The following is a 72,089-nucleotide window of genomic DNA, read 5'->3' on the forward strand; positions in this document are numbered from 1 at the left end:
GTGTAATGAACTCAGCCTCTTTATCAGACAGTGTTGAACCAGTGGCAGAACCATGCAATACACACGCTGTAACTGTTAACACAGACAGCAATAATCATTCTTCACTAGTGTTGTAGTACTCGAGATCGGTCTTGGTCTCGAGACCGGTCTCGAGACCGCTTTTTTGATGGTCTCGGTCTTGTCATGGACTCGACCGCATTTGGTCTCGGTCTTGTCATGGACTCGGACATTGCGGACTCGGCATTTTATTTCAAGACCAGTCGAGACCGCAGCTGTCTAAATATCACTAATTTGCCAGAATATTCTCAAATTTATTTGTTAACATCCTTGCTTTTATTGAGTGCAAAACGTACTGATTCAAATCCGAGCAATAATGTGACTGATCCTACCGCTGTCACTCCCGCCCCCTTTTCACTTGCACTCCAAGTAAGATGTGGTTGTCTGGGAGCGGGAGGAGATGTCTGCCAAATCGTCAATTATAAAATTCGGCTATATAAATCATAAAGAATATGTTTGTAAAACAACATCGAGAAAAAAGCATACTGCGACATGTAAATTCTGCCGTGCTTCGCTATCAGAGACGGTGGGGACAACATCCAACTTTTATCGTCACCTAGAAAGGAAGCACAAAGCAAGGTAAGCTATGTGTAAGTGATGTTAGCAAAGCTAGCTAACTAACGTCAGTAATCTGCCTCTACCGAAATTCTTTACCTGGCCATCACACAAAGACATTTTGTCAATATTAGCTATGCATATTAAGTTAGCTAACACTGTAGAGCATGTATATTTAGGGTGCAATTTTCCGTTTCTTGTCAGCTATTTGCCACCTAGCTTGGCGCACAAGCTAACGTCACCTAATTGTGTTTGCGTCAGACATTACTGATTTAAAATCGTCTGACATGTTGACCGACGTGCTTCTCCTCTAACCTTGCCAATATATTGCCATTAAATAAATCTTGAAAATTACAGGGCTGTACAGTGACAAATATGTTGCATTTGCGATGAAAAAAATTGTTTCTACGCTGAATTATTGTACAGACGTGTTGCTCGACAAGCCTGCAAATACAGTGATGTGACGCCTCTTGACTATGAGCGATAGGACTCGAGTCTCAGTGAAAACCGTCCTTTGTTTTTGTAATGCTCTGCACACTACAGTAGCTATTATTATTCTATTTAATTCAATTCAATTCTATTTTATTTATATAGTGCCAAATCACAACAAACCGTCGCCTCAAGGCGCTTTGAAGGTCCTTTTGAATTAAAAATTACATTTGTTTAATCAGCGAATAAATAAAATGTAAGAACGTAAGAGCACACAGAGCGCATGCTCATTGCTCTGTTTTCGTCACCTGTCATGGTGGCAGTCATATGTAGCTCTGCGTGGTACCTGGCTGCTACACTGATGTAGGCTTCATGCAGCAGGAGAAAGGGTAAGAACAGTCGCAGTGAACGGATCCCAAAGATTCGGTTCCCTTCAAAAAGAGCCATCACTGCTGCAGTAGTTGTTTTGATCTTGAAGCAGGGACTACAGGTAACTGATTCGAGCTGAATAATTTGGTATTTAAATCCATTTCCATGGTAACAGCTTTCCTCAACAGGCCTCTGTATTTCTATCGGCTGCATGACTTCACATCATGGTATAGTGTGATTGCGCTGCGTCCAAACTGACCAGATTGTGGCGCAGAGGTGGAAGCAAAGCAGAACAAAGAAGGGTTTGAAATGATAATGATATTTATTACTGTGCATCAGACCCCCTTTGTTTAACCCTTATATGAATTTTAATTTAGTGTGTCATCATATTTAAAATGAACGGATCTATGTAGAGTAGAATGTTAATGTTCAAGTACAGTGTAAAATGTGCAACTGTTAGAGGCCACTACAATACCCACTATTAAATAGATACAAATCTGCAGCACGCGAGTACATTGTCCTACATATTTAAAAAATGTCCCGCCTGATACACTCCCACATCTGCTGTAGCTCAAAAGTTTTTGCAAACACTAATTAATTAACATATTAACAGAAGTAAGCAAATGCAGTGTTTTTAAGTTCCAATTTACAGTTGCAGATCAAATAACTTCTTACTAGTGCGCTTTCTAAGGCTCATACCATATCAGTCATGTAACTTCCTTGTTTATCGATTTGAAAAATATGATGGCCAAAATACCATTGATTTACACTGTGTTGTTTACCCACACGTCATTCTATGCAGTAACAGTATTACACATGTTTGACATACATTTATGAAGTTGCTACATATTTTTAAGATACTTCTTTTGATGTAATTGATGTACACATGACCAGATATACTGATTCCTCTTTCCTATTTTTTAGGTTCTTGGAGTACAAGTCAAGGCAACAGACTGATGTCACACAGCCAACGATATCATTTACCCAGAAAGTGCAGCTCTACAGCCCACAATCGCCAAGGCAACAAGCCATCAGTGAAGCCATTGTTCAAGATTTGATCATCGGGTGTTGTCTGCCTATCTCACTTGTGGAAAATGGACATTTTAAACACTTTCTTGAGGTCATGGATAGTAAATACAGACCAATCTCTAGAAGAACAGTTTCTGAGAGGCGAATACCAGAGTTGGTAAAGAAGGTCAAGGAAACTGTTTTGGAGAAACTGAAGACCCAGTCGTCTGTGTCATTAACAACTGACCTCTGGTCTGATCGCAGGCTACGCTCCTTCCTTGGAGTGACTGCCCATGTGTGCTACAAATCAAAGGATTCCTATGCACTTGAATCCTACCTGCTGGACTGTAGGCGTTTTACAGGCAGGCATACTGGAGAGCATATTGCATCTGCCTTTGAGGAGATCACAGAGGAATATGGGATTCGTCACAAAATAAGCTATATCATAACAGACAATGCCAGCAATATGAAATGTGCTTTTAAAGTACACATGCCCCAACAGCAATCTGATGACAGTGAGAGTGAGGAGGATAATCTAGATGACGAGCACTTGTGGGAGGACATTAATTTAGCGGAAGACACAGAATTACCCTGGTCATCAGGTGAATGTCTTTCCTGCTTTGCACACTCTCTGCAGTTAGTTGTGAATGATGGCATGAAGGAGGTTAGGACCATTTCCCGCACCATAGCCAAAACATCATGGTTCACAACTCTATTACATAGCAGCTCACAATTCAAAGACAAGTTTGAGGCTATGTTTGGCACTAATAGGACTGTTCCAGCTGCAAGCATGACTCGTTGGAACAGTACATTTAAACAAGTACAGGCCCTCATAGCTCTGGACCACAAAGCCCTGAACGAAATGTGCACTAAGGATTATGAGGATGTGGTGTTTAGCACCCATGAGTGGAACCAACTGAAGGAACTGAGTGCAGTTCTTGCTCCATTTTCTGAGGCAACAGACCTGACAGAAGGAGAGAAATCAGTTACCATTAGTATGGTGGTTCCAACTGTCCTGGACTTGAATACACACCTCCTCAAGATGGAGGAGACCCGAATGCAGTGCCGGCCATTAGTTGCAGCCCTCAAGCAGTCTCTGATGAAAAGATTTTCTGGAATCTTTATAAAAATAAACATGGCCAAAGAGAGCGGAAGAGAGCAACCTTTTAACCACAATGTGTACTTTTTTGCTACCATGCTGGATCCGCAGTTTGGCTTAAGCTGGGTGGACTTAGATGTTACCAATGGGGGAAATGCAGCATCAGTGAAGAAGTTCAGAGAAGAACTTAAGAAGACTCTGACAGGTTAGTATACATTTTTCTCTGCTGAAAATAAATGTCTTATTTGCAAAATCATAAATCCTAAAATGTTTTAAATTGGTAGCCCATAAAAGCTTTAACTAGGCTTACAGTGGAATTCACAGTCTTCATTTCATCTGTTTACTTGTCGTAAAAATTATGTTGTATACTCTATTGAACCTTATACTCTTTAAAGTTACCAGCCTAAATATTAGGCTGGTAACATGCCTATTGTACATAATCCAAACTCTCACTTTATACTAGCCCGTCATACTTACCTGCACCTGTACTCAAAGTACCAAGTGTTTCAAGTACTATTAAATAAGTAGGCCAGCAGTTAGATATAGTACAGCAGCATCTTGTAACCTAAAGAAATAACTATTCATAGAATCATTTCATTACTGACCTCTGCACTGGATAAAATAACCTATTGTGTTTTTTTGAACAGCAATAATATAACTTAATGGATATTTTTTTTTAAAAAGGCCCTATATAAGGTTCTAAAAGTGTTTAATTTAACTCTGATACGTGCATATCCCTTTAAATCTAACTCAGTCATTGTGTTTATGTTTTTCAGACACATTGATCTTTGAGGTGGAGAACATGATGGACAGTAAAGATGAAACGGGCTCAGAAGCCAGGAATGTGGATCCAGCCAGTGATTCACCACCAGCTAAATGTCCTAACCTTCTGTCCCGCTACAAGGCCCACAAGAAACGCAGCTCAGTGCAGGATTCAAGTATTGTAACACAGATAAGCAAATACTTTGATGCCGTCCGTGACTCTGATCCTGACAATGCACTTGTCTTCTGGGCCAAAAACCATGCCAGATTTCCACAACTCCACAATTTGGCATTGAAGGTGCTATCAGTCCCTGCCTCCTCTGCACCAGTGGAGAGGGTTTTCAGTAGAGGAGGCATTATAATGAGACCCCATCGTGCACGTTTAGGTCACAGAATGTTGCAATCTCTCATGTTTTTAAAATGCAACCAAACTTTACTTTAAAGTGATTTCTACTGATTTAACTTTAAAGGTGTGCAACTACTACTTTATTGCAACCACTGTGCAACTATATGGTTATCCTGTCATGTCCTGGGCCTGTGGCCCAGTGTTTTGTTCCTTTTTGTGAAATTCTGTTTTGTTGTATTTTGTAGTTATGTTGTCTTAGATTTCCTTTCAGTTTAGATCCTCAGTTTGTTATTGTTTGGGTGTTCTGTTATTAGTTATTTGTATATTATTCTGGTTCCCCTTTGTTCTGGTCTTTCCATGTTTGTATCTGTTTTGCCCCCGTGTCTTGGCTCTTCTCTGTGTTTAGTTCCCTTCCCATTGTTTTCTTGTGTGTGTGTGGTGTTTAGGTTCCCTCTCCCATAGCTTTAGAGTTTAGTTCTCCCTATGTTTTCCCTTAGTGTCCCATCCTTGTCTTGTCTCTGTCTTCCCCGTGTTGTCAGCCTGTGTTCAAGTAGGTGTCTCTTTAGTCATATGTTTAGATTCTGTCTGTGTCAGGTTTCCATGCGTTAAGCCTGCATGTCTGTCATGGTTAGTCACTTGCTGTTTTATTTTGACAGTCTCGTGTTCCTTGTGCTTTGTGTTCAGTTTTGGCTCCCCTGTGTAATTATGTTCAGCTGTGCCCCTCACCCATTGTTACACTCCTCATTAGCCCTGGTGTATTTATTGTCTGATTTTGTCTTTGTCAGGTCCTTGTCAGTGTAGCCATCCATGTTGGCTTGCCTGCTGTGTGTTTTCAAAACACTGTTTTGGTTTCTAGTTTCAAGTTTTTTCATATAGCTGGCCCCTAACCAACCTAGTCTTGTTACATGTGTACAATAAAGTTAAGTAAAAGTACAGGTCTTGTCTTTGTGTCCTGCATTGAGGTCTTTTCAGCCTTGCTGCAGCAGCAGCCATGACACATGCTTGGTCTTGAGTTTGGACTTACAAAGATTATTTTGCCACTGGAGTTTTTTAAGGCTTGGGATATGACGAAACTGCTCCTAATTTAACAGTTGTGTAATTTTATGGTTGAAACACACGTGGTTAGGTTATTGAAATTCTGATTTCTTTATATTCTTATGTAGTTTGAAAACTTATAAAAGCTTACACATTAATTCAAAAGCAAACTTAATGCTGGAGTATGTAACTTTTATAAAAAATGTTTTATAAAAAAAAATGTTTTACATATTAAAACTCACTGTCATGACAGTATAGTATGAGACAGATAATCTGAAAAGATTGAGCTCCTCTGCCTTCTCCCAGTACTCCCAGTAGGAACTGCAGAAATACACAGCTAGGTCAGAAACAACCAATCAGAGCCAGGAGGAGGGTCTTAGCACTGTCAGTCATGCTTGTGTACGTGCTGCTAACACTCATTATGGAAATGTGGATCTTTAAGCTCAATTTGAGAAATGATTCTGATCATCTTTCACATTTTCTTGTGTCATGTAGCATGGGGCACTGGTCTTGGTCTTGTCTCGGTCTCGGACCACAAAAGTCTTGGTCTTGTCACGTCTCGGACCCTAAAAGTCTTGGTCTTGTCTCGGTCTCGGACCTTAAAAGTCTTGGTCTTGTCTCGGTCTCGGGTTAGGTGGTCTTGACTACAACACTAGTGTGTATGTGTGCGTACGTGCGTGTGTGTGTGTGTGTGCGATATTTGTTGTCCTTTGTATGCATGTGGGGTGTGTGTTGTGTCCTGTTTGCAGTGGGGGCAGTGGGTGCCGGCCTGGAGTACGGTGGCGTCCTGGGGGTGCGGTCACTTCAGGCCCTGGACCTGCCTTCCCTGGGCTGCGGGGGGGTGTAGGGAACTGGGGTGCCTAGTGAGCCAGTAGCTAGCTGGCTCTCTTCCTCCGGGGGGTAGTCCTCTGCCTCCCGGTCATATTTATCCTGGCCCCTCCCCTCCTCCCACTCAGTTTAACATCACATTATGCACACATAGGTTCTCGGGGGTGGGGTGCTCGTGCTGCAGTGAGTAGGGCCATCACCTCGGCTCTGCTCGCTGTGCTGCGTGATGTCCCACTCCTCCTTTTTTAATTGCATTATACAGCTCACAACACATCATAGTACATATAGGGCCTTGGGGGGCAGGTGTGTCACACAGTGGTTAGTGGGTGGCACTGCTGAGGTGGCCCCACTTGTCTGTTCACTGCTGCCTGCACCTCAATTTTATTTACATTTTAGACATTGAGGGCCTTGGGGGGACGGTGTGGATGGGCGCTGTTATTCAGTGCTCATATTACATCTGTCCCTCCAATTTTAAAAGCACTGTAGTTTTCACACAGCCATACACATTCTTCTCAGTACATACATTCACATCACCCCCCCAACACGCTGAGTGGGAGGAGGGGGCGGGCGGGCCTTCTCACACCCCGGTTCCATGCACCCCGCCTGGGATGGGGACTGGCTCATTGTTCGGGGCTGGGTTGGCTGCTTCCCTGGGTTGCCGCTGGCTTGGTGCTGGTACCCGCTCTCCCACATTAGGTGTCCATGTATGTTACATGTGCGTATGCATGAGTGTGTGACTGGTGCATGCGAATGTGCGTGCGTGTGTATGTGCGTGTGTGTACATGAGGGAATGACTGGTACGTGTGTGTGTGTGTGTACGTGCGTGCTTGTGAGAGTGTGTGTGTGTGGACAGCTGGGCCTGGGTTGGTGGCTTGCCAAGCCTTGGCACCGGTGGGACACGGAGGGTGGGAGTTACCCCTCCCTACCGCTCCACGCTGCTCCCCACTGGTCGTCACTGCCGCCCCTGGGGTGTGGGTGCCCGTGGGTCCCGGGATGTGTGGCCGGATGTCTCGGCATGGTTTTTGGCCTGCTCCCTTGGCGGCCGTGACCTGGGGGTGGCTTGGGCCTCTTTGGCGCGTGGGGGGGCTCTGCCGGGTGTCGGGCTGCTCTCGGGCGCTTGGGGCCTCGGGGGCTGCATGCCTGGCTCGTGCTGGGGGTGCCGGCCTGCCGGGGGGGGTGGGCTGCCCGTCGTCTCTGGCTCTCTGGACTCTAGCCCCTGGATTGTGGGGGTTCCGTCTGTAGCCTCCCTCCTTCCTCTTCTGGGGAGTGTACGCGGTTGCCATCGGGATGTGTGGCCCCAAGTCTTCTGAGCTCCTGTGCTGTGGATGGCCTGGGTCCCCTGGGTCCTTCCCTATCTACCTCTGGATCGCGGGGGGCATGGTTGCAGTTTCTCGCCCTCATTATCGAATACATTGCATGACAAAGGCGCATACACACACATTACTACAAACAATAAACTTGTGTGTGTGTGTTTGTGTATATGTAGGTGCATATGGGTGTGTGTATGGATGTGTGTGTGTGTGTGTTAGTGTTGTAGTACTCGAGATCGGTCTTGGTCTCGAGACCGGTCTCGAGACCGCTTTTTGATGGTCTCGGTCTTGTCATGGACTCGACCGCATTTGGTCTCGGTCTTGTCATGGACTCGGACCTTGAGGACTCGGGATTTTATTTCAAGACCAGTCAAGACCACAGCTGTGGAAATATCACTAAATTGCCAGAATACTGTCCAATTTATTTGTTAACATCTTTGCTTTTATTGGATGCAAAACGTACTGATTCAAATCCCACAAATATTGCGCTCCTCTGCCTCTCAAAGGAGCGCACCTCACAGACTCCGCCCCGGCTAGGTCGCTGCTATTATCGCTGCTTATGCCTGTATCATTTCACCGCAGTTTGCAATCTACCACAGAGCACGGACAGTTTCATTCACAGTGTGTACGTTTGATCCCACTATGGTCACGCGTGTGCTGCATAAATCGAAATAACCGCATGAACACCAAGCGAAGTAAGAGGGAAAATGAAGATCAAAGGAAAATTTCAGGCTTCCGATTCAACAAAAAAATCCCAGCATGAAAGGTAAATACCAACCTTCATGTATTTTGATACACAAACTAAAAATTTAATGCAAGTTTTAGGGCTGCAACGATTCTTGGAATAACGCAATTCGATTATTAAAAATCCTCGACACAAATTTGTTGCTTTGATGTTTGGTTTCAGCTCTGCAGCTCAGGTGTCTCCGTGTAAGCGGAGCATTTCCAAAAAAAACAAAAACGAGCCTTTAACACGAGTGGATGGCTGAGATGTTTTTTCACGCCCCTACTTCTCTGTGCTGTGAGTGCGCATGTTTGAATGTGCGCACGTGTTGTGCAGAGGATGTCAGCTGTTATTTTTTTCTTTACGTCAGCTGTAGCCACCAGAACAGATCTATAACCACAGTGTACTGGGGAAAGGGGGGCTGCCATTAGCACTAGCAATCGTTCGGTGCCCCCTCCACCACCATCAGTACAGAGGGGCTCCTTCAAAATGTTTTTATCAACCACCTGATCAGCAACATGAAGAACAGAGAACTTTGTAGCTGCTCCATCCACCCTGTTTGTTTCACACAGAGAAAAATCTGCAGTACGGAAGTTAAAATATGCTGATGAATTGTTAAAATGAAAAATTATTTCTTATCCAATTACTTGATTAATTGACGGAATAATCAATTAAATACTTGATTACTAAAATAATTGATAGTTGCAGCCCTACTTGTATTCAGAAAGCCATAGTCAAACATTAGTTTTTAGCACCAGTAGAGCTATGAGAGGCCTTCAAGAATAAAATACTACAGTTCCCAGCAAGATGATGTCACTTCCTATTGTTGCATTAAAAACGTGATAGTTTATGCTCACAATATGGTGGCTGATATTCAAATGTAGGAAATGCTTTTAGCAGCTGAGGAATCTGGATTATGTTTTTGTTGTGTATTTTTTTATGTGATTTCTGCAAACACAGTGGAAGGAAACGGCACTCTGGGACACATTAAATGCTTGATGTATAAATGTAACTTTTCTGGATTATATGTAAAAATGATCATTCTATCAATCTAATAAGGCCTGATTTAGAGTTCTGCATTGATCCTTTGTGTATAACTGAAAATCCTCTCTGAAGCAAACCTGACATGCACCTTGAGAAATGTAACTACACGTCCAAAAAAACTGATTACTGCTTTCTGGTTATGTCTTAGGCCCCATCACTCAATTAACAAGTGGGAGCGGCATTTAGTGGTTAGTATTAGCTTACTAATTAGCATTAGCATTAGTGCTGGGGTGAGAAATATTTCTTGCTAGAACCCGGAAGTTACCATGGCCACCACCAATGGTAACAGCAGAGAAGTAAGTAAGTTGTTTCTCCGCCATCAGTACATTGAGCTAGTGGTGGGCAGATTGATCCTGATATCGATAATATGGATGCCAACGTTGTATTGGTATTGATCAATATCAGTGTAATGAGATCGATACTTTGGCTTCAGTTTCTCTCCTGTATGCAGTGCTGCGGTTTCATCAAAGATGCGAGCTGACTGTCTAAGTGTCGCTCCTGTCACAGCACAGAGCACTTTGCTCCTCCCCTCCCCACAGTGTTTTGTTATACTGTCATGTGATGCACACATATTTTATTTGGGAAAAAAAAGGATTTTGCTATGAAACATTTAAATCAAATTTAAATGTAAATTTGTAGAAAATTAGTGAATGAAGGGACATTTTTTATTAAATTTTTTTATTATACTTTCTGAAAAATCTACCTGGAAAAAAGTTTGCATTTGTTCTTGAGTGATGATTTTGTACACTTAATTTATGAAAAAAAATTCCAGACATCAATGTATGGGGAAAATTGTTTTATTCTATTGTTTCAGAACAATAACTTTTATTTTGATAAAGTATTTTCTACTTACATATAAACTTTGCCCAATTCTATCCTGGGTTTTAACTAATTAATGATCCAAAGGAAAAAATCTCAAACCAGTTAAACTTCATGGAAATTCTTCATAATTATTAAAAAGTATTGGTATCAGTATCGGTGATAATGGCCCTGTGGCATAGGATCGATACCAAATTATGAAGTGTTGCACACAACTACATTGAGCAGCATACACCAGGAGTGATTGACAGTGCTAAGACCCTCCTCCTGGCTCTGACTGGTTGTTTTTGACTGGGAGCGGTTCAGGGAGGAGGTGGAGGAGCTCCATTTTTTTCGCAGATTATCGGTCTCATACTGTCTGACATGGTGACAGTTTTAACAAATATGTAAAAACCAGATTTTTTATAAAAGTTACATCCTGCAGCTTTAATCTGTATAAGATTAAAGGCTTTAGTTCTTACTGTCGATGAGTGTTTGCCATTTTTTCAGTTTTACACATTTAGCTATGTGGTTTTGAAAAAGCACCCATTTTTACAAAGGTTGTTGGTTTAAAAACAACACAACTTTATGCATAGTTTATGAAAGGCAGAGAATAGTTAAGACTATTGTGATGAACTATGAATAATTGTTTTACATTCTGTGATAAATGATCTTTATTTAATACCCAGGAGTATTAAATAAAGATGGTTATATTTATTTGAGCTGTGAGTTTTTAATATCAGGGTAATTTTATGGGAATGCGGATCTTTCAGATGAATTTGAGAAGTGATTTTGATCATTTTTCACATTTTATTGTGTCATGTAGTGTCAGGCACTGGTCTTGGTCTTGTCTCGGTCTCGCCCCCCCTCGGTCTTGGTCTCGACTGGTCTCGGACCCTAAAAGTCTTGGTCTTGTCTCGGTCTCGGGTTAGGTGGTCTTGACTACAACACTAGTGTGTGTGTGTGTGTGTGAGTATATCAACCCCTTTTATTTATTTATTTATTTATTTTTTTTCTATCTCCTTTCCTCCTTTTCTCCCCCCCCCCCCCCCCCCCCCCCCCTTTTCTCCCCCCCACCTCTTGTTCTTGCCCCTTCCTTGTTGCCTGTCAGACTTGGCATGAATAACTAAATAAAAAGATAAATAAATAAAAATAAAATTGCAAACATTAACAAGAAGAGCCTATAGGAAACATATAGAGCTGTTCTTGTCAAAGCAAATATGTTTGGTACATCAGTGCATTCGGATCATCATTCTGATTGTGAAAGATGCCAGACATGACAGGCTAAAAAAAAAAAAAAAAAAAAAAAAAAAAAAAAGACCAACTACGGGTTTCTGTCTTTTTTTATTTAACGGTGGTCCGAACCTAACATTTTTTGGTCCTTCGAGAGCCGGGCGGGCAGTGAGGAGGTTTTCCCAACGACTACGGAGCGACGCCGGCAGACTGTCCGGACAGCCAGCTGCAATAGAGGTGCTGCACAAAAGACCTCCCGCCCAACGGAGAAATTTTAATTTGGCCTTAATTTGGAATTTTGGTGTTCTCACCGTAAACAAAGATTTAAAATAGGCGCCATAAATACGCGTATATGTGTGTGAATGTGAGTGACTGAGAGTGTGAAAGCCGCCATTGAAGTGGAAGCAGCAGCATGAAGAAAATCTCACAGTGAAGGGCGGATTTGGGTTTAGGTCTCAATAAAGACACGTGGTCTGTACGAGACAAAGCAAGGGCTGATTGTACGTCGGGAACAATGGGTAAGTCCTCTCGAAATGCGAGGCCGCCGTATTAGAGGGCGATGTAAAATTTATGGAATGGGATAAACAATGGTCAACTCAATATATAAATAAATGGAAGAAAAAATATGGGTTTAAGGGAAACTTGGTAGTGACAGAATGTGAAAACTTAGTAACACAGCTGCAACAAAAAGCAGCATTTTGCAAGAAGGCGCAGTTGGAACTGCAGTGTGCAAAGTTTTGGCTGTTACAGGCTAAACGCCGACAGGAACAGCGGAAGGCAAAAGCCACAGCGTTAAAACCAGAGGTGGCAAAAGTACTGACATTCTGTACTTAAATAGAAGTACAAGTACTTATGTTAAAAAATACTTTAGTAAAAGTCGAAGTACTGGTTCAACTTCTCTACTTAAGTAAAAGTAAAAAAGTACAGGCTCTGAAATGTACTCAAAGTAAGAAAGTAAAAGTAGTTCTTTGGAGGATGTTTCTACCTGCTATTTTTGTGTAAAACAAACCAAACCTCATTATATATTATTGTAATAATATAAAATAGTACATGAGAATACAAATGTTATTCCATTCTAAATTTTAATTCTAATAAATGCACTCAGCTTGAATCTGTTATGTAGGACACAAACTGTGAAAGGGAATTTAAACACAGCTCTGTTCTCTGTGTCCTCCATAGTAGAGGGTGACTGTGCCTCCACCTAAACACAAACATGAGGATACTCAGGGGTTACAGTGGGATTCAGAAAGTGGAGGAACCCTAAGATCAGCTGTAGTGGCTCTGCGTGGGGAGAAGAATCACAGCTTTCTATTGTGAGCTGCAGTAAATGATGTTGGTGTGCAGGCTGTGATCAGCTGACCTGCTGCTGCTGCTCTGAGGTTTACTGCTCTGTGTGGATGAACTGAACTCACAAAGATGTAACCCAGTATTTCACAGCTATCTGAGCTGATCTCCATCCCCCACACTGACAGCATACAGGCTGTAGAAATGTTGGATTCAGGGAATGAATCTCAGCATCAGCAGCTTTGATTCAAACTCATCTCTGCTGCACTGATGTAACCTGTAACTCTGACCATGAACACAAACACTGTGCTCCAGTCCAACACAGAGCTTTACTGTAAATACAGTACAACAAACTAACCTATTTATTACACACTAAATTGCAGCATTTTCATAGAATCTTTGAATTACACAAAGTCAGCATACTTCAGTCCTTACCTTTAAATCTAACCTCTCTTCTTCCTCTCCTGTCCTCTTTCTCCATCTCTGAGTGAACTTCTCTCTCTTTGCTCTCCCTGAAATACAGCAGCTCTTCTTTTAGCTAGCAGACACACTGTGTGACAAACTGCACACACTTTGTGTGTTTGCTGATATTTGTTGAGCATTTAGAAACGTTGCATTTACCTGCCACACGTTACTCCCTTCATGCTCGTTCCTCTTCAGTAGCGCTAGCTAAGCTGTTTATGTGCCGCAGCGCAACTTACGGACTCGGTCCGGCCCGATTATAGCGCTATAAATGATACATTAATTATATGGGTTTGCGTATTTAATCCCTTTGTACGAGATAAGCCCCGATGATGGAGGATACGCAGTACGATATGTTATTATTCCTCCATTTAGGCTCAGATCGTTTTATGTTTGAAGGCGCACTGACCGGAAATGCAAATTTCTCTCTGACGTTAAAAAGTAACGAGTCTGTTTGAAAATGTAAGAAGTAGAAAGTACCGATACTTGGGTAAAAATGTAGGGAGTAAAAGTAAAAAGTAGTCAGAAAAATAAATACTTAAGTAAAGTACAGATACCTGAAAAATCTACTTAAGTACAGTAACGAAGTATTTGTACTTCGTTACTTCCCACCTCTGGTTAAAACCACCCACACACGTGCATGCAGCTGTAATAAAGGCAGATGAGGAAACTCACATTGTATGTAGATCCCAGCAAGACCGTAGTGGGCCTGACCCTGCGGCACCCGGAGCCGCGCCATGTTTAGAGGGGGGAGGTGCTAACAGCGTAAAACAAGCTGCGCCATGTTTAGAGGGGGGAGGAGCTAACGGCGTAAAACAAGCCGCGGCATGTTTAGAGGGGGGAGGAGCTAGTGGGACAAAACAACATGAGACCCAAGCAAGGGAAGGCTTAACAGCTGTTTCTCCCGCAGCTTTTTCTCCCATTGCCAGCCGCACCAGAAATGGGGAACTTAAAACACTCGCGCACATGGATGTGCATGCCACACCTAAGCCAGCAGGTTATCCCGTTTTATCAGAGTACGGGCATGAAAGGGATTGTTTCAATTGTGGAGGGCCCCCACCTGCACTGGAACCAGTGGCACAAACCCTCCCCATGCTCCAAGTCCCGAACCCAAACACAGGGACAGCAAACGCCCCTCAACCTCCTACTATTTTGGTTTACCGACCTTGGACTGAAACTGAAATGCAAGAGGCCGTTAGAGGCTTAACCCCACACAAAATTGACATAGAACAATGGGCGACAGGAATCTTGTCTCTCTCATTTGATAAATTTCCATAACAATTTTGGTGATTGTTGGTAGGATCCAGTAAGTTCTTCCACAAAGAAGTGACGAGTCACTGGCCAGCTGAAGAAAAAAATGCTTCAGTCCTCCTGCATTTGCAAATTACGGAGGAACTCGAATTTTCACCCTTTGCTGGACAGTTGCCTGGATTCAAGGACCCTGCCTTAGAGGCACGGCCATAACACATATAGAGTGAGAAAGATTCCAAATAATTTAAAATGGGAAAAAGTTTGATTTAAAAGCTAAATAAAAAATTGCATCTGTCACTGTCAGAGCCGAATAGACATTGGGAGTCTGCTTAAAAGGGTAACACCCATCGGCGAATGGGTGGCACGCAGACTGGGTCGCGTGTAACAGAGGTTGAAGACAAACTGTGTTGTTTAACCTAAGGTGATTAGGCCTCCTTGAACGTGTCCTTTTTTCTGTTTTCTTACCTGTGAGAGACGTCTCACTAGGAAAAAATGGAGATGGGAACGCAGGAGTAGAAAATTAATAGTTAAAGAACTCTGCGTAGAGCGCGACCTTAGTGGAGTTTTGAGCGGCAGAACAGCTGATGCCCTAATTAATGGAGTGGCGGTTTTGGGGCCACCTCCATTTGTTGTTACTTGTGATACCTCATCTCTCTATGCCCTTTTTCCGGCAGATTTATAAGCGCTGAAAATCTCTGACCCAGATCTGGACTCCTGCCCTCCGATCAGACATTGTCCGGACCAGAATGATCATCAGTGCATCGAGATGACAGATGTTACAACTGCAGCCTGACGGGTCATTGGTGAACTGAATGTCCACAACTGGTGAATGGAACGTGGACTAACCAGACTGTGTCACACTGATCGGAGAGGAGGACTTCGGACAAGTCAGATGAGGGCAAATTGCTTGATCAGCAGAGAAGGGAAGTGAGATGACACCCACACACACACACACACACACACCACTCACTCATTACTGGCATCTAACACACACACAGCACTAGCACAAACACCTGAACCACAAACGAAGAAGCAAATGATGGCCTTTTTAGGCCTGTGTAATTATTGCAGAGCATGGATCCCTTTGCGTGCAAGCAGTATGTGCAGCAGCACTCGCTATGTAGGCCTCCAGAGAACTGGTGCTTTTCCACTCACTTACACTTGAGGTGCTGCTCTTACAGAGTAAAATGACATTCTTATCTCCAGCCAGACACCGGAGCTGCATAGCGCTCCTGTTATCGCAACCACACATAACTATAGAGCGCTGCATCACTCTAAACCCAGCCACTCTGCTACCAACGCAGCATGACGGCGACCCTCATGACTGCAAAGTGCTGACGGAACAAAACAGCAAGCCCAGCTTAGACTTGCAAGATGAACCACTGGCGAAAGGCCACGTTGTGTTTGTGGACGGCTCAAGCGGGAAAAATGATAAAGCAAAACAGAAACGGGCTACGCTATAGTCACCAATACCACCATAATCAAAGCGGAGAAACTGCCCTCACACCTCTCTGCTCAAGCAGCCGAGTTAATCGCATTAACCGAAGCATGCAAGCATCATGCAGGTAAAGCAGTCACGATTTACACCGACAGCCAGTATGCCTTTTCTGCCGTACATTTGTTTGCAGCGCAGTGGGCGAGAAGGGGAATGCTGACCTCTACAGGAAAGCCAGTGAAACATGCTGAACTGTTAAAAAACCTATTAGCAGCCATAAAACTGCCATCAGCCCTGGCCATTTGTAAATGCGCGGCACACAAAACAGGCACAGACTTGATAGTATTGGGAAACAGCTACGCTGACAAAGCAGCAAAGCTGGGTTAGCTGGGTTAAATATGGCACCTCAGCAATTACACGACAATTGTGGAACGCTTGTGACCCGAAGTGCTCCATGAGATGCAGCAGCAAGCAAAATTGAAGTGGAACAACTTCCTAGGTCACTATTCAAAACAGCAGCCATATTGATACATGCTTTAACACATGTATCAACAGGGGGGGATAGTGAGTAAGACCTATAAGTATTGCTTAGTCGTAAAACCTAGGGGTTCAGCTAAAAAAATCACTGTTCTTATCATCCGCAAGAGCGCAGGACTCATTGAAAGAACGAATGGCACAGTAAAAAACAGACTAAGGAAATGTATGGCAGAAACGGGAAGGCCCTGGGTAGAATGCATAGATTTAGTAAAAACATACATGCATGTGACCCCCAACAACACAGGGATAACCCCCTATGAGGCATTGTTTGGCTGACCTTTTAGACTCCTGGTGTACACAGAATAACAACAAGCAGAGGAAGAGACAGACTTGAGTGATCGGATGAGAAAGTTGTTCCAAAGCAAAAATGTTGTTGATACAAATAAACTGCCGGAAGGCTCTTCTGCTTCTCCACAGGAACATCCGGTGGCAGTGGGAGACTGGGTCCTGGTCAGAGTGATCAAGAAGAAGTGCTGGAACCAACCCCAGTGGGACGGACCCTACAAAGTACCACTGACCACGCCAACTGCAGTCAAAATAGCAGAGAGATCCACGTGGATCCACCTCAGCCAGTGCAAAAGGATTGAGCCAACCAACGCTGAGTAGGGGATGGAAGTCGGGGTACAAAGGGGGGGGTGAGCCCTAGGCCACCTTCGTCTCAAACCCGTGAAGAAAACAACTGAATCCCCCACTAAATAGGGATGGCTCGTTCACATGCAATGACCACTTGGAATTGGATCTGCACCCTGGGCGCATCGATGACCATCGTGACTGCAACACAAGAGCTGAGCGCCTTGCATGCAATGGTGATGCAGAACAGAGTGGTTTTGGACTTGCTGGCCGCCCCGCAAGGAGCCTGCAGCAGTTTCTATCAGTGTACCCTTGTGCAGGGTGGACAGGAGGGTGAAACAGAAGACCAAATATGAAACCCCCATTGAAAATGGGAGACCAAGTGGTGGGGGTGGATGTAAACTGGTTTTCAAACTAATGTTTAATTTTTGCAAATGTATGTAGGTGTTTCCCTGAGTGTGACTGACTAGCAGTGGCTGCCGTGAGCGGCGGGGCCGTTGAGGAATTTTCCTGTCTTGAAAGAATAGAGAGTGTGACTTTGGGTCAAAAGAAGGATAGACAGCCGCATGACAGGTTTTTCGCCTCAACCTCATTCAGGATTGTATGTGCTATGTTCATGATAAACAGGGAGGAATTGTTAGAATAGATAAAAATGTAACTGTTTTTCTATGTATCACAATGTTTTCATCATAAACATTCACATGACCATCAGACTGTAAGCACAAAACATACTCTCATACACCTGGACCCTCCAGGTGAGGAAAGCAGGTAACGCCTGTTTCCTGACGTCACACACACATACACACACCCCCCACGCACCCACGTGATGCTAAAATAAAAGCACCAGCAGAAAGAAGGAAGTCAGACTCTCTTTCAGAGGCACGTGAGTGTTAGCTGACTGAGACTCTCCCTGCAGGTAAAAAGACCAACTACGGGTTTCTGTGTCTTTCTTTATTTAACGGTGGTCCGAACCTAACACGGGCAATGAACACAGGGCCCACTAGAGGATGTCAGGCCCACAGGCCACCCACATGAAGTCTGTTTCTGATTGTTTGGTCAGAAACATTCACACCAGTGGCCTGCTGGAGGTCATTTTGTAGAAGTCTAGCAGTGCTCATCCTGTTCCTCTTTGCACAAAGGAGCAGATATGGTCCTGCTGATGGGTTAAGGACCTTCTACAGTTAGCTCTCCCAGAGTAACTGCCTGTCTCCTGGAATTGCCTCTATGCTCTTGAGACTGCTGGGTGCAAAACTTCTGGCAATGGCACACACCTGTGCAACAGAGGTTGCACAGGTAGTCCAATGTCCCATGCAACCAGTAGTGACACTGACCCTAGCCAAATGCAAAACTAGTGAAGAAACAGCCAGAAAAGATGAGGTGAAAAAAAATGTCAGTGGCCTCCACCTCCAAGACCATTCCTGTTTTGGGGGTTGTCTCATTGTTGCACCTGTTAATTTCATTAACACCAAAGCAGCTGAAACTGATTAAAAACTCCCTGTGCTACTTACCAGATCAATATCCCAGAAATTTAAGTGACTTGATGCTATACTCTGATTAAAACTTATTCCTTTACTTTTTTGAGCAGTGTGTGTATGTGTATATTATTGACCAATGACAAAAACAGTAGCTAATCACTGTCATACATGTTTAAGTGGCACAACACAATAAAAACAACAAGGCATTAACTTTGCTGCATCTTCCTATTTAATCAATTTTGATAAATGCTCTCTGGCATTTATGTTTTAAGATATGTAATGATTATTTTAATAATATGGAAAGAAACATCTGTATCCCTCATTCATTGACTGACTTATTACAGCAGTGTGAAGCTTCGCTTCTTTTTTTTTTTTTTTTTTTTTTTTTTTTTTTTTAAGCCTGTCATGTCTGGTAGATCTTGCAAGCAGAACTGTGATCTGAATGCGTTGTTGTGCCAAACATATTTGCTATTTCAAGATGAGCTCTATAGGTTCTCAATAGGCTCTTCTTGTTGATGTTTTAACCCTTTATTTTATTTATCTGAGTTATTTTTCCACATACTATGTAACAGCCAGAGCTGACAGGCTGAAGAAGAGGAAAATAAAGAGAAGAAAAAAGGGAGAAAGAAAGGGAGCAAAAAAAAAAAAAAGGGGAAAGAGCACAAGTCTATTAAGCTTCTTGCGAACATGTCCAGCAGCTGTGGTGCAGTCTGTGTGGGTGCAACCACACTGCTCCACATGGACGTATGTGTAGGGGACCCTGTCTCCATTCAGACAGAGCAAGTCAACAGTGCGATTGCTGAACTTCATTTCCTTACAGCAAGATCAAGAATACTGCATAGCTGCTGCAGCTTCAGAGTACCTGCAGAAAGCAGAGGATGGGTTTAATATATATATTCCAACTATATGACAGTATTTTAAAAACTTTACAGAAGAATAGGAAATAATAGTAAGATTATCCTTACCTAGTGTAAGTGTTGCAGGATCCTTCACAATACGGCATATCTACCTCCTGGACAGACTGACATTTATTGTATGTAATATTGGTTTTCATGGGCATTAACTTGCATGCTTTCTCTTTCTCCACACCTATTAAAAAAGCACAGTTAGCTTATTTTAACTTAAATATCTTAAACCCAAAATAAACACAAATGTTATACTCACAAATTTTACAACAGCCATTTGCTGTGGTTTGAATTGTGCCCCAAGAAGTAAAATATAAAAAAGTTATTTAACTTCACTTCACTCAGGTGCAGTGAATCAAGATTAATGCAAAAGGGATACTTACAGGTTCACAGTTGCTCTGATTAAATACTGAGCAGACAGTGTGTGAAATGCTCGTTGTTAAGATCTCACCATTCTTAACACAAGTGTACTCATCACACTTATTCCTGGGTGGTGACCAGATTTCTCCTTCCTGGAGAGCAATGAGATAGATACACGTTTAGATTTATATATATATATTTACCAGTAAAATTTTTTTGTTCTTTTGTTTTTCTTATATATATATATATATATATATATATATATATATATATATATATATATATATATATATATATATATATATATATATATATATATATATATATATATATATATATATATATATATATATATATATATATATATATATATATATATAAATAAAAGGCTAATAAATGCATCCAGTCACAGCCAGCTTACAGTCAGCAGTTGGTTGTTTCCATTAACACTGACAACACAGTGTGTCTGTCCACACTTCCCGCAGCACTCATGTGAATCATTTCTTACATATTTAAATCCCTGAGAGACAGAGAGAAGAGTGGCATTTAGGTTTCCAAGGTGTGGTATAACAAAGCTACATCTGCACTACACAGAAATTCTTTTAAGAAAGAAAACTAAATTTTTCTCACCATGTCACAACTTTTTTTACATTGCTTATCCTCACAGACTATTTTGACTGCAGTAGAATTTTGCTCAGCTACACAGGTACAATCCTGACATACAGACCCAGGAACTGAAGAACCAGGCTAGCATATAAAGAGAAAACAGGGATACAGAATTATGTGCACCAGAAATCCTTAAAGGTAAAATGGTGACAAAATGACAAAAAAGCATTTGCTTCTTATTTACCTGGTATTCAGTGCCATTGTGAACACAAACCTTTTTAGGTACTACAAAAGAATAAACAATGAGAAAAGACAAGTTAAAGTATTATTGTTACCATTATATTTTCTTTAAGTTGAAACCGAATTAATTAGCTTACCACATTCAACTTCTGGACAGCATTTTCCAGGAGGAACACTGAAAACTGACTTTTCTCCAATTAAACAGGTCACAACTATGTCTGTGCAATTGCCAGGTTTACATTCTGTGGAGATGATAAACAGTTATTCAGAACCATACAATAACCAACATTAATCTAAAGATGCTAAACACAAATGTGTGCCTTGTCTTACGGCAAACAGGGGTATAACAGCAGGGATCTGATGGATCAGTTTGGTTGACAAGGACAAACTCATCACCAGAGCATTTTGTTATGTTTGGCTCTGGGCACTCCTTAGGCTTAAAAGTCACAGTCTTTGTGGACTCTTCACAAGTGCAGTTCTGGCATGTGAGTTCAAATCTTTCATTGAACTGAAAGAGGGGTAATAATAATACATAATAATGTGGATTATTTTCAAAAGACATTTAATTTACTATTTAATAATTATCTCTTGCAGCTAAACAATACAGGTTAGAATCTTAACTGAACAAGAACTTTGCTCACCTCACGAGGATTGCCCTCAGGATCTAGACATCCTGTTGAAACACATTTCATGTATTTCGTTTAGTTGTACACAAAATTCGTTATTCACTGCATCCAGTACAATATTTTTTTTCCAAGTGACTTAAATTTTCCTCCATACATATACAGTCTTGGCCAAAGGTTTTGAGAATGACACAAGTATTGGTTTTCACAAAGTTTGCTGCTTCAGTGAGTTTAGATCTTTTTGTCAAATGTTTCTAAGATATACTGAAGTGTAAACAAAGGCATTTTCAACATTCATCATTCTGATTGTGAAAACAGCCATACATGACAGGCTTAAAAAAAACAAAAAAAACAAAACAATTATTCCAAATACTCTTCATAACATTCTAAATGTATCTATATATGTAAATTGCCTTCATAAAATCTGAAACAGCAAACTTTGCGAGAATCAGTACTTGTGGCATTCTCAAAACTTTTGGCCATGACTGTAGATCATAAGCAATTTGTGGCTGAATAACTGGTTAAAGGACACATAATGCCCTGATGTAGCCATAATTGACCATAAAATGTACTGCAATTATATGTGTATTTATTGCAATAATACAACTTGGGTAAGTATACCACACTTACCACATGTTTTCACACATTTCTTGGACATTTTGCTAAAAAGTATCATTCCTTCGGGGCAAAAGCAGCCCTCAGTAGTGACGTTCATGGAGGGTTCGTAAGGACTAAAATACACAAACATCAAGAAAGAGCATTGCTCTTTTTAACTTGCTAAAACATTAATCATAGTATTACTGCATTTGTAGTGTTACTAATACTATTTGTGATGCAGTTTCAAAGCAAATATCACAAACTGTTTCAACTGTTTCTGTGTGCTGGTAGACACAATAAAATGCACACAACAGAGCTCCAGTTTGAACTATTAGTTGTGCCACAAAAAAGTGTGACCAACAATCAACTATAGATGTGGTAACTCTCAACAATGTCATTTCACCAGCAAAAGAAAGACATTTTATCAGTCTCACACACAGAAAAATGTTTGCCATTTCTGGTGAAACCAACAATGTGACACATATGATTATTTAAATATACAGGGGAAACTTTCAGATCTGACCAGATCATACTGTGACCTCTCTGAGTGGTACTGGAACTAAACATGTGCAAGTTCCAAGAAAGGGTATCTGCACCTTTTCTTACTTATGTGTTTGAGTTTATCTCTTACATTTGTTCTTGGGTGTCAGCACTTCTGGTCCTTACCTGACATTTTACTTTTCTGTGTAATGCCTCTAGTGTTTTCCTGTACTTCATGGTGATTAACTAGCCTGACAGCAGATTAGGATACCATAAAGTAATGTGTCTTGCGAGAATGTGCTGGAGTTAGCAGGAGAATGGGAGGAGATCACCCCTATGGACTGCAGGAGAGCAGGTTTCCTGTGTGGCTCTGCGATGTAGTATTCAAGGTCCAAACTATCATTGTGTGAAGCCAAAGCCGATAAAGTGACCCAGGGGTTTAAAGGCCTCTTTTCATGACAAGTGGCCAGTGAGGTATTTTGGTATTTGGTTATGTCTTGTACTTTTTTTTTTTCAAATTCTTTGTATATGCTAGGTACCAAGTAATATGCTAACATGCTTTGTATTGTTTGTTCACGAATACAGTTCTCACAGCATGACTAAGCTAGCGATGAAAGGCTCAAGCAATAAAGGCCTATTTCAAAGATTCAACCTGTGTCTGTGTTGTTGTAGAGAAACCTACAGTCTGATCTACTGACGTGGTGATCCAGTGAGTAAAAAATGTTATGTTGACAGGTACCCACCTAAAAAAATTCAATGTCTTCTGCTGATTAAAATTTTTGGTTTAATGAAAGGTCCTAAGAATCAGAAGCATAAAGTGTTTTGAATTTAAAAATTCAAAAGACTGACTGATATGGCAATTCTAATGAGTGTCTTTTGCCTTTTTTGTTCCAGACATTGCATGACAGACGTGCATAATTAAGGCTGGGTCCTCAAATGTAATCCTTTATAGTTTTGTCATTACTCATCAGAATAATACAAAACTTTGGCCCTGGTGGGTTTTCTTTTGGTATCATCTGAGCTCATCAAAATTGATGAAAATAATAGAGATTGTATTAAAATTTGGATTTCCATGGAAACCAATGTTGGGTAACACCCATATACAACAACACCTAATTTGAATTTACATTGTATATACTCAGATATTGATGCAATTATTTTTTGAAAGTATAACACTTAGAAATGTATTCAGTGATAGTAATGAAGTGATGCAGACTCAGCAGTCTCATTCATATTTCCCTGAATGTTTGCAGCACCATCTTGCAGCAACCACCAGTGTCTAAATTTGTGGCTAAAAACCAGGTCCACTATCTCAAACTGGGTCCAAATGCACATACATGGATTGTAAGTATGAAACAAAGGCACTGATTAAGTGAAGAAAACATCTTTAAAAAGTACTTTCTACCATTAAAAACTATCTTACTTTCATCATGTGACACTTCTTTAGCTGTTTATGAGCACTAAGAGATTTATAAAACAGGTAGAAATAGCACTTTTTCAGCAAATCAATTGAACTTTTTGTACTCTGTAGTGAAACTGATTGTACTACACATGCGAGAGTCACAAAATGTCATGGTCCAGGGCCGGTGGCCCTGTGTTCTGAGTGATGTTCTGTTTTGTTGTATTTTCTGGTTGTGTTTCTCAGTTTTTCTTACAGTCTAGTTTCTCAGTTTGTTGTAGTTTTGTATTGTTTTTGGTTTTTAGTTAATTATATGCTATTCTGATTTCCTCGTGTTCTCGTCTTCCCGTATCCTTGTGCTCCTGTGTCTGTGCTCCTCTGTGTATCTGTCTCCCTGTGTTCTTGTGTGCTGGTGTCTGTTATCCCTTCTGTGTCAGGTCTTCATTGTTTGTGTTTCAGGTGTCTGTCTTCCCTGTTCAGTTGTTTCCCCATCTTGTGGCAGCTTAGGTGTTGTAGTTGGGTTCTGTTTAGTCATGTTTGGATTCCCTCTGTGTGCCAGTCCCCTTATGTGTCAAGTCTGCGTGTACCATGTTTGGTTACTTCCTGTTCTATTTTGACAGTCCTTTGTCCTGCGTGCTTGTGTTTTGTTTTACTTCCCTGAGTCTCATTAGTGTTATTCTGTTCACCTGTTAGCCCCAGCTGTTTCCACTCACCCCTCGTTCCCTCTGTGTATTTATTGTCTGAGTTTTCCCCTGGTCAGATGTCAAAGTCTTGTTGTCTTGTGGCTGTGTTTCCCTGTGCTCTCTGGATCTCTAGACCTCCAGTAGTCCTTAGTTGTTTTCCAGTATAGGTTTCCTTTGTTTGATTTTGCTGCCTTGGTTTATTTTTCATCCTCTATATTCTGCTGCTGAAATAAAGGCTCATTTTTGGTTCATCTTTAACCACCATCTCCTGCATCCTGCTTTTGGGTCCTCTCCACCTTCACACGACACAGGGCCTGCGGTCTGCGGCCTCACACCATGACAGTAGACTCTGACCAGAAGATGAACTCAGCAGACATAGCTCAGCTCTGCGGAATATGGACATTACCCTTCTCTGCGGAGGGTAAAGAGACTGTCTGGTCCCAGTTGAACCAGGTTCCACAACCGTGACACAAAATGGGAAATGTTAAGTACCGTGGCCAAAAATTCTTGCCATGACAGTGGTGCCCCTTGTGGATTTGCAGGTGCCTAATGTTGAAGACTGTACCAAAAGACAAAGAGCAATGAGTAATAGTGGTAACATGAATGCTGTATCATGCAAACATCATGGACACTATCAGCAGACCAGGGTTATTATAGTATAATGAAAACGAACGATACAACGAAAACTGAAATTGAAAAAACATTGTCGTTAACTGAAATAAATAAAACCTACAATTAAAAAGAAAAAAACAATAACTAAAACTGTATTGTGAGTTTAAAAAATGAACTAAAACTAACTGAAATTATAGATAAAATTACCTTTCCTTTCTTATTTATCATTTTATTTAAAAGCCTTGTGGATTGATAATTTTTCCGCTCTCTGAGTTTAAGCTGGGAGCGCCGTCGGGCAGCTATGTGCGTGCGTGTGCATGAGAAAGCAGCAGAGTCGCTCTGAACCGACATAACTTGACGTTCACCTCTGGAGAAATGTGACTACTCGATGGGTCCACACAGCCGCAACGTTGTGATTAACCTGTTCCATCCTTGTGCGTTTCCGGCTACTTTATCAGTCAGAGAATAATAACCAGGAATAATAATCAAAGCCAAAAAAACGAGCACAAAGCAAGGACCAAAAAAAAAAGTCCCAGCCAGCACCAGTACACGACCGCAAGGTAATTAACACACACAATCACAAGCATAAATGCAGACATGAGGTCGGACACTTCCGTAGCTTGTGTACAGAGGCCGCTAAGACCCTGCAAGTCTAATTAGAGCATCTAACCAAGCTAGCTCCAAAACAGAAGCAGCATCAGGTCGTGAGAACATCAGGATGCAGCTGGAGTTGAGCTTTGACTCCTTCAAAAAGTTTTTTCAACCATATGTAGGTGTTGTTAATCTGCTGCACTGATGCTGAACTTTATTTGTAGTTTATTGTAGTTTATTGTAGAATTTATTGAGTTTGGGAGTTCATGTTTTTCTTTGTTTCTCCCTGTTGATTTTCATGTGTGTCCTTAATATTACACACATTTTGCACGTAGTGCTGCTGTCTTGCGAACAGTTGGTTGTTTAAATGGTATCTTTTGTTTAGTTTTTATTACACAATAGTCACTCTTGTGCCTTGAATCTTGCACCTGACAAAGTCTGAAAAACTAAAACTAATACTGAAACTAACGAAACTAAACTAAAACTAAGCATTAAACCAAAAATAAAAACTAATAAAAATCAGCAAAACTACTCTGAAAACTGACTAAAACTAACTGAATTAGAAAAAAAAAGTAAAAACTAACTAAAACAAAATGATAATGTAAAATCCCAAACTATTATAACCCTGCAGCAGACTAAATCCAAACTGGAAGCCTGTTCTAAGACTAAAGGTCCCTTTGAATTTAAACTACTGTCTCTTTAACAAATGTATAAATGCATAAATAAAAACATACATGTGGTGGCAGGGTGCGGTTTCTGTTCAGCTGCGAGAGGTGAGGCAGAGTGGTTCAGGGAGCAGTGTCAGGTAGGATTTGATTGGCACAAATTTACTAATCATGCCAAGGCTCACTCCGGAGGGAATATTTTTAATAGAGTATTTCTGAATTGCTAAAACTCTAAACCCCATTCCCTTAACCAAATCCTCAGAGGCCTAAACAATGTTCTTGAATCACTCATGCATTTGGCCTAATCGCTAATATAGTTCAGGCACTTAGACACATCCGGTGCAACTTAACCACTCTTTTTTGCAAAACAAACACATTCTCAGTCACTGAACACACTCCACATGTGTGTTGCTAAACCTTAAACACAGTCTCGGTCATTTCACACCTGTGTTGCAAAACCACTGGCAGCAAAATGTGAACACAACTCCAACACCGCTGTCAGCAACTCACAATTGAACACACATTTGTCAAATGATGTGGCCAGACCACGTGGGCAGGTTAAAAGTCACTTTAGTGTGCAGGTGGCACATATGAATCTACAATGGGCAGACACATACAGACAGGCAGAGGAGGAAGAGTGCGTGTGAAAGGTGGCGTACGAGGACCACTGAGAAAATAAACCATGTCCTCGTCCATGGTGAGGGAAGCAGGACAAAGGGTCCAACCCAATCTGAGCTGATTCTCTGTGGCAGCATCATCAGAACAGTCACTGTTCCATGCTGTACAGCATTTGGCATACAGTAGGGATGCACGATATATCGGCATTAATATCGGTATCGGCCGATGTTCGTAATTTTTTTACATATCAGCATCGGTCCGATGAGTACAATTGAACCGATACCCACAACCGATGTTGCCGTTATTGTTTGTGCCTGTAGGGAGCGAAAAAATGTCAGCGGTGTGGGCGTTTTTTACGGTGTCAAAAGAAGACACTCGAAAAGCAATATGCAACACCTGCAAAGTCGAGGTAATGCGAGGAGGATGCCGCGTCATATCGTTCAACACCACAAACTTAGTTTCTCATTTGAAAAATCGCCACCCCGAACTACACAAACGATTGCAGGAGGCTAACGCAAGCCAGCAGGAAAAAATGAAGGCAGCTGCGGCTGCAGCTGGGAGCCCAATACAGCAGGTGCTCGACCAGACCAAGAAATTTGCGAAGGACAGCGCAAAGGCCAGGTCAATAACCAGCAAGGTAATGGAAATGATTGCTCTTGACGACCAGCCATTTTCCATAGTAGAGGACCATGGATTTTGCCAGCTGATAGAACATATTGAACCCCGCTACAGCCTGCCGAGTCGGCGCTACTTCTCCGACGTCTCCCTCCCTGCTCTGTATGAAGTTGTGGCCACGCATATCCACAAATTGTTGGACAATGTGACTGACATTAGCTTCACTACGGATATATGGAGTTCAGACTTAAGTCAGATGAGTATGTTGAGCCTTACCGCTCAGTGGATTGATGAAAACTTTGAAATGAAGAGAGCTGTTTTACATGAACAAGAGTTTCCGGGATCGCATACGGGGGTTGCCATTGCTGGCGCATTTGACTGCATGTTTGCTAGGTGGAAAATTAACCCTTGGGAGATCCTTTAAAAAACTTACTTTCGTGATCCTAAGGACAAAATGTGTCCTCTTCCCAAAAACCGCTGTAAAAATATTATAAAGTAATATTTTTTTCCACTTTAAATGATATAGTCTTTTAGAACTACTTCAGCCTGACACATAGATACCAAATATTATATACTTTTTGAAAATTTTTAACCCTTTATAGGCCCATTTACTTACACAGTGCCACTGTGTTTTTATGGACAAAAACAAGAAAACTCAGATAATTTCCATAAAATGTATTTTGGGGACTATTGGATTATTATTGTTATTAGGCCCTGAGATGAGTCACTGATTGGCATCAACATTATTTTTCATGCATTTTTTGTTTTTCTACAGTATCAGGTTTTGTGAAAAACTTACATTCGTGATCCTAAGGACAGATATTGTCCTCTACCCAAAAACTGTTGTAAAAATATTATGCAGTAATAATTTTTTCCACTTTAAATGATATAGTCTTTTAAAACTACTTCAGCCTGACACATAAATACCAAATATTATATACTTTTTAAAATTTTTAACCCTTTATAGGCCCATTTACTTACACAGTGCCACTGTGTTTTCATGGACAAAAAGAAATTTTGTCCAAGACCAAGAAATTTGCGAAGGACAGCGCAAAGGCCAGGTCAATAACCAGCAAGGTAATGGAAATGATTGCTCTTGATGACCAGCCATTTTCCATAGTAGAGGACCGTGGATTTCGCCAGCTGATAGAACATATTGAACCCCGCTACAGCCTGCCGAGTCGGCGCTACTTCTCCGACGTCTCCCTCCCTGCTCTGTATGAAGTTGTGGCCACGCATATCCACAAATTGTTGGACAATGTGACTGACATTAGCTTCACTACGGATATATGGAGTTCAGACGTAAGTCAGATGAGTATGTTGAGCCTTACCGCTCAGTGGATTGATGAAAACTTTGAAATGAAGAGAGCTGTTTTACATGAACAAGAGTTTGCGGGATCGCATACGGGGGTTGCCATTGCTGGCGCATTTGACTGCATGTTTGCTAGGTGGAAAATTAAAAAAGACAGTGTGCATGTTGTGCTCCATGACAATGCGTGGAATATACAGAAGGCAATGGAGGAGTGCGGCGTTAAAAGCCTGGGCTGCATGGCTCACACGCTACAGTTAGCAGTGCATGATGGAGTGTTAAGCCAGCGGAGCATTTCTGACTGTGTGGCTATCGGGAGGAAAATAGTTGGACATTTTCGCCACTCTCAACTCGCCACCTCTCGGCTGAGAGACATACAGCAAGAGTTAGGCATGAAAACCATGGTGCTACAGCAAGATGTCGCTACCAGATGGAACAGTACTTTTAATATGATGAAAAGTCTCCTGGACCAAAAGCGCGCGCTTGGTGTGTATGGAGCAGACCATGAGCTGCCTGCTTGTTTTAGTGCGTATCAGTGGGGCCTCGTTGAAAACATGAACACGCTTCTCAGTCCATTTGAACAATTAACGAGGGAGATCAGCTCACATTTGGCTACTGATGCGGACGTGATTCCATCAGTTGTGGCATTGAAATGTTTGCTGAGCAAGGCAGCTGACACGGACAGTGGGGTGCGCACAGCAAAGCACACTATTGGAAGCTGTGAACAAGCGATTTGAATTCGCTTTCTCTGAGCCGCTTTACTACTTGGCAACGATCATTGGCCCCTGGTACAAAGACCGTTATTTTGACACGGTCACCAAGCAAGCGGCAGTAAATATGCTCCAGAAGCAAGTGGACAAAATGACTTACAGCGCTATGGATACACCGGGCACAGAAGAACCGCAAAAGAAGAAGATGAGAAAAAGTGAGGAGGAGGGAAAGTCACTCCTTGAAATGCATGATGAAATTCTGGAGGAAAACTCAACCATGGAACACCAGGCAGGCCTGAGGAGCCACATAAGTGTGCAGGTATAGTATTATCACATCATGTCTTTTATTCAAATAGCCAAGACTGTAAAAATGACTTACATGAAAAAGCAAATTGTTGTAAAAAATATTATTAAGTAATGCTTCTCTTCCCCCTTGAGGTTGATCTGTAGCACTGGTAATCCCCTTAAAGCAAAATTCATCAAATCTCTTAAGTGGAGGAGGACAATGTTTTAATGTCTCGATTGCTGGTGCTTTCAGACAGTCATAGTAATACACTTGTCTATATTCCTGTAGGTGCATGGCTATCTCAGTGAGCCCCTCATCCCCAGAAGTGAGAACCCACTGCAGTATTGGAAGAGCAACAAGTCCCGCTTTCCTGCTCTGGCCAGAGCAGCATGCAAGTACCTTTCAGCTCCATGTACAAGTGTGGACAGTGAACGTCTCTTCTCTGCTGCATCAATTATTGTTGATGAAAAGAGAAACAGGATCCAGTGCGAGAAAGCAGAAATGCTTCTCTTTGTGAAAAAAAACCTGCCTTTGCTGATGTAGGCCTGGACTATAAATTACTATTTCACAGTGTTGAAAACACTGTTTTAGTGTTTGGGACATTTACTTTGAGTACACTGTGGCTGCTTTAAGTTGTAAAATGTGCAAAGACCACCACTTTTGAATTACAGTTATGTCACAGTTGATTGAGCATTTCTACGGGTCTTGAAATTTACTAGTTTTTTTATGTTTGCTTGGTGTTTCAGTGTTTTGGCATTTCTTGAAAAATGGTAGCCCTGTAAGTTACAGGGGTTACAGGCCGTAACCCTGTTATGGGGAACTAAAAAAATGTTCTGATAATAAAGAAAGACATTCAAAAATTCAGCTTGCATGATTTTCAGTCTATACAAAATTTTATCATCTCAGAAACATATATCGATATCGGAAAATATCGGTAATCGGCCATAAAAGCAAAGTTATTATCGGATATCGGTATCGGCCTAAATTTTCATATCGGTGCATCCCTAGCATACAGTATGCCACACTGCAAGTACTGTGACATTCATTACAGTGCAATGTCCAAGTGCCCTTCCCTTTCCCAGAATTCAACAACAGCCACATGCAAATAGCAGGTGCGCCCTTTTCACACATCATGTCAGAGTCCCTGGCCAGCAGGGTGGCAATGTCACCCTCTATGCAGCCATTGGTAACTGGGGGGGTCCACCATCATCATGCTAACCTGGAGCCATACAACACCAGACATCCCACATTCCTGGGTGATCTACAGCAGTGGTCCCCAACCTTTTTTGAGCCGCGGACCGGTTTAGTGTTAGAAAATATTTCCACGGACCGGCTTTTAAGGTGTGGCGAATAAATACGTCAAAATAAATGATACGACCATAACCAAGTGTGATATTTTCTACGTATAATAATAAAAAACGTGAATCCACTTTGTATTCGTATGCAACTCTATCAGCAGCGTTCTCGTAACATCCCGCCTCAACATGAATAACAGGCTCTCTGCCCACAGCGCTCCCTGGTCAGCTGTTAGAGCCATGGTAAAACATGCCTTCAAAATAAGATACACCGCAAAAACAAATACAGTAGAAATCACCTCAGTCGGATTCAAATGGCCCAGTGCAATGGCTTCTGCTTCATCTATGAATTTGCTTCTGCAAATTTTATAATCTGAAATTTTACTCGTAAGTGCAAGTTTGTAGCTTACACTTGCCACGATTGTCCCCGGTGAAATGAACTGATATAAACACTAAAACAATTTCCAGGCGTTGTTAGTGTGTGTGTAGTTGTGCATGAACGAGCCGATGCATGGAAGTGGGCGGACAGGAGCTGAGGAGGGTTTTAGCGCTAAACTCATCCAGTTTATGCGATCACATTTAACTGGAAATTTATTACAATGGGACCAGATTTTTCATCCGAGGTAGGTGAATATCCGACGGATTTATGTGATGATTTTATTGGAATTAATGTTAGGAAAAATCAGGACCTGCAGATGCCATCCAACTAGAGCGAAAACCCGATTTGTGCGACTTCGACTTAGGTGATTTTTACTGTATAAAGCGCATGAAAAATACAACTCACCATAACACTGAATCAGTGTAAGCCCCCTGAGCTTGTTTCTCTGATACTCATTTTTGCTGGCTTCTGGTTTGACTGGGTTCGGCCGATTTCACATGGAGCGTGGCTGCAGAGCCGCGGTGTCAAGCGCTGGAGAGTCAGTTTGATGGCTGGGTCTGCCTCACTGCTATCCCCGGTGTTGATAAATAAAAATGGTAAATGGACTAGTTCTTACATAGCGCTTTTCTACTCTTGTTGAGCACTCAAAAATTTAAAGAAGCGTTATGTAGGTCAACCAACCGATTTCGTTAGACAGGCCTGAAGCTTCTGGGTTTAATTTTAGCGGTGACGTATCATGTGAGCAGAAACGTCTTGACACGTCAAGAGGAAGTCATGGAGGGAAGAAACGGAGCGAATCCGCCCATTTTTCAAAATAAAATATAGTTTAGGCGCAGATAATAAGTAAAACGGAAATAATTTAAGTTATTTATTCTTTATGTGCGGCCCGGTACCAAATGTCCCACGGCCCGGTACCGGTCCACGGCCCGGGGGTTGGGGACCTCTGATCTACAGGATTGTATGGCTGCGCATGAACAACTGGATCAGCAAGCAGTGCCTCCTGTATACGTCATAGTTTGGGACAATGAAATTTCACCGTGCCATCCAGATACGCGACTGGTTCGCAAACAACTAACTTTACATCATCATGTTCCATCCACCTTACAGCCCCTTCCTCAATCCAATAGAGGGGTTTTCTCTGCATGGTGGTGGAAGATATATTCTTCCTACACCAGGGAGAATATATTGGAGGCAATGGAACACATATGTGACGATGTTACTGTAGAGTCCTGTTAAGGCTGGATTTGGCACACAAGGGGGGTTTTTCCCCCATTGCCTGGCATGGGAGCGCATTGCTTGTGACGTGGATGAGGTCCTCTGGCCGGACCTCGCACACAGAGACATGATGTGCAGACTGAATCTGTGTCCTACAGTGCTGCACTTTTCATTTGTTTTTAATTTTTATTTCTTTTTTGTCAGCACTGTCATGTCACTCTGACTATGGCAGTGTTTGAAATAAACATTTTCTGTTGACTACATGCCCTGGCTGCTGTGTTATTTGATGTAATGTGTAACAGATGGTCTCTGTGAATAGATTTATTACTTGTTGTGTGTGTGACTTGAACACAGTGTTTGGTTTTGCACACAGATCACTGTTTTTTGGCAGTAATTATTTGATTTTGACAGGAAAGTATTGGATTTTGGGGAGTTTTTAAATTTGTGTTTAAGGTTTTGGGAAAATGGGTGGTGGACTTGGGAAATGTGAGTTAGCAGTTCAGAAATACTGTAATACAGTATTTCTGGACTGCTAAAACACATTTCTTGAAGGAGTTCACAAACAGACAGAGATTTTGTGTATGTGAGATTGTGTTTAATATAGTTTAGAAAAGTAAAAAAACTGAGACTACCAAAACAAAATCTGTTTGTGTTTATGTTAAGGAGAGCTAGTGGTGGTAGGATCACTGTTACAAAAACAATTTTCTTTTCAGGAGACAGGATGAGAACAGCCAGGGTGTTCCCATTCCAGAAACATTGTTTTAGTCAATTTATTAGCATAACAAGATCTTTAGCAGGATTACTGCCCTACCAACATTATGGCAACAGTAAAACATATCAATTCGTAAACCTTATATGGATTGTTTTAGAACTGTGTAGCTTGCAAAGTCTTAATTGTTTTATCTATTGGTCAAGTCTTTTTGCCCTAATAATCACATGTTGAAGTCACTCTGAAATACGTTTGTAAGATTAAGGATATTTATTATAATTTATTACTAACTACTTTTTTTTTTATAAATATGTACTGCCCACAATCATCATAGCCTCAGGAAATGCTTGGTTACTCAATGAATCTTAAAATAAACGCAAGCCTTTCTACTATAACTTATCTGTCATCACAGGCTGGCTGATCTGCAGGACCACAAGGCATGTAAATCTGGCTTGATGGGCAGTCATTGGCTGTTAGTGAAATATAAAAGCAAATCAGTTTTTAAAAAAATACATATTGATAAACTTTTCTATTTAATAACATATACAGTACTCTGTTTTGTGTACTAAATACCAAAAGATAAAGACCCTCCAACAATTCCAGCTTTTTCAACTAAATAATACAGGCATGCTTACCACACCACTTTTCAGTTTTGTTGTGGTTCCTCCAGTAAATGCAAACTCCAGCCTGAGCACAGGCTGCAGCATAAGTCTGCAAACTTGTGCACAGCACTTCTGTTTTGTTAAAATAGCAGCTATCAAAAATGCAACCTTTGTAGAAATTCTCTGGAGAGATAAAAGGATGGCACTCTGCAAAGAGACTGTAAAAAGAAAATGAGACAAAAATAAAAGTATTTTAACTGCAAACAGTATGGGAATAAACCTCTGAAATAGACTGGATAATATCTACCTGCTCTTAAGCAGCTCACACATAGAGTCTGTCATGCATGGTATAGGTTCACTTGTAGGTACTATAAGTGATGCAGTGCATTTGTTTTGGCCAATGTCTTTTGCAAGCCAGTTCTCAGCCATCATTGCACAACTTTTCACCAGCTGACCATTAGGCAACATGCAGTCATCAGCCTGGTTATTGTTGCATGTTCCTGATGGCCATCATAATAAAATTAATGCTGCAGTTTACCTCAAACTAAGGATTAAGCAGTGTGGCTACTGGAGAGAGAGTTCTTACCACAATGCCCCTGGGTGTTGTTGCCAAAGTATGGAAGAGTAACTCTGAAGCCACTTCTTTCAAATTTAATGATCACTTCTTGTTGAGGGATCTCCAAAAACAAATCAGAGCCTGAATTTATGATTTTAAGGCTGTGTTGTGAATAAGGGAGTTTCAGACGTTCTCCATTTTTCAGTGCCTACAAAAGAAATACTGTATAAATGCTGTATAAGAAACAAGGTATGAAAGTAACAATAGTGAATCATCGGTCCTTCTTGTTTTACCTCCAAATCTACTCTTCCAGTGAGGTTATCATTTGTCAATTTGAAAACTTGCAATCCATATGAAATAATTATAGATCAAGAACAGGAAACATCTTCAGTGGAGTCACAAAATGAATTATCAATGTAGATCCTTAAGTTATAAGTTTTTTTAATTTCTTCAATTAAAACATAAGTACACTGTCCTTGATGAGTGTAATAGAAGCCATCAAATGTAATGTAATGACCTTCCCATCCTTCACATTCACCTGAAATGAAGAGGAAATGTTTAAAATCTAAAATATTTTTAAAGAGGAAAAAATTTTTGAAGGCACAAACACTCACAGTCACAAGCATAAACTTGACAGCACTTGTCATACACTAGAACGGGTTTCTTTCCATTACTACAGGTAATGTTCTTAATGGGCGGACATTCATATGGAACTATTTCAAACTGGTTGTTGCCTATGCATTTAGCCCTAGTGCAGTTGCAAAAATCCCAAAACGTATTGACCTAAAATAGAGGAAAAACAGAAGTATTTTAGCTAGGTATTTTACAAGAAAAGATCACATACATGTTAGAAAGTAGACATTTTAAGTGAAAACCTGAAACAGAATGTGTTTATACTGGCACAAAATGTAAACTGGGTTTTTATTCATACCGGCACACCACTGCAGGGGGAAGGTATGGTAGTTGATGTTCCAGATGTAGTTGTGGAATGAGTTGGTGTTGTTGATGTTGGGGTTGTAGTTGGTGTTGGTGTTCCAGATGTGGTTGTAGAATGAGTTGTGGTTGATGCTGGGATTGTAGTTGGTGTTTGTGCTGTAGTTGTAGAATGAGTTGTTGTAGACTTTGGGGTTGTAGTTGGTGTTCCAGATGTAGTAGTAGAATGAGTTGTTGTTGATCCTGGGGTTGTAGTTGATGTTTTTGTTGTAGTTGTAGAATGAGTTGGTATTGTTGATGTCGGCGTTGTAGTTGGTGTTCCAGATGTAGTAGTAGAATGAGTTGTTGTTGATCCTGGGGTTGTAGTTGATGTTTTTGTTGTAGTTGTAGAATGAGTTGGTATTGTTGATGTCGGCGTTGTAGTTGGTGTTCCAGATATAGTTGTAGAATGAGTTGGTGTAGATTTGAGGGTTGTAGTTGGTGTTCCAGATGTAGTTGTAGAATGAGTTGGTGTTGATCCTGGGGTTGTAGTTGGTGTTTGTGTTGTAGTTGTAGAATGAGTTGGTGTTGTTGATGCTGGGGTTATAGTTGTAGTTGGTGTTCCAGATATAGTTGTAGAATGTGTTGTTGTAGATCTTGGAGTTGTAGTTAATGTTTTTGTTGTAGTTGTAGAATGAGTTGGTGGTGTTGATGTTGGGGTTGTAGTTGTTGTTCCAGATGTAGTTGTAGAATGAGTTGTTGTTGATCCTGGGGTTGTAGTTGGTGTTTGTATTGTAGTTGTGGAATTAGTTGTTGTAGATCCTGGGGTTGTAGTTGGTGTTGCTGTTGTAGTTGTAGAATGAGTTGTTGTTGATCCTGGGGTTGTAGTTGGTGTTTGTATTGTAGTTGTAGAATGAGTTGTTGTAGATTTGAGGGTTGTAGTTGGTGTTGCTGTTGTAGTTGTAGAATGAGTTGGTGTTGATCCTGGCGTTGTAGTTGGTGTTTGTGTTGCAGTTGTAGAATGAGTTGGTGTAGATGTTGGGATTGTACACTCAAAAAAAGGAATTTAGGAGGTCATTACATCAAAAAAAGAATAACATGTACTTTTAACAAAATAATTTCACGTTTCAAAGGCAAACATGATCAAATAATGTCAGATAAGCATGAAATCCCACCACCTAAGGTTTATGAAATTCAATCATGTTGAGATAACATGATTCAATATAGTCAGGCTGATCTTGCACTGAAGACGGACTAGTGAGATCACGGGAGATCACGCGAGATAACAAACTATTTGGCGTGCCCGCGAAATCCCCATCGGCAGTTATCACGAGAAGACAGAAGTTGCCTGGCGTGCATCGAGTCAATTTAGAAAAGGTAAGATTCAATCTTTTTTCATCCATGTAAATGTAAATGAAAAGATGTGAATTAAATCATCAGCGGAGTTTTAATCATTTTCCGCAATGTTTGATCACATTTCTATCTAATTGTTGCACTCAAGCCGCTGGCTAAAATGTTCATGTTAGCTAAAGTGAGGATAGTTAGCTAGCAATTAATCAAAGTGATTCGCTACCATTTGCATAAAATAATGTGTCACATTATTTTATGCTGTGTGAATTACATGGGTTAAGTTTAGGCACAAACTAGAACTGTGTGGTTACGGTTAGTAGAAAGTCCGGTATTACAAGCCCTGCATCTGATGAATTACAGCAGATGCATCAAACTCAAAGCTTAGGTAAATGTGTTTAATTTGTACTTTAGAAGTTGCTTGGCATATACATTTTAATAATTAGATTATTAAAAATCCTCGACACAAATTTTTTGCTTTGATGCTTCGTAATAAGCACAGGTGTCTCCGTGTAAGCATTTCATCCTCTCTGCTGCAACGGGTTTCCATCATTTATAAAAAATGATTCTGTAACACGAGTGGATCGCTGACACGCCCCCACTGCTCTGTGCTGTGAGTGTGCATGTGTGCGCGCGTGTGCTGTGCAGAGAATGTCAGCTGTCATTTTTTTCTTTACTTGAGCTGTAGCCACCAGAACGGATTGGTATAACCAGTTTGCTAGCTTGGGGCTGTCATTAGGACTAGCGATTTGGTGCCGGGCGGGGGTCAAAATGCTTTTTATGCTTTAATTCCTGATTAGCGATTAAAAATAGACCTGCGGTAGAAACTAATTTGGAGGATGCTGTGAATAAAAAGCATTACAGCTTTAAGCTCATGCAGCCCCCAGTTTTTCAACAAAAACACAGCAGCTGTTTTACATGCAATCTGTCTGCACACGCGCAGCAAGCACAAACAGGCAGAGCAGTTACTGAGATGGTGAGCTAAGGTGGAGCGAAAGGGAAAGTTTTTCTAGGGTCCAAAGCAGCAGTTGTTCCTGTAACCACTTTAAAACCTTTACTGGGAAACAGCTGGAGGTCCTTCATCAACCACCTGATCAGCAACATGAAGAAAAGAGAACTTTGTAGCTGCTCCATCCACCGCTGTTTGTTTCAAACAGAGAAAAATCTGCAGTATGGAAATTAAAATATGCAAATGAATTAATACAAAAAAATTATTTCTCATCTTATGACTTGATTAATTGAAGGAGTAATCGATAGAATACTTAATAAAATAATCAATAGTTGCAGCCCTATTTGTATTTAGAAAGCCATAGTCAAACATTAGTTTTCAGTAGCAGTGGAGCCGTGAAAGGTCTTGAAGGAAAAAAACTACAGTTCCCAGCAAGATGATCTCACTTCATGTTGTTGCATTAAAAACATGATACTTTATACTTACAACATGGTGGCTGATATTTGACAAAACATCTGGATTATTTTTTTATTGTGTATGCTTTTTACATGATTTTTGCAAACCTATTAGTGGAAGGAAGCGGCACTCTGGGACACATTAAATGCATGATATATAAGTGTAACTGTAATGGATTATATGCAAATATTATCGCTCTATTGATTTAATAAGGCTTTATTTAGAGTTTTATTGGTCCTATGTACATAACTGAAAATCCTCTCTAATGTGCTCTATATTTCCAGTGGTTATAATCATGTTGCATTTAAGAGACCTATACCAAAAGTTTGAATATATGTACAGATACACCTCTGCTCAGGATGAATTAAACATATTAATGATTGAAAATTTATCTTATCTGTTTCAGAACATCACCTGTTTGTTACTCATCTGCACAAGTACTGGTGAAGGGGGTCATCGGCCATCAAATTTCAGAGTTCAGTGGTTAATAGTAAGTTTTGCCAAATCTTAAGTGACTGGTTCTAATGTTGTAGTGCTTATAAAGCTAGGGTTCAGCTAAACCTGTATTTGGCCAGTCTGTTTTATTTCTGTTTTTATATGAGTAGGGATATGGGGGGTGTGTGGAACTGTAAGGAGTGTAGTCTCTCTCTGTTTGGTAGATCCGAGCTACTAAAACATTTTAGACTTCAACACCGGCATATGCAACGTTACCCATGTCCCCACATAAACTGCCCATGTACTTTTAAGACATGGAATGCTTTGCATATTCATTTAAATAGAGTCCATCATAAACAAAATACCCAGGAGCTACAAGAATTGTCAACATATAGTTGTCATTTGTGCACGTGTAGTGATCTTCCTACAGAGAAGGATTATTTTTCACACATTGGCACACATTTGAAAAGTAATGAAACTGTTCTTTGTATGTTTAGGGGTTGTAATTTTGAGACAAATGTATATGGAACATTTCACTCTCACAGGAACAGGAAACACAGTCAACGTACATTGAAAGATTTCAAGCCAGACATAGTTAGAAACACTCAAGTTTCAAAAGAATCTCATAATCCTGAGGAGGATGCATGCAGTCAAGATGACTCTGCTGTTCAAGCAGAGAGTGCGTGTTCTAATAGTGATGTGGATATAAGCAATAAGTTGCCTGAAGTAATTGAGAAGAATTTTGCGGCAGCATTGCTCAAATTAGAGCATTTTGCACATGTGGCAGGCAAACAGATTGATGAGTTCTTAGAGGAACTACACTACTTGAGTTCAGCAACAATACCCATATCCATTGACATTCTTGAAGGGGTATTTCAGAAACATAGTCTAACATCTGATAAGTCTGTGGTAACAGAAGTTGCCACTGCTCTCTGCACTTCTAACCCATTGCTCAAAGCCATAGAGAAGGGGGGTCCCCTAAGCTCAACTTATCTCCGCAACAAGTATTATAAAGAAAGCTTAAATGTTGTAGAACCCATTGAATATGTTCTTGATGCCAAGGAAAACAGAAGTTTTCAATATGTGCCTGTACTGAAGTCTTTGCAGCAGATATTTAAGAAAGATGTTGTGGACAAGGTAGATGAAAACCACAGAGCACTCCAGAGTAAAAGGGTGAGTGGTGAACATCATACTTACAGTTCTCCTCAAGATGGTTCACACTTCCAGCAAAACAGTTTTCTGTCAGGGGATGAGATGAGGATTTTGATACGTTTATACATAGATGATTTTGAGGTTTGCAATCCTCTGGGTACTTCCCGCAGGAAACATAAGCTTTGTGGAATCTACTGGACTCTGAGTAATTTACCTCTGGGCTCATACTCATCACTATCATCAATTTACTTGGCAGTGTTATGTAAAACTAATGATCTAAATAAGTATGGTTATGACAGTGTCTTGCATCCTCTTCTTCATGACATAAAAACTCTGGAGCAAGATGGAGTTTTCATTCCATTGCTTGGTAGATGTCTCAAAGGTACAATTCAGTTTGTTGTGGCTGATAACTTGGGGGCTCACAGTATTGCAGGTTTTAACGAGAGCTTTTCTAGTGGGTATATCTGCCGATTTTGCACAGGAACAAGATCAGACATCCAAACAAAAGAGGTAAAATCGGGTGCATTCACCCTCAGAACAAGGGAACTCCATGACTCTTTTGTGTCCTCAGCTCAGGAGAATGGCACAAGCTTTTTTGGGGTGAGAAGAAGTTGTCCTATCACCAAAGCTCTTGCCCACTTCAGCGTTGACACAGGTTATCCTCCAGATATTATGCATGATCTGTTTGAAGGCATAGTACCAGTGGAGCTTGCACGGTGTTTGGCAATGCTTATATCCAAGAAGTATTTCAGTCTTCAAACCCTCAACAAATATATCCTGCATTTCCCTTACAAGTGGGCCGATAAGACAAATAGGCCACATGTTATCCCAGACAGATTTTCAGCTAGGGCAACAATAGGTGGAAACGCCCATGAAAATTGGACTTTGTTAAGACTACTCCCATTCATAATTGGGCACCTGGTGCCTGAGGGTGAAATGGCATGGCAAATACTGTTGGACTTAAAAGACATTGTTGAGCTTGTGGTTGCTCCAACACACACAGATGAGTCCATTGGCTATCTTGAGGGGAAAATTTCTGAGCACAGACAAAAGTATCAAGAACTCTTCCCTGATGTGCAACTGCTCCCAAAGCATCATTATATTGAGCACTACCCTCAACTGATAAGGATGTTTGGGCCTCTTGTTGAACTCTGGACTATGCGCTTTGAGGCCAAGCACAGTTATTTTAAGCAGGTTGTGCGACACACCAATTGCTTTAAAAATGTGCCCCTCTCTCTAGCTACTAAGCATCAGCTCATGATTTCATATCACTTGATATCATCTAGTTTTGAAGAAACATCCCTAGAGGTTACAAATGTCTCAACAGTACCTCTGGATGTTTTGAAACAAGAAATAGCTCAGACTATTGAAAAGAAATTCCCTGGTACAACTGAAGTTCACCTTTCCAAGTGTGTGTCAAACAAAGGTGTAAATTTCAGAAAGGGAATGATAGTTACTCATGGTTCTACAAGTGGACTTCCTGACTTTGGAGAGATCCTTCAGATTTGTGTTGTTCAGGAGAGACTGTGTTTCATTGTGAGAAGGCTTTATGGGTGGTACAGGGAAGATTTCAGAGCTTTTGAGTTAAGTGTAGGTCAAACCAGAGAAACTGTTTTGATTGAACTTGGTGAACTGGCCGATGACTGCCCTTTGGCAGACTACTTTGTTGGCCCTCTGAGACTGGTGACATTAAAAAGACACATAAATATAAGGTTTGTTTTCTTTTAATGTTGATTGCATCTCAGATAACTTGTATTTCAGGGGACCGCGACTTCATAATGCCGCATTTCTTTCCAAGCTTTTATTTTATATATATTAAAATGAATAAGCAAAATTAGTGCAGATTCAGACCAAAGCAACAGCAGAGGGATGGTGTAAAGTTACATATAGCAGCACTTTTCCTCAGGTCATTCTCCTTTTAGTTTTCTACTCTCTCCTTCTCACATTCCTGTTTCTTCACGAGCTGGTGGTAGCAGTGCTGCTTTGGTGGTGTTGCTTTGATCCGGATCTGATAATCATGGCCCATTCATTTGAATGCAAAATGTTTAAAAAAAAAAAAAAGTGTTAATAAATGTGGTGGTATCATGAAATCACAGTTCTCACATTTATTTCAGGATTTTTTTCATAGCCATATTTAATCCCCAATCCCCATGTTTGTACTCATTGCTGTTTAAATATCAGTTAAACTTAATCTTTGTTTTAAATGTGATTTTTCTCTTTCCTCATTCAGGGGGATGTGAAATGGCTACTCCAGTGAAACTAAGAATCATTCTTGGAGAAAACAATTCTCAGAGATTGATCCTTCCAGATGGGATGCCAGAGACTGTCATGGAACTCATACAGGAAATTAAGAGACACTGTGGAGTAGATGGGGACTTCAGGCTTCAATTTATGGATTTTGAGTTTGGGAACGAATTCACTAATTTGGTCTCAATGTCAGACATCCAGGACAAAAGCTCCATCAAGGTCATCTTTAACTCTGCTACACCTGCACAGCCTGATGGAACCCCGCCCCCTCCCTACTCAGCTGCTGCAACCTCCCACCTGCTGGATGACTCCTTGTCTCTTTCATCTGCTGGTAGCTCATGTGATACAGACATATCTTCTACTGAGTCCACCTCCTCGCGATCCACTGCATGGCCCACTGTCTTCCCCATGCCCCAGTTTCCTTACGATACTCGGCTGCAGCTGGACAGGGCCAATGCTGCTTTCAAAGACACTGGAGCTTTGTTGAACCCTGATACTAAACTTAAATCTGCTATTCTTGATGGCTTAGCTGAAAAAATCGTCCAGTACAAAGTGTACCTTTCTGACAGGGAGTTTGATCAGGTGGCAGAAGCTCTGGTAACTAATCATCCATGTTTAAAAGAGCCAGGTTCAGTGAGTGGGTATGGTGGATGGAAGACAAGCCTGAAGTATAAACTTGCCAACTACCGAACAAAACTCAGACTGCTTGGGTGTCCTGAAGTTGCTGTGAATGCCTTGAAACACAAACCTGAGAGCAAATGCTGTCCTGCATATGGTGTGAAGAAGCCAAAAAAAGCAGAAGTAAATTACTGCCCCAACTATCCAGCCGGTGAAACAGCAGAGACGCTGGAAGAGTTGAGAGTTACTCTCCTCTCAGAAGTGAAAAAGAGAAACAATGAGCAGAAGTTGGCAGAAATGATGGACAAGACTTTTGCACTCAGAAGGCAAGAGGTAGTTGGAGAGGCCCCCATGATAGCTGATTTCAAAACGAGGTGGCCAGCCCTCTTCCATGTGCGTGAGGTAAGTGGATGAATGCGTATAAGTACATCCCCACTGCACGCAATGTGTCACAATACATATTGACAGACTCTGAGAAGTTACTCATACTGATGTGGATTAACTGAAGGCCAGCAACTGTAGCCTAAGGCTACATTCATGCTGCAGCCTGAAGTCACCCAATTTCGATTTATTTATTTATTTATTTTTTTTGCGTGGTTGTTCACATTTCCAAATATGTGCAACTTGTATGTGATCTCCTGTGTGAACTGCAAACAACCTAAAAGTGTTCTGCATGCGTAGTAGAGGACGCAATAACGTCACACGTAGCGAGCGTGCCCCGTGTTTGCACAAGTAATTTTGTTTTTCTTCCCACTTCCATGTAGCAGGACGCAGAATAGTGACGTTTGTCATGCAGGTTGGATGAATGCGACCATACAGACAGGTCGCATTAGAAAAAGATTGGATCTGTGTTGTTCAGACTATCATGAAAATATTGGATACAGGTTGCATGAGGGCAACAAAAATCGGAATTGGGTCACTTCAGGCTGCAGTGTGAACATAGCCTTAGTTGGCCTTCTGACAAAGGAAGCTCATGTATAGATAAATACATGAATTATGCATTTACATTTCTTAAACAGAACTATTTCAAATGTGTACCAAAGGTGACAGCACAATGCCAGACCAAGTTTTGTCTACTTTTTTGTTTTATGTAGGTGAGTGCAGAGTTCAAGAGAATCACAACAATCCATTTGCAGTCAACATTCTTCTCCAGGGTGGATGCTCACTCTGCAAACCTAATGAAGGCGTATGCCAAGAAAGGTGGAGTTCAAGGAAGAAAAATCAAGACCATCATGGCACCCATGACCCAGGTATGATATCAATGTAAAAGTAACATTTCTGAAAACCTGTCTATTGTAGAAATGACTTTGAGCACCATATCCTTAAACTGACATGACTTCATGACATGACTTCACATGTCACGAAGGTGCTGGAGAGACTGCTTCTGGCCCGGCTTAGCTTGCACGTGAAACATGCTCTCGACCCTCTTCAGTTTGCTTACTAGCCTCGTGTGGGGGTGGATGATGCAGTTACTTACCTGTTGCAGCATGCTCACTCTCACCTGGATGGTACTGGTGGTGAGAATCATGTTCTTTGATTTTTCTAGTGCCTTTAATACCATCCAACCACCACTGCTGAGTGAGAAGCTGCTCAGGATGGTGTCACCACTTCTGCTGTGTCCTGGATTGCTGACTATCTGTCAGAGAGGCCTCAGTTTCTACGGCTGGGGGGAACCCTGTCTGATGTGGTGGTCAGTAATACTGGGGAACCACAGGGGACAGTTCTGCCTCCATTCCTGTTTACCTTGTACACCTCAGATTTCCAGTACAACAGTGAAATATGCCACCTGCAGAAGTTCTCTGATGACACTGCAGTGTTTGGGTGTATTAAGAGTGGGCAGGAGTTAGAGTACAGGGAGCTGGTGAGCAGCTTTGTGGAGTGGTCTAGCAGAAATCACCTCATTCTCAATGTCAGCAAGACAAAAGAGATGGTGGTTGACTTCTGGAGAAATAAAACTGTGACTGAGCCCATTAACTTCTTGGGAGAGGACGTGGAAAAGGTGGACAGGTACACATACCTGGGCATTCACCTGAATGACAGACTGGACTGGAGGACCAGCAGTTAGTAATTTCCCTTTGGGATCAATAAAGTATTCTGACTGACTGACTGACTGATGTTGTGTATAGGAAGGGGATGAGCAGACTCTACTTTCTAAGGAAGCTTAGATCCTTTAATGTGTGCAGTAGATGTTGGGTATCTTCTACCAGACTGTGATAGCAAGTGCCAGCTACTCTGCTGTTGTCTGCTGGGGGGACAGCATCAGTACCAGAGATGCCAGCAGGATCAACAAACTGATTCGCAAGGCTGGATCCATCATAGGGCAGAATTTGGAGATGTTTGAGCCAGTGAGGGTCAGGAGGTCACTGAACAAACTGCTCTCCATTATGGACAACCAATGTCACTTGCTCCACTCCACACTGCTGAGGCAGCAGAGCTCCTTCTCCCTCAGACTGATTCAACCTCGCTGCCATAAAGAATGCATCAGGAAATCCTACCGTTCTCCATAAAACTGTATAATAACTCTTCTTTCTGTGACAGGTGAACACACCTATCAGGACAGAAGATCAAACACACAAATTTTGCATTATATCCTCTTGCTCCTGTGTTCCGGATTATTTTTGTATATACTCTGATTTATAGTGTGTATATTACATATTATATTTATCAATGCGGTTTGCACTACTCTCTTGTACAGTGTCAGCCTTAATATAACTCTTTGTTACCTACGGTTTTATATTATCTATTTCATTTCGATATGGATATGTATAGTTTAATACTCATGTCAAAAATATGACAATTTGGCCCTTTAAGTTCCTTTTTTGACATTTCACTAACTCCTTTTAATTGCAGGGGAAAGCAAAATGTCAAAAAAGTAACTTAAAGGGCCAAATTGTCTTATATTTTTGACATCAAATCGCGGACTGGAAGTAGGGGGCGGGGCTGGATGCAGGCCGGGAGTTTGAGACTGCTGATCTAAGGAGTATAAAATGTTAGCCTCTGATCACTTTTATGTTATGACTTCCTTTGAATTTATTTATGTTTCCAAGTGTGTGAACCTACACTGCTGGCTTGTTGAAATTGTTTTCATTGTTTTTTTTTTTTTTTCCCTTTTCTTATCTGCATATTAAGAATGACACTATTGAAGTCAGAAGAGAATGCATCCTCAAAGGTCTCTGCGTGTACTTGAATGAAGATCCAGAGAAGCTTGTGAAGGAATACCTGGTATGTTAATTTACCTTTTGTGTTTGCGATAGAGATGATCAGATTTATTCCTATTAGATTTAAAATTATGTTAACAGAAGGTCAGTAAAACTCCTCTTCTTTCACTTGGCTACATTTCCAATTTATTTATAATGCACATTTAAAAATAACAAATAGTTGACCAGTCATTTAAAAACATGCACCATACTGTGGCCAAGCTGCCCCCTACCTACTAGACATTTACAACAGAGGTCCCCAACCCCCAGGCCCCGGACCGGTACCAGGCCATGGGTTGTTTGGTACCGGTCCGCGCAAGACTAAATAACTTTATTAACATTATTTCCGTTTTACTTATCTGAGGCTGAACAATGTTTTATTTTGAAAAATTGGCGGATCCTCTCTGTTACATCCATCTATGACTCTCTCTTGACGTGTGTCAAGATGCTTGTCTCGGTCATGTGATAGTCACCGCTAAAATTAAACCCACAAGCTTCGCTGGTTCCCGTACCTGTCTAATGAAATAGGTTGGTTGACCTACATTTTTAAATATTTGAGTGCTCAACAAGAGTGCAAAAGCACCATACAAGAGCTAGTCCATTTACATTTTTATTTAGCAACATGGGGATAGCAGTGAGGAGGACCCAACCATCAATCTGACTCTCCGGCGCACTGCACCGCGGCTCTGCAGCCACTCTCCCTGTGAAATCAAAGCGTGTATTGGTGTGTGCCAGCCGAACCTAGCCAACCCACAGGCTAGCAAAAATGAGCAGCAGAGAAACAAGCTCAGGGCTCACTCTGATTCAGCTTTATGGTGAGTTGTATTTTCCATGCACTTTATACAATAAAAATAGCCTCAGTCGAAGTCACAGAAAACGGATTTTCGCTCTAGTCGGATGGCTTCTGCAGGACCTGACGTTAATTCCGATAAAATCATCACCTAAATCAGTCAGATATTTACCTACCTCAGATGAAAAATCTGCTCCCATTGTAATGCATTTCCAATTAAATGTGATCCATAAGTCAGATGAGTTTAGCGTTAAGCCCTCCTCAGCTCCTGTCCCCCCACTTCTATGCATCGGCTCGTTCATGCACAACTACACTAACAATGCCTGGAGATCGCTTTAGTGTCTCTATCAGTTCATTTCACCAGAGACAATCATGGCAGCGCAGGAGGCAAGTGTAAGCTACAAACTCGCACTTACAAGCAAAAATATGAGATTATAAAATTTGCAGAACCAAATCCAGAGATGACGCAGGAGCAGCTGCAGCGAAATTCGATATTAGACCCCAAACTGTCGGATATTCTGAAGAAATGGATTTTATATGACTTAAACTTATGACGGATTTTTTTTATTTATTTATTTTTTTAATAAACACTGGGTGAAATTCCATGGGGCATTTGAACCCGACTGAGGAGATTTGTACTGTATGCATGTTTTTAAAGTGTATCTTCTTTTGAAGGCGTATTTAAATGTTACCATTACGCCTAGAGATTGTTGTGGCTTATTTATCCGCCACCGGTCCGTGGAAATATTTTCTAACACTAAACCGGTCCGTGGCTCAAAAAAGGTTGGAGATTACTGATTTACAACACATTGTTACTCCAGATTGAGTCACTTGTTGCTGTTGTTGAGGGTCACTTGAAGAATGGGGAAGGTACAAACAGACTTTGGGGACATCTTTACCTTTCTCCAACAGAAAAGGAGAATAATTAATAAAGTCAAAATTATAATTACATTTATGAAATTATTGAAAGGAGGGTTTTTAGGTGAGCTAAACTCCCACAAAAAGATCTTTGGTCTGTTTTATTGAGACTTTTTTTTCTCTCATGACATTGTTATATATGTAACCTGTATTAAAGTACTATTAAACAATACACAGCAATATTTCCGACCTAGGGCCTGACAGGAGGATTTAAGTAAAAGGAGGGGTGACACTCTTAAGCTGGACACAAATAAATTTATTAACAAAATAAAAGCAAATAAAACTTCAGTTCACATTTCGCTTCTGTTTGTTTCCAATAACACAAATACACTTAGGGATTGTCCCTTTCTGTTGACAGCTCTTGTGGAATAATAACCAAAATAAAAAAATAGATAAATAAAATTGTCCACCCTTCTCTTTAAATTTCTACCCGGGTAGTAAAAATCCTTAAGTTTATCAGGGTCTTTTTATCTTCCCTGATGGAAGCAACAGTTTAAAGTTTCTTCACTTGAAATGTTTAGTTCAGTTCAGTCAAAAGTATTTCAGTCAACCGTTTGGTTTAAGTTCAGTAAGGTCAAAATATCTGTCAGTCAACTGCGCAGTTTTAGTTCAATTAGGGGCCCCCTATTGGTTGTCTGCTTAAGCTTATCTGTTATCCAGCGGAGAATCGTGTGCATCCAAATCCATGGAACCAATCCTTCACTCCTCCGCACCGCTGCAACGACCACTGTTGCGCCTCCTGCTCGCAGTGGATCTGCAGTCGTCCTCTCTCAGAATCCGACCGTAGTCATAAAACCAACCTGCATATTGTACAATTTCCAATAAATGGCAAATTTTCCCTATGCAGTTAGCAATGAGCAATCCCTCAGTCTCTTACTCTCAAAAAAATAAAACATACATTAAATCCAATGGTTTTTTCTCTGTAAAACTCATGGGGGTTACATATACATGGACAAAAACATTAAGTAACTTTACCTTATTTATTAATGATCTTTTTGGAAATAACTGCACCATGCACTGTCATGGCATTTCCTCCATCATGGTAACAAGACAGGTTCTGCATGTGAAAGATGTTTTATTTGTGTACAGAGTTGCTATGGAGGGCTTTGTACTCGCCCGTAAGTATGACTGGTTTGGAATGACTGTTTATGTGGCGGACCCTCCAAGCAAACTTGTAAATTGAGGGAAACAGGTCAAGGAATGGGATTCATCCTCTGTCCTTGTCTTTCTGACAATAACACACATACAGTACCATACTAGAGCTCCTAGTTTTTCCCTGTAATGAGACATTTCTTTTCCAAATGGAAAATCTAACATTGGACTCGCAATTACCACAAACTGGTACATGGTGAGGCTTAGTTGTTGGAAGTATTTCACCATGACTCAGCCAAACAATTTTACTGTTAATTGGTTATTTATTACATATGTTTTGTTATGAATATGGATTTAGGGTAGTGATAGCTGTTTTACAGCAATATTGTAAAGATTGTGTGCTGTAAACATGAATACAATGCATATCAATGGAAGAAATCTTTTTTTTTTTTTTTTTTTTACAGGATGTCGATGAAGGTGCTCAAACGGCCATAGCAGAAACTGTCTTTGGAATCTTTGTCATTCGAGCAGAAGGTGCAGAGCCTGGCGACAACCCCGTTGATGTGGGGATTGTCCTTGAGGGGGTGGAAGTGATGAGTAACTTAGGAAATGTATCTTTGGCTGTGGTGATGTTGTTGGGTCTTGTCTATGCGCTAAATCTGAGCTACCCTCAGGAGCTCAGGTATACTTTTGAGGTTCTTCAGAAAATCATTTTGGAATTGGATGGACACAAACTGTCCAACAAAGCACAAGTTCTCAAAACACTGCTCTCCCGCTGAGAAACTTTCTACAGCATCATCCTAACCTGAGGAAAACACATATACCAACAATTTTCATGGCACTAGCTTATAGAACCTGACCTATAATCATTTCTCAAAGACTGTACAGTCTAAAACAAGATTTGTTAGATAAAGTTATGGAGCAAATTTACTGATACCCTTTACTTTGTTAGATTTGGAATTTGATTTCTATCCTAAACAGTACTTGAGACTGCCCACTATTGGCTAAAAAATAAGAAACTTTTACCTTGTTTTGTTTTGTGTTTTAGTTACATCAGCACATTAAACTACATATGTTATGCAAATGTAAAGGAATGTGAGCATAAAAACAGGGCCCCATTTCTCAGTATTAGTGTTTAGCTCATCTGTTTTTTTGTGCTCTGTTATTTAATGTTTTTCTCTGCAGGGTCCAGTCTATTGGCACTTACTGATAGGCTGAATTATTTTTAAGTTTCTTGTAACTAACTAAAGACTCTAAAGTTTGTTTGTTTTTTTAAAAAAAGCTTAAGCACTTACATTGGTTATTTGAGGACTTAAACTAATTGTAAGAGCTCCCATTTGTCTTATGTTTTCACCCTTAATGCCAACCAGACTGTAGACAAAATGTGTCCCTGCTGACTTGTGAATGTAAACATTTTAAATAGGTGTATAAATAAGGTTCTAACTTTGTTTAATGTTTTTATCAATTTCCGTGTGAGTTAGCCATCACATATAACAACCGGTAAAAGATTTTCAGTGCAAATTTTAATTTTTGAATATAGAAGTTTAGTTTTTCTAGTTTTTCATAACTTAGCAAGCCAACAGTTATTCATCTTTTTAACTACTACAAATCTGTATTCTTGACATAAAGTTTTAACATTGTTGATCTGAAGAATTTGTATTCTTGAAGAATACAAAAAGACACTTAATCCTTAAAATTGAATTTCTCTAAAGAAAATACAAGGCCATTTTCATCTGCAGTTTCCTTTTTTGGTGGCAATATTTCCCATCACCAATATCAGTTTTCCATGGAAGTCTATGGAAAGCTAGCTACTTTTCTTGATATCATAATACAAATTTGTGAAGTTGAAAATACAGATTTAAACTTGTTTAAATACATGTTCAAATGGGTTGCCAAACATAAAGCAAGAGAGTTTATTCCTTGTTGTGTTGTGTCCATGTCAAAGAGAATGCATTTCAATTTTGGAAATACAATTCTATTGTACCTTTTCTAATTGGTTGTGTGATTTTTCCACCCTTTCAACCAGTACTGTGTTAAAACACGCTTAATTTATTAACACTTAAAAACTATTCTTTAAATTAATGTAATTCAATCATGGAAAAGATTTCCACGAGATTATATTGCTTTCTTTCAGCATAAAGCGCGTTTGTTAGGCTAACTTAATTTCCACGAACTGGATCAACTTAATTTAGTGATGTAGTTTTACCACTGTAAAATAAGTTGAATTCAACTAAATTTGCATTCATCTTAATCAAATAAAGTCAATTAGTTGGTCCAAAACATTGCAAATTAGTTGGGCTGGCTCTATTAAATTAAATTAGGCCCAACTATAGTAATTAAGTTGAACCAACCTTAACAAATTAAGTTGAACCAACACGGGTGCTTTAAATTGGAGTAACAGAATTACACAATGCTGAAATAAAGCAAAGTAATCGTGTGGAAATCTTTTCCATGATTTTTTTATGTTAATCCAAAGAGTTATTTTTTTGAGTGTAGTTGGCGTTCCAGATGTAATTGTAGAATGAGTTGGTGTTGATCCTGGGGTTGTAGTTGGTGTTTGTGTTGTAGTTGTAGAATGAGTTGGTGTTGTTGATGTTGGGGTTGTAGTTGGTGATCCAGATGTAGTTATAGAATGCGTTGTTGATCCTGGGGTTGTAGTTGGTGTTGCTGTTGTAGTTGTAGAATGAGTTGGTGTTGATCCTGGGGTTGTAGTTGGTGTTTGTGTTGTAGTTGTAGAATGAGTTGGTGTTGTTGATGCTGGGGTTGTTCTTGTAGTTGGTGTACCAGATATAGTTGTAGAATGAGTTGTTGATCCTGGGGTTGTAGTTGGTGTTTGTGTTGTAGTTGTAGAATGAGTTGGTGTAGATTTTGGGGTTGTAGTTGGTGTTCCAGATGTAGTTGTAGAATGAGTTGTTGTTGATGCTGGGGTTGTATTTGGTGTTTGTGTTGTAGGTGTAGAATGAGTTGTTGTAGATTTGGGGGTTGTAGTTGGTGTTGCTGTTGTAGTTGTAGAATTAGTTGGTGTTGATCCTGGGGTTGTAGTTGGTGTTTGTGTTGTAGTTGTAGAATGAGTTGGTGTTGTTGATGCTGAGTTGTAGTTGGTGTACCAGATATAGTTGTAGAATGTGTTGTTGTAGATCTTGGAGTTGTAGTTAATGTTTTTGTTGTAGTTGAGACTTTCTTCACAAACAAGGAGGCTCTTGTGATATTTAACTTGAAAGTAGAGTCTCTAGGTGCCATCAGACAGAGGGAGTCGCTGGCCCTGGTGCAGTGGTGTAGTCTACATTTTGTAGTCGGTATACTGATGCTTAGAAACAAAATTACACCGGTTAGTGCAAAATTTCTCTGATGCTTACATTTGAATAAATGTACAATTTATAAAACGGTATAAAAACAAAACATGTTTAAGTATTAAATAGAAAGCACAGAAGTACTATACAAAAAACAGGTTGAACCAACTGTGTCTATCAAACTGGCAGGTTCTTCTAAAGTTGCCTCTTTGACTTCAGGGGCAGCTGCTTTATAAAAACATCCAAAAAGTGTAGCTTGTTTTCTCTTCATTTTCAGAACATTGTAAAATCCTCCAGCTCACGTGTCAGACTCAATCATAGGTCAGGCCAAAATTGAAGAGACAGTCTGAGTCGCAGGACAATCAGGATTAAAAATAATAATTATTTATCAGCAATGAATTTGAATGGCCAGAATACAGCAACTTTTTCCTCAACACATTAACTAAAATATAAAATTATAGTTTTCTTTAAAGATAACATCAGGAAAAATTAATATATTTCAAACTGATGAAGATTTGCAAATTTTTCATGTAAAAACTATGATGTGAATTTCTACGCTTTACAGTTGGAAAAACGCTGTGTAAACTGTGCAGTGTGTCCAGTTTCTCAGCAAAAAGCGGAGCTGCGAACACAGCGGTGGAGACATATGTCTATGGGTGGAGACCTGCTTTGATTTATTTTTGTCGGCAGTCACACACGTAATCACGCAGTCCTGTCCCTGAAGCTGCAGGACTTACAGTAAGATGCTTCATTGTGTTGAAGACAGAAGCCGACTCACACAGCCACCTTTCATCCTGAAGCCCTGCTGGGACTTCAACCTTTACATTTCATGAACTTGACAGATTTCCTCAGGTAGCTCATGGCACCTGTGTGATGAAGAACATCACCAAATTCAGAAACTATTTCCTCCGAAACTGCCAGTGATGTAAACCTCTAGCTTAAATTTCACTGTAAAATGTGATGACTGTTGTTTTTATCAGCTGATCACTGATCAATGTGTCATTGGCAACGGAAAATGAGTTACTGCACAGGTCCTGGCTTGCGTGGCAGCTGTTCCAGTGCACTGTGAGATTTGTAGTATACGTGGTGGGAGCGCAATGATACTGATTTCATGTCATTAATAATAGTGATATGAAATCAGTATAAAGTTATATCGCGACCCGGATGTGGCCCGCGGACCTTGAGTCTGACACATGTGCTCTAGCTCAGTGGTTCCCAACAAAAACAAATACAGTAGAAATCGCCTCAGTCTGATTCAAATGGCCCAGTTTGGGGTTTAATATCGAATTTCGCTGCAATGGCTTCTGCTTCATCTCTGGATTTGCTTCTGCAAATTTTATAATCTCATATTTGCCCGTGAGTGCAAGTTTGTAGCTTACGCTCCTGCGCTTGCCATGATTGTCCTCCGGTGAAATGAACTGATATAGACACTAAGCGTCTCCAGGCATTGTTAGTGTGTGTAGTTGTGCATGAACGAGCTGATGCATGGAAGTGGGGCGGACAGGAGCTGAGGAGGGCTTTAGCACTAAACTCATCCATCTTATGCAATCACATTTAATTGGAAATTATTACAGTAAGACCAGATTTTTTCATCCGAGGTACTGTAGGTGAATATCTGACTGATTTAGGAGATGATTATATTGGAATTAATGTAAGGAAAAATCAATACCTGCAGAAGCCATCCGACTAGAGCAAAAATCCGATTTGTGCGACTTCGACTTAGGCAACTTTTACTGTATAAAATGCATGAAAAATACAAGTCACCATAACGCTGAATCCTTGTGAGCACTGAGGGGCCAAACTGTATGTTATTTTTGACATCAATTCGCGGACCGGAAGTGGGCGGGGCCGGATGCGGCCCACGGGCCGCAAGTTTGGAGACCCCTGATTTAAACGAACGTAAAGTAGGTCAACCAACTGATTAAGTTAGACAGGCAAAAAGCTTCTGGTTTTAATTTTAGCGGTATCACATGACCAGAAACGTCTTGACGCGTTAAGAGGAAGTCATAGAGGGAAGTAATGGAGATAATCTGCCATTTTTCAATATAAAACATTGTTCAAGCTCAGATAATAAGTAAAACGGAAATAATGTAAGTTATTTATTCTTTAAGTGCGGCCCGGTACCAAATGACCCACAGCCGGTCCGTGGCCCGGGGATTGGAGACCTCTGCTCTAGCTGCTGCGTCTCTCGACTGGTGTCTGTCTACGCTGCTTCCCCCGACATCCCCAGCCAATCATAAAGGAGCAGCTGAATAAAAAAACAATCACAGAGCAGAGAGCTGTGGTAATGAGCTCAGCCATTGGCTGTGAGCCTCAGATGGAACAGGAGGAAAGGGGGACATATGGCAGCAGGTGACAGCATCGGAGAGGAGCAGTAAAGAGGAGTAGTAAAGAGTTTGCACTGGTCCTTATAAGCAAATCACGTAGTACGTATCATTGGGCACTTTTAAGTGGTTATATGGAATTCATAAGCTTTCTAGTGGGTATACGGTGTGTACCAGCGTATCACATAGACTACACTGCCCTGGTGAGCTTTATTTTGAGATCGACGGAATTGAACAACAACCTCTCACAAAAAAAGATATTGGCATGTAAAGGACTTATAGACTTCAAACACCTTTGAACGCTCACAGTATGTTGCCCCTATTACTAATGTTTTATTAGGGCCATTATTAACCACATACAAGTCTAAAGCACCAGCTGTATATTTTACAAATAAGCCATTGCTAAATTGAGTTTTTAACGTATGCTCAGAGTAATTCAGCAAATTCTCAATGACGGCTCTGTAAGAATGTGTTGAGGTGGCCTGTGAAATCAGCTGAGGGTCACATTGGTTAAAAATCTTGTTGAGAGGGTAATTGATGGGGGCAACATGCTCATCTGCCTCCAAGGCTGAACCATCCTTATTGGTTACTTTCAATCTGAGATACAGCAGGGTGTTTTTTAGGTCCAGATAATGTGATCCATTGCCTGGGATAAAAAATTTGAGGGGTCCACCTCTGGACACAGCTGCAATAGGTCCAACTTCCATGTAAGCTTTTTCATCCACGGATAACTGTGAGAGCAGTGCAGTGAAAAGATCCTGTTCACTCAGATTGCAGATTTTTCATGGAGCAGGGCCATTCTTTATTTCTAAAATATGTCTTTCAAGTGTTTTATAGACTTCTTGCTGGTGAGATTGCTGACTACGAGTGTTTTTCTCTTGTTTCTTCTGTCGCTTTGTGGGTTTTTTATATCCTGCAGCTAGCTCCCCAGGCGGGCGTTTCAGAGGCCATCTGGATAACACGGATATTCCTGTGCCTACCTGATTTTCACAGTTGGGTCTATCAAAATGACCAACTGCTTTGGTGAGGATGTCTGATGCTGTGTTCTTCACAGCAGTCTTAAGATGGGGTTGTGCCACACTTATTACAAACCAGAACAATTTAGCAAACATGGAGGCCAGACCTCTTCCATATATCACTGGAGCCCCAGTGAACCCAGGCAGACCGTGCCATGCTTGTGCCTGACAATATGCTATAAACCTATCTGTGATCTTTTTTTTTTGAAAAGCTAGAAGTTTTTGACAAGTCTGAAATGCAGCTTCCCAAGTATCTTTCTGTAAGTGAAATTCACAGGTTCATTCTGATTGGTTTTGATTTCAATTTGAATAGCCTCTAAATGATTTTTAGACACAGCCAAGTAATCAGGCTTGTTATAACACTGTGTGACGATGTCACCGTATTCTAACTGTCCGGAGTAAAGGAACATAAGAATCACCTACCATTTGCAGCCTGTCAACATCTGAATAACAATAAAGGTGGTATTTACCTGCATTCATATCGGCGGGGTATGGAGCTATATTGTCGCATTTCCACCAGGGTTATTATTGTTAACAAAAACGAACAAAATAATGAAAACTGAAATTGAAAAAACATTGTCATTAATTTAAATAAATAAAAACTACAATTACTAGAACAAGATAACTAATTGTGAGTTTAAAAAACTAACTAAAACTAACTGAAATTATAGATAAAATTACCTTTCTTTTCTTATTTGTCATTTTATTTAAAAGCCTTGTGGATTGATCATTTTTCCGCTCTCCAAGTTTAAGCTGGAAGCACCGTTGGGCAGCTGTGTGTGTGTGCGTGTGCACAAGAAAGAGTCACTCTGAACCAACGTAACCTGATGTTCACCTCTGGAGAAATGCAACTACTCACCGGGTCCACGCAGCCTCAATGTTGTGATTAACCTGTTCCGTCCTTGTGCTTTTCCAGCTACTTTATCAGTCAGAGAATAAAAAATCAAAGCATCAATATAAAGACTCACAAATGTCAGCAAATTCCTGGAGGGAGACTGCTGAAACTATTGGAATGGATGTGAAGGAATGAAGAAAACACAGGGACAAATATGTTTGCAGCCAAAAAAAAGCAAGAACCAAAAAAAGCCGGCATCGCATATAAAACACCAGCACACGACCGCAAGGTAATTAACACACACAATCTGTCTGTGTAGATTCTCAGTCATCCAGGTCATAGTAGTCTCTGGAGCTTGAAAAAGGCGACTGGACTTCTTTTTGTTTCTTGAAGACGTTTCACCTCTCATCCGAAAGGCTTCTTCAGTTCTCAATCAAATGGTGGAGAGACCCAGGTATTTAAACCCCTGTGGGCGTAGTCCCCTGGAGGTGGTTATGACCCTCTATTGATCATGTGCGTGAACACATGTGCCCAGGTGTGAAGAGGGCGTGGGTCATATTTAATCAGTGGTTTTCAGTTGAAACCAATTTAGGACTCCGCTCCATTGTTTCCTGTGGCCTATTGAGGTCACTGGAACAAAGGTGTGAATGGGGGTTGAGACGTCTGGGAAGGGAGCTCAGGACAGCACTGTAAGCGGGGGAAAGTTGGTGACGTAATCCACCTCCTCTGTTCAATGATGGTTGTTCACAGTGGACATAGATGGCTTCTTTCACTCCTCTTTCAAACCATCTGTTTTCCCTGTCCAAAATGTGACATTGGCATCCTCAAAAGAGTGCCCTTTTTCCTTCAGATGCAGATGTACTGCTGAATCTTGTCCTGTCGAGGTGGCTCTTCTATGTTGTGCCATTCGTTTGTGAAGAGGCTGTTTGGTTTCACCAATGTAGAGGTCCGAGCACTCTTCACTGCACTGAACAGCATACACTACATCGCTGATCTTGTGTTTGGCGGGTTTGTCCTTGGGATGAACCAGTTTTTGTCTTAGGGTGTGACTTGGTTTGAAGTATACTGGGCTGTCATGCTTGGAGAAAATTCTTCTGAGTTTCTCTGACAAGCCTGACACATATGGGATGACAATGTTTTTCTTCTTGTCCTTCCTATTCTCTGTAGTTTGTGTTTGGCCTTCATTCCTGTGCATCTTAGCTGATTTGATGAAGGCCCAGTCGGGGTAAACCGCATGTTTTGAGGGCTTTCTTAATGTGTGTGTGTTCCTTATGCTTCCCTTCTGCCTTAGAGGGAACACTTTCCGCACGGTGTTGTAGGGTCCTGATCACCCCAAGTTTGTGTTCCAGAGGGTGGTGGGAGTCAAAGAGGAGATACTGGTCTGTGTGTGTGGGCTTCGGTAAACTTCAATGTTGAGGCTTCCATCTTCCTCGATAAGCACTGCACAGTCCAGGAATGGTAACTTGTTATCTCTGGTGTCCTCCCTGGTAAAAACGTATGTATTTATCCACTGAGTTTAATGTGACGAGTGAAGGCTTCTACTTCTTGGGTTTGATTTTGACCCAGGTGTCATCTACATATCTGTACCAGTGGCTAGGTGCCATCCCTTTGAAAGAACCAAGAGCTTTACTTTCCACTTCCTCCATGTAAAGGTTGGCTACAATGGGAGACACTGGGGAGCCCATGGCACATCCATGCTTCTGTCTGTAGAATCCATCATTGTATTTAAAATATGTTGTGGTAAGGCAGAGATCTAAAAGTGCACAAATCTGATCTGGGGTGAAGCTGGTTCTGTTCAGTAGGGAATCGTCTTCCTGTAGTCGTCTTCTGACGGTCTCCACTGCCTCAGTTGTGGGTATGCAAGTGAAAAGTGAAACCACATCAAAGGACACCATGGTTTCATCTGGATCCAGTACAAGATTCTGGACCTTGTTAGTAAAATCTGTAGAGTTTTCAATGTGGTGGGGTGTGATGCCAACAAGCGGTGATAAGATGGTGGCGAGGTGTTTGGAAATGTTGTAGGTGACCGAGTTTATACTGCTGATAATGGGTCGAAGTGGGACTCCTTCTTTGTGGATCTTTGGGAGTCCATAAATGCATGGAGTGGCTTCTCCAGGGTACAGGCGGTAGTAAGTGGGGCGGTCAATGGCTTTTTCCTTTTCAAGTTGTTGCAGGCAGCAAACAACTTTTTCTTGTAGTTGCTTGTGGGATCACGTCTCAAGACCTCATAAGTATTGTTGTCACTGAGGAGTGTAGTAATTTTGTTGTGGTAATCCGATGAATTCAGCACAACCGTGCACCTCCCCTTGTCGGCTGGCAGTATGGTGATGTTTTGATCCTTGCTTAGGGCTGTGATGGCCTTCTTCTCCTGAATGGTGAGGTTGGATGGAGGAAGTCTTGCACTGGAGAGAGTGGCTGAAACTTTCATCCTGATCTGTTCTGCTACAGGTTGAGAAAGTTTGTTATTTCTTTTGTTTTGTTATTTCTTATAGTCTCTCCACCATTTGGTTGAGAACTGAAGAAGCCTTTCGGATGAGAGGTGAAACGTCTTCAAGAAACAAAAAGAAGTCCAGTCGCCAGGAGCCTTTTTCAAGCTCCAGAGAACACACACAATCGGGCCACTTCCGTAGGTTGTGTACAGAGGCTGCAAAGATCCTGCAAGTCTAATTAGCGAGCATCTCACCAAGCTAGTCCAAAACAGAAGCAGCTTCAGCTGGTGGATAACATTAGGATGCAGCTGGATGTTAGCTTTGACTCCTTCAAAGAGTTTGTTTTTGTCAAACACCACATGTAGGTGTTGTTTAATCTACTGCACTGACAATGAACCTTACTGGGAGTTTATTGTAGAATTTATTGAGTTTGGAGTTCATGTTTTTTCTTTGTTTCTCCCTGTTGATGTTCATTGTTTTTTTCACTTTCTTCATTCCCTCGAGTCCTTATATTGATTGTTCCTGATTGTTATTCTCTCACTAATAAAGTGGCCGGAAACACACAAGGACGGAACAGGTTCATCACAACGTTGTGGCTGCTGACAGCGATGAGTAGTCACATTTATCCGGAGGTGAACGCCAGATTACGTCGGTTCAGAACGGTTTCCGTAGCTGCCTTGTGTGCGCTTTCCTCAGTGAGATGTGTTCCATACATTTTTCATCATTCACAACAAGACACGCTTCTATCTATATTATCGTTAGTCAAAGAAAACTCCATATGGGACTCTGCCGCTTTCTCGGCAGACCGCTTGCCATTACTTTGCGAACCAGCTCGGTGAGCGCAGCACACGCGAATGCACACAGCTGCCCGACGGCGCTCCAGCTTAAACTATCGGAAGAGTGGAAAAATGATCCACTAGGCTTTAAATAAAATGCCAAACAAGTAAGGAAGGTCATCATTTTTTACTATAATTTTAGTTCGTTTTTTTAAACTTCACAATACAGTTTAGTTAGTTATCGTTTTTTCCTTTTAATTTGGTTTTAATTTATTTCAGGGTTAACGACAATGTTTTTTTAATTTCCAGTCTTTCGGTATTTCGTTCATTTTCACCTTAAACACCTGTAATAACCCTGGTCAGAACGATGGAGAACGTTTGGGGCGTGTCCAGAGAAGCTACATGACACTCCCTGGTTATTATTGGCTCTGGAAAAACCCATTTCTTAATATGGTTGGCCGAATGAGGTGTCAATCTAATTGGGAGGGTCTAGCCTGCCATATAAAACCATTGTAATGGCAGACTGTAGCATTATTGTGACGGTATGAAGTTGCAAATTCGAAAGAGGCAAAGAAAACAAAAAAGGGCCACACAGTCCAAACAAGAAACAAACACAAGGCGGCAGCAACAAGCTGGAGAACAGTCCACTCCCAAGATAAAACAGTTCATGGGGCCGACCACGCGTGACGCGTGACCAGGCGGGAGGCCGACCGCACTCCCAGCAGCGGCATGACCAGGCGGGAGGCTGACCATGCTCCCAGCAGCGGCGGCAGCAAGACAAGACTAGGGGCCGACTGCATGGCATGCAGCGATGACGGATGACTACGGGTGGGCGGCCGCGTGGCATGCGGTGAAGACAGATGACCTTGGGCGGGCGGTCGCACGGCATGCGGCGGAGGCTCTCCAGTCTCTTGAGCCCTGGATGGTTGAGGACTCGGAACTCTTGGAACACTCGGAACTCTTGGAACACTCGGACTGAGCGGGACCCCCTGGTGGCTCGGATTGAGCGGGACTCCTTAACGGCTTGGACTGAGCGGGAACCCCTGACGGCTTGGTCTGAGCAGGAACTTCAGGGTGAGGGCCCTGGATGCGCAGGCTGGAATTGCGGTGCAGAAGCACACAGCTGTCTCTCTGGACAGCTGGGGCTGCTTTGGGGATTGCTCGGGCGAGTGGGGGTAGTGATGGCGTGGATGGAGACATGGGTGAGAAGGCTTGATGATTGGGATTCTGACTGAGACTGCGGGATAGCTGAGGCAGCCGACACAGAAGGAGCTGACTGGAGAGCTGACTGGGGAGCTGACTGAGGCGAAGGAGAGCTGACTGAGGCTGAGGGGAAACTGACACTGGGGAGACTAAGGGGACCGAACCTACTGAGGGAGCAGGAGCTGAGGGAGCAGGAGCTGAAACCGAGGGGACTGTGACTGGAGCTGAGAGGACCGAAGCTAAAGGGCTAACTGAGGGAAATGAAGACACTGAGAGGACAGACACTAAGGCACTGAAGGTAATGCTGATGGGAGCTGACAGGGACTAGATGGAGGCTGGCAGCTACAGCTGACAGGGACTGGACGGAGGTTGGAGCTACAGGGACTGGACAGAGGCTGGAGCTACAGCTGACTGGGACCGCGGGACAGCTGAAGCCTACAGCTGACTGGGGCCATGGGAGAGCTGAAGCTACAGCTGACTGGGTGCCACTGGAGAGCTGAAGCTACAGCTGACTGGGGCCACTGGAGAGCTGAAGCTACAGCTGACTGGGGCCGCAGGAGAGCTAAAGCTACAGCTGACTGAGGCTGCGGGACAGCTGAAGCTACAGTGATTGAGACGGAGACTGTGGCTGCTGAGAAACTGCTGTAGCAGGTGTGGATAGCTGAAGGTGAAGGGTGGTGATCAGAAGGTTTGTATTAACCCATGTACAGAATCCTTCAACCAAGGAAATCATCAACTAACCCTTGAAGCTTGGCCGTGATAGCTTTCTGTTCTTCCTCACATGGGTCAGACAGTAGCTCCAAACACAAGAATCCACCAAAGGAATGACGGCCTGCCTTGCCCCTCAGAGAGGGAGAAAGCAGCAGGGTTACTTGAATAACTGTCTTTGCGTATGGACTGCATTGTTCTGTCAGACCGATAGGCACTATTTCTTGCTTCAAAAGCATCCACTATGAGAGGTGAATCAAGGATCTCCACGTTATTGTTTAACCAAGAAAGATCTGGCTGCATGACAGGGTATTGTAAAGCCTCTGACAGATCTGACAAAGGCTACCAACCAACACACCGGGGCAAGCAATCTGCAACACAAGGGACCATCTATTTTTAAGAAATCGCAAGCCTTTCGGAAACCGATGGACCCCAGCCTGCACTGCTGCTTTCAGAAAGTAATTTACTGTCTTAAACATGCCCCAGTGCTAGCATTGCTGACCCAGTCAAGCGGCTACATATAGCATGTGGATGCTACTTTTGATGGCTTAGGTGCAGTTCTCTACCAAGAGTACCCAGAGGGTTTGCCACCCAGCGGCCTTTGCCAGCCGAAAAGCTTGAGAAACTCTGAAAGAAACTATCCTGTCCATGAGTTTTGAGTTCTTGGTACTAAAATGGGGCTGTGGTGGATAAATTCCACAACTACCTATATGGCGCTAAGTTCACTATGAGAACTGACAATAACCCACTCATCTACGTTCTCACTACGGCCAAGCTCAATGGCCACATACTGTCTTACAGTATAGGGCAGCAGGCTGAGAAAATGTAGATGGAGATCTGTTGTCAAGGAATGCAAACCCAGAAGATGAGGGGTGGATATCTCCTTCTGGAGTGAAGCTCTCTGTAAAACTGTGAGGGTCAGTGAGCCTTTTAGACATTTTGAGTGGATGTGTTGCTCTACTTGGTTGCATTGCCCTCAGCCATTCCAGACCTATATGTGTAGCCCGTCCAACTGGGTGAACCCCTGATAAAATCGCTGAGTAATCTTGACCTACAAAAGGACCGGGATTTGGACAAAGCCATTGGAAAAGTGAAAGAAATAAATGAAAGAAATGAGAGCTAGAAAGTGGCCCTGTGCTATTTTGAGCAGCCACCCAGAGATAGCCCTTTTTCAGCAAGAAGGAAAAAAGCTGCAGCTGCAGAATGGGCTCTATACAGGAATACTGTGAAGCCCAGTGGTGTGAAAATGCTCCAGTTCGTCCTTCCCGAAAAGCACAGGCCACTTCTACTGTGGTCTATGCCTAATAATTTTGGACATTTGGACTTTAGGTATTGAGAAGACAATGGAGCTGGTCCAAGATAGTTTTTATTGGTCCAAAATGGCTGCTCATATCAAGCAGTACATCAAAAGCTGTGGGAAGCTACTGTGGGGCTTACTCAGACTCCCCCCTTGGCTAACAGTTCTGATAAGAGGCAGAATGTTCATCAGCAGGTTGGGCTAGGGATATCAGTTCACACAGGTCAGAAGATAGGACAGTGGGGGGCGTAGAGCATCTGTCTATCTGTTTACATCCAGGAGAAAAATTAGATATAAAAAACAAACAAACAAAAAAACAAACAAAATCCTGATTCTACAAATTGTTTTTGTACAGACTGTACTGATTAATTTGTTGACAACCTTTAGTCTTTCTGGCACCTCTCAGTGGCAAAAAAATCCAATCATCCGAATCTTCTTGGTCCGTTCCTTCACTGTGCAGAAACAGATACGTCTCCAAGATCTAATCCCTTGGAATCTGCTCCTGATATACCGAGTCTGAGTTTTGAGTCTGTACCTTTCTGCATTCCCATCATAAGCAGCCTTACCAAGGCCCAGACAGCTGCCCAGACTTCCTCGAATTGTAACAACAAGCCAGGTATCTCCAGTTAAAATTTGGAGAAATCCTAGTGTCAATAAGCCAAATGTGTATGTCCTCTATCGACAGTACAGCCAGGCACGTCATCTTCCACCCCCACAGGAAACCATAAACATAGCCAGCCGGTAATGTCAGTTGGATTAAGAGGGAATAGGGTTCTCCTTTCCCCAATTTCCTCATGGTGAAAATTGGATCAAAACAATAGCATTGAGAGACCAGCTGACCAGATTCCATATTTAAATTCCAGTTCGGAGCTGTGTGAACTATGAACTATTATGAATATATTTCTGGTCATAGAAATATGACATGTCACTCATATTTTTATTTCCCCTCATCAAATTAATTTTGACAGAAGGTGGGATCATTCTTCTCTCTGTAGGGTGTTGTTAGCCTCTGCCTTTGCCCCCTAGCTTCATTATGCACTCTTCTTTTAATGCACAGCACTAACTCAGGACACACACACACACACACACACACACACACCACACACACACACACACACACACACACACACAAGATTCATAATAATTCTATTTATATAGAGCAATATATGACTCACTATAATATAATAATAATTTAATTGAATATTTTAAAAAAAGGAAAGGAAAGGTATGTTGTGTACCACTGTGGCAGGCAGGATTTAGGACCCCAAAGGAGGACTCCAGACTAAACTCAAAAAAATCGCAGCTTTATTGCTGGAAAACACAAGAAAAAACAGAACTGGATGGGGCCAGCAGCATAACCTACAAAACACACTTAACAGGGCTTGGACAGAGAGGCACACAGCAGGGGTTAATTAATGATGTCACGAAAGGACAAAGTGAAAACACAGACAATATATACACTGCAGGTAATGGGCAAATGGGGAAACAGCTGGGAGGGAAATGCAGGAAGCAAAACTAAATCCAAAAACACAAGGACCAAAAACATACCAAATAAAACAGGAAGTAACCAAACACAATGACCAGGTCTAGGACATATGAACATGACAAGGGCAGGAAATGAACAAACACTCAAATCAAAAAAAAAAAATGCCCAAGATCATGACAAGGTATGGGTGATTAACACTATAATAGTGGTTTGAGTGGCAGATGGGGTGGCTCGATTCGTGGCTTTCCCCTTCCCCTTCCCCTTCCCCTATCTCTATCCCTACCCCCACCCCCGCACTGTGCAGGCCCGTGGTCCTGGTGCTCCGCTCCTGGTATAGAGCAGGTATAGAGCTATAGAGCAGGATCTGCAATACCTTGGAAATGTGGTGGGGGCAGTGTGTGTCTGTGTGTGTGTGTGTGTTGTGTGGGGGGGGGGGGGGGGGCTTAGATGGGCACCTTGTGGGCTGGCTCTGCCACTGGGGCTGTGCCTGGGCACCCTGGTTGTGCTGGCTGGTGTCTTTCCTGGGCTGTTGGTCTGTTTACTGTCCTGCGGCTTGTGCGATCTTCTGGGCTCCTCTTTCTGGGAGCCTATGCTGCCTGGGTGGGGACTGGGTTGTGTTCTTGGCCTCTGTTGGGACTTGGCGAGGGCCTCAGGCACTGATGGAGACCTTCCTGCATGTTTCTGCCGTGGTACAAAAGTGTTAACTACTTCTCAGTCTTTGATGTACGTTGCAGCCACTTGGATTCTTATCGTCATACTGTGTTGTGATGATGTGAGGTTAATACATAATACAGTTACCTTTTCATGTGTTGCAGCCTAGTGTTGCTTCCAGCTGACCGTATTGAAGTACTTGCTCAGTATAGGAAAAATAATGACACCCCATGTCCTGCCTAACACATTCTTCCTGATGTTGATCTCTGTGATGTGTTTATGGTACAGATATAAAGTTGTGTGTTGCATTAGTTAAGGCATCAGACAAGTGCTACAGAATAGGGGTGAGTATAATAAACTGGAACATTTGCTTACTTGTAAAGTCCTAATTAATTTAACAGTTTTTAAAATCAGATTTTGGATCTATACATGTTGTGAAATGTTGAAGTATAATATCTTTGTGTTATTCAAAGGTTGCATGAACAACAGGGAAATTTCAAGAATGCTAAAGCTGTTAGTTTGGAGTTTGCAGTAATGCACTATGTTGGACCGGTTCATAGCAGCTGTGGTGTACATGGTCAATATTAGATTACATTAAAGGCAGCAGGTTTCAAGTATGTAGGGACAGCACATGAAACACCTGCTTATGTCTTGTTGAATTCAGATGGCTAAATCCACAAAGAGCTGCAGCACTGGTAAGCTGATCATAGCTTGTCCACAAAGTAAAATCTACTAGAGCTCCCTCACAACACATTTGTTTGTTTGCTTTGGTTTATGCCTTATTTGGTTATTCCATAATGACCCTAATCACATTAGGGTAATTTGGGCCTAAAGTGTTGGAGTTGCAGTAAAGCAAAGCATTATTTATTTTAAAATTACTTTAAATTTGTCTGGATGTGGCACATCAGTTTAAACAATGAATATTTTACAGCCAGATTATCAGCTCACATGGCTGAACTTATTCATATTCAAAATATATTAAACAATAATGATAATAATTATTGAACATTTCTTACCAATGTACCTAGTATTTTTCAAGGTCAAGTACAGTGAGCTGCTAGTTACAGGAGAGCAAATGTTAGTTGTACTAACAAAACCTTTTCTGAAAACACGTCAAAGCAGACAATGTTTGTCTGCATGTGTCACAACAGCACATGCGGTGTTGTCTTTGCATGCTTTAATGAAAACAGAAACTCATGGCCTGACTCAGAGCAAACAAGCTTGTTTGAACTCAGTAAAACCTCCACGGAATGAAGCCAATGAGGAAGTTCCTGGAAAAGCAGAAACTCATGGTCGTTGGCTCCAGAACTGACAAAGTAAATGTCACAGACTCCATCCATGCATCCATTTTCTTCCACTTATCAATCTAAGGTTCGCAGGGGGGCTGGAGCCTATCACAGATGTCATAGGGCGCAAGGCAGGGCACACCCTGTACAGGCTGCCAGCCTGTCACAGGGTTAACACAGAGAGAAAGACAACCAATCACATTCACCTTTGGAATTATAAATGGTGCATTCATCCATTTGGCTACTGTTAAGGGTTAAAGTTAGGGGCAAGGCTACTTATAAATCTGACTTTAAATCTTTGGGAGATTTTTGTAACTGCAAAGATAGTGGAAGGGGGGGGCACTCTTTAAAACCATATTTATTCGTAAAGTCAGCAAGCTTTCTTTTAGCAGTTTGAATTAGATTTGAATGATGGTTCTGTTCATGCAGTTTTTATACCCTGGTTATAGATTAAATTAAAGTGAACATAATTGCACCAGACTGAAATTATATTGTCTTTATGCTGATTTTTGCATCTGTATGTTCTTTTCTGGAGGTGCTGAAAAAAAAGGACAGGCAAACCTTTTTTTTTAATGCTTGTCTTTGAACTTGCCCCCCCCCCCCCTTTTTTTCTTTTAAATGTTCATTTAAAAATAAGAAGTCCACCAACACTAATTTTTTTTGGTGTTTCCACCCAGTCAACTCTTTAGCTTGGAAAATGACTTTTTTCATGAAGCACGCCAGACCACAGATGAAAACGTTGGAGAGCAATGTGAGTTAATGAGATCGGATAATGGCTCATCAACTGGGCAACAAAGACATACAAAAGGGCAGAACTTGTGAGTAACCAAATGACCTGAAGAAATATTGTACTACTACTACTACTACTACTACTACTACTACTGTATTTATAAAGCACTTTAAAACAACAGCAATTGCAACAAAGTGCTGTACAGATACAAGTCAAATGAGCCAATACACATAACAATGACAACAACGACAATAAGAAACCAACACAATAAAGCAAATAAAACACATAAAACGAGTCTCAGCGTGTATTAAAAGTCAGGGAAAGGGAACGATGCATTGCCCAACTAAGAAAACTCTTGACCTTGACAACGGAGACTATGCTGTAGTCACGCGAGACTTTGTGAATCTCGGCAGTATCGTTAATGGCGGCGTGACTCTATCAGCAAACATTTGCGTGATTAGCCTTTTTTTTTTTCGCCAATTTATAACTAGACAGGCTAAAACTAAAAAAATAGGTATTTTCTTAGCCTAACTTAAATTATTTTCAACAATCTGGAGGACGGTGAAGAGGACCTGGATAGTTTGCTGCGGTACATCGACGGGTGTTTTGAGCGAGTCGTCATGGGGAAAACAGACAAGACGCCGACTCCCTCCACCAGTAAAGGAACGCCGTCCACAAAAAGAAGCCGCCCAGAAGATTCCCCAGAGGCAACTTCGCCACCCACCACCAATATTGTGGACATTCTGGAGTCCATTAATAACAAATTGTCCAGCTTTGACGCCCCGCTTGGCCCTGGTTGAAATCCTCACAAGGAGTTTCAGGCCCTGCGGGAGTCAGTCGAGTTCAGCCAGCATCAGGTGGAAACACTGGCTGCTGAAAACGCTGTCCTCAGAGAGTCGGTGAATTCCCTCACCGAGGAAAACGACCCGGCTCTCAGAAGAAAATAAGAAAATTAAAGAATCGATTATCGAGCTTCAGGCCCGCAGCATGAGAGAAAATCTTGTGTTTTCAGGTATCCCGGAGAAGGCAGAGGAGGACCCGGAGGCTACAGTGAAGGAATTTATCCAAACTCACCTGAAGCTCCCGGAGGACGCCGTGAAGACCATCGCCTTCCATAGAGTCCACCGCCTGGGAGGGAAGCGACCCGGAGCACGCAGACCCAGACCGATCGTGGCCAAATTCGAACACTTCAAAGAAAAAGAGCTGGTGAAGAGCCGCGGCAGGGAGCTGAGAGGGACGGACTTCAGTGTCAACGACCAGTTTCCAAAGGAGATTCTGGAGCGACGCAAGGCCCTATTCCCCATCCGGAAGAAGTTCATGCTGGAGGCTCCCGGGCTGTCATCGCCGTGGACAAACTGTATGTGAAACGGACAGCTTTACCGAGACAAAAACACCACGCCATGGCTCTGCTGATCGATCAGGTGATCTGTGTCCATATTAATGTTTTTTTCTGAGTTTTTTTTTCAACCATCTAAACAGTACCATTAATAGTCTAAATCTGTCTAAGTAGTACCATTAACGCCGACAGTCAGCATAGTACCGTGATCGTTTGTTTGTTTGTTTGTTCTGTTTTGTTTCCCCTCATCCAATTTCATTCTTATGTCACTTAGGTCACTTTTTACACGTCTTTTTTCTTTCTGCACTCAGCAATATGTTTACGTCACTTACAATGCTACAGTTTACTACACTAACATACAGCGCAGATGCACACACACCAACATACAGCGCACATACACACGCACACATCAATATAAAGGGCACACGCCAACATACAGAACATATGTACACACACACACACATCTTTAGTGAGCACACAACAGTCCATCAGTTAGTTTAAAATATGAGCACACTCAGATTTGTCTCATGGAATGTGCACGGGGCTGGTTCGAGGGAAAAGAGACTAAAAATTTTTAATCGGTTAAAAGACTTAAAAGCAGATGTTGTTTTTCTACAGGAGACACATGTGTCCAAAACATCTGTGCTCACTCTTTCCTCTCCACAGTTCCCTCACACGTACTCAGCCTGCTATAACTCCAAACAAAGAGGTGTAGCTATATTGATTAACAAGAAGATAAACTTTAACATTAGCAACAGTACAATAGACCCTGAAGGTAGATTTATAATACTTAATTTATCTATACAGAATACAGATTTATGTATTGCTAGTATATATGGACCAAATGTTGATGACCCCTCCTTCTTTCATGCTTTGTTCACTTCACTCTCAGATCACTCTGACACCACACTTGTAATAGGAGGAGACTTCAACCTGGTACTTAATGCAGATATTGACAGGCTCAGTACAGCAGTGAGTCAGAGGAACTGGCAGTCTGCAGACATTCTTAAACAGTACATGAAGGATTTTGGTCTTTGCGATGCTTGGCGTTCACATCACCCTACTTTGAGAGATTATAGTTTTTTCTCACCAGTACACAAATCTCATTCCCGCTTAGATTACTTTTTAGTTAGCAGCTCCATAATGATGGATATCACAGACACTCAGATTCACCCTATCACTATTAGCGATCATGCACCGGTGTCTATGTCTCTGACACAGAAAAGAGTCACACCACCAATCAGGAACTGGAGATTTAATACATCATTACTTAAAGAAGAAGATTTTATTAATTATTTCAAAAAGGAGTGGTCAGCATACTTAGAATATAATGATATTCCAGGAATATCACCATGTGTTCTTTGGGAAGCAGGAAAGGCAGTAATGCGGGGCAAAATAATATCTTACTGCTCGCATAGGAAAAATAAAGAAAAAGCACTTATGTTAGAATTAGAACAAAAAATTAAATCTTTAGAAACTGCCTATGCCGCTTCACCACAAGAACATACAATTATCAGCCTGAGGAAACTGAAACTGGAGCTAAATGAAATAATTGATAAAAGGACACAATTTATGTTGCAGAGGCTGCGTTTGGAAAACTTTGAGCATGGAAATAAATCTGGAAAAATTCCTGGCCAAGCAATTAAAACTGAATAAAGAAAAACAGCTATTTTTTCTATTAAAGACTCGACTGGTATTATTACTCATGACCCACAACAAATAAATAACTCTTTCAAGACTTCTATGAAGCCTTATATTCACCACAGATTAACCCATCTGATACTGAAATTGAAGAATTTCTTAATAATATAAATCTACCAAAACTAAATGACAGCCAGGCTGCAGCTCTGGATTTACCTCTTTCATTGTCTGAACTTAGTGAAGCCCTACAGCATCTCCCAAATAATAAAGCCGCAGGCCCAGATGGTTTTCCAGCCGAGTTTTATAAAGAATTTTGGTCTGAGCTAGCTCCCATTTTTTCAGAATGGTAACTCAGATTCAGAATGACCACATCTTATCTCCAACCTTAAACTCTGCTAACATTAGCCTGCTTCTTAAACCAGGCAAAGACCCCACATTCCCATCCAGCTACAGGCCAATCTCTCTCATTAATGTAGATCTTAAAATAATTGCAAAGCCCTTGCCAAAAGATTAGAAAGTATTACTCCATTTATTGTACATCCAGATCAAACAGGCTTTATCAAGGGTCGGCACTCAGCCAATAATACACGTCGACTGATAAATATAATAGACTATTGTTCTATTAACAAATTAGAGACGACAATCGTGTCTTTAGATGCAGAGAAGGCATTTGATCGGGTAAATTGGAAATTCTTACTAGCAGTTCTGCAAAAATTTGGATTCGGTTCATCCTTTATAAACTGGATCAGAACACTACACAGCTCTCCGAATGCGCGTGTTAGGACAAATGATCTCATTTCACAAAGTTTCAGTCTGCAGAGGGGCACTAGGCAGGGCTGCCCACTCTCTCCCTCTCTTTTTGTAATTTTCATTGAGCCGCTAGCAGCAGCAATCCGTCAAAATGTAAATATTAAGGGATTCAAACTGAAAATATGGACCATAAACTTAGCCTTTATGCTGATGATGTATTACTTTTCCTTGGGAATTCACAAGGCTCTCTTTTGAAGACTATCACACTGATAGATAAGTTCTCATCTATCTGATTACTCTATCAATTGGAGTAAATCAACAGTTTTGCCTCTGAATTGTAATTTCCAGAGAACCTCTAGGACCCCACTAAAGTCAGGAAATATTAGATATTTAGGCATAAATTTTCCGCCAGGCTCTCAGACTTGGTACGATTAAATCATATCCCCTTATTAAAAACAATAGAGGATGATCTCACACGTTGGAACAGTTTACCTATATCACTTATGGGGAGAGTTGCTGCCATTAAAATGATGGTTTTACCAAAAATTAATTATCTATTTTCATTGATCCCTAATAAACCTACTACTTCCTTGGTTTAAGTCACTAGATTCAAACATCTCAAAATTTTTATGGAAAAACAAAACCGTCAAGAATAAGCTTAAAAACTTTACAAAAGCCAAAACACAGTGGAGGTCTAGAATTACCAAACTTTTATTACTATTTCTTAAGCAGTAGATTGCAGTATATTTCAAAGTGGATCAAATCCAATTCATTAGACAACCCATGGCTGGATCTAGAACAGGCGTTTTGTGGAAAAATAAAAATCTCAGATTTACCTTTCATTAGTTCCAGTATTAAACATCATAACTGCTATAAAGTCCTTAGTATAAATACCTCTCTGACAGCCTGGTGGGAATTTTTAAAAATAACTAAGTCTTCACTCATCCCCTGTAAACTAACACCCATTTGGAACAATCCAGATATTTGTCAGAAAAAGAAAATGCTGAATTTCCGTTATGGCGTGATAAGGGTATAAATAACTTAGAACATATTATCCAAGATGGAAATTTTATCACGTTCCAAGAACTTATATCAAAATATAGAATTGGCAACGGTAGATTTCTGGAATATCAACAAGTTAAATCCGTCCTACAGGGAAGATTTAACCTTAATCAATTGAATCTAGAAATGCCTACTTGGGTAACAGAATTTCTTAACCTCTGTACCCCAAAATTGTTATCAAAATTATATAAATTATTAATAAAAACTGATGATTCAGTTTCCCTCCCAATTGCAAAATGGGAGCGTGATCTTTCTGTCAACCTGGATCAAAATTTATGGACAGAAATATGTTTAAATATCTTCAAAATGACTAAAAGACCCCAAATACAACTTGTACAATATAAGATTCTCCATAGAACATACTACACTGGACAAAGGATGTTCCAAATGGGCCTTACACACTCAAACATATGCACCCACTGTACAAGCAATTCAGAGGATAATCATCTACACGCTCTGTGGTCTTGTGTACCAGTTCAGAGATTTTGGC

The 72,089-nt window shown here is 41.3% G+C and overlaps 2 protein-coding genes and 1 long non-coding RNA gene across 4 annotated transcripts; 2 read left to right on the plus strand and 1 right to left on the minus strand.

Annotated features, from left to right (window-relative positions):
- Window positions 1–18,317: 18,317 nt before the first annotated feature.
- LOC115781418 (intestinal mucin-like protein) lies at window positions 18,318–36,719 on the minus strand. The gene is given in 20 exon segments (XM_030731058.1): window positions 18,318–18,407; window positions 19,299–19,473; window positions 19,577–19,700; window positions 19,776–19,817; window positions 19,902–20,028; window positions 20,298–20,396; window positions 20,507–20,623; window positions 20,727–20,767; window positions 20,860–20,964; window positions 21,053–21,230; window positions 21,364–21,395; window positions 21,976–22,071; window positions 33,904–33,978; window positions 34,144–34,328; window positions 34,418–34,610; window positions 34,697–34,874; window positions 34,960–35,204; window positions 35,281–35,449; window positions 35,542–36,346; window positions 36,703–36,719. Coding segments are annotated over 20 exon segments (3,093 nt in total).
- Window positions 36,720–36,883: 164 nt separating this feature from the next.
- LOC115781507 (uncharacterized) lies at window positions 36,884–42,583 on the plus strand. The gene is made up of 3 exons (XR_004020086.1): window positions 36,884–36,955; window positions 38,737–38,820; window positions 42,148–42,583. It is a non-coding gene; the product is annotated as an uncharacterized LOC115781507 (long non-coding RNA).
- Window positions 42,584–42,761: 178 nt separating this feature from the next.
- Window positions 42,762–50,371, plus strand: LOC115781500 (uncharacterized). Of its 2 annotated transcripts, XM_030731173.1 has the most exons (4): window positions 42,762–43,184; window positions 43,877–44,032; window positions 45,912–46,004; window positions 49,244–50,371. In XM_030731173.1, exons 1-4 carry the CDS (start codon window positions 43,080–43,082, stop codon window positions 49,556–49,558), a joined length of 669 nt encoding a protein of 222 aa, XP_030587033.1. In that variant the 5' UTR covers window positions 42,762–43,079; the 3' UTR covers window positions 49,559–50,371. The 2 variants fall into 2 exon arrangements, with proteins under 2 accessions (XP_030587033.1, XP_030587034.1); XM_030731174.1 differs by lacking the exon at window positions 45,912–46,004.
- The last annotated feature ends 21,718 nt before the right edge of the window (window positions 50,372–72,089 follow it).

This window comes from Archocentrus centrarchus, chromosome 6 (assembly GCF_007364275.1).
Source record: "Archocentrus centrarchus isolate MPI-CPG fArcCen1 chromosome 6, fArcCen1, whole genome shotgun sequence".
In the NCBI taxonomy this organism is placed as follows: domain Eukaryota; kingdom Metazoa; phylum Chordata; class Actinopteri; order Cichliformes; family Cichlidae; genus Archocentrus; species Archocentrus centrarchus.

Bases quoted from the DNA above. Each gene is read 5' to 3' on its own strand.
- LOC115781500 (XM_030731173.1), top strand. From the start codon at position 43,080: ATGATGGACAAGACTTTTGCACTCAGAAGGCAAGAGGTAGTTGGAGAG. The intron at 44,033-45,911 runs GTATGATATCAA...CTGCATATTAAG, and splicing joins TCATGGCACCCATGACCCAG to AATGACACTATTGAAGTCAG. The intron at 46,005-49,243 runs GTATGTTAATTT...TTTTTTTTACAG, and splicing joins AGCTTGTGAAGGAATACCTG to GATGTCGATGAAGGTGCTCA.